Source organism: Camelina sativa, chromosome 6 (genome assembly GCF_030686135.1).
Source record: "Camelina sativa cultivar CO46 ecotype springtype chromosome 6, ASM3068613v1".
Lineage (NCBI taxonomy): Eukaryota > Viridiplantae > Streptophyta > Magnoliopsida > Brassicales > Brassicaceae > Camelina > Camelina sativa.
In genome coordinates this window covers 24,055,776-24,112,488 of record NC_141885.1, presented here as the reverse complement: position 1 = coordinate 24,112,488, position 56,713 = coordinate 24,055,776, and the positions used below count along the sequence as shown (strand labels likewise).

The 56,713-nt window shown below is 35.4% G+C and overlaps 12 protein-coding genes and 1 pseudogene across 29 annotated transcripts; 8 read left to right on the top strand and 5 right to left on the bottom strand.

Moving 5' to 3' along the window:
* The first annotated feature begins 5,280 nt into the window (after nt 1-5,280).
* On the top strand, nt 5,281-8,345 carry LOC104792684 (uncharacterized protein At2g38710-like). Of its 3 annotated transcripts, none has more exons than XM_087453799.1 (6): nt 5,281-5,472; nt 5,836-6,007; nt 6,421-6,540; nt 7,330-7,444; nt 7,758-7,851; nt 7,932-8,345. In XM_087453799.1, the coding sequence occupies exons 2-6, from the start codon at nt 5,904-5,906 to the stop codon at nt 8,138-8,140; spliced, it is 642 nt and encodes a 213-aa protein (XP_087309925.1). In that variant the 5' UTR covers nt 5,281-5,472; nt 5,836-5,903; the 3' UTR covers nt 8,141-8,345. The 3 variants fall into 3 exon arrangements, with proteins under 3 accessions (XP_087309925.1, XP_087309927.1, XP_087309926.1); XM_087453801.1 differs by having other exon boundaries at nt 5,431-5,526; XM_087453800.1 differs by having other exon boundaries at nt 5,431-5,665.
* A 388-nt stretch (nt 8,346-8,733) lies between these two features.
* On the top strand, nt 8,734-11,781 carry LOC104699311 (diphosphomevalonate decarboxylase MVD1, peroxisomal-like; annotated as a pseudogene). Its single transcript, XR_015559426.1, has 9 exons — nt 8,734-9,073; nt 9,209-9,412; nt 9,887-9,949; nt 10,162-10,306; nt 10,564-10,650; nt 10,812-10,969; nt 11,068-11,116; nt 11,222-11,346; nt 11,431-11,781. The product of XR_015559426.1 is annotated as a diphosphomevalonate decarboxylase MVD1, peroxisomal-like (transcript).
* Nucleotides 11,782-12,922: 1,141 nt separating this feature from the next.
* On the top strand, nt 12,923-19,370 carry LOC104792680 (65-kDa microtubule-associated protein 5-like). 8 transcript variants are annotated; one of them, XM_087453780.1, is made up of 12 exons: nt 12,923-13,051; nt 13,164-13,303; nt 13,562-13,658; nt 13,741-13,847; nt 14,459-14,491; nt 15,020-15,173; nt 15,718-15,921; nt 16,015-16,257; nt 16,339-16,554; nt 16,695-16,850; nt 16,940-18,214; nt 18,925-19,370. In XM_087453780.1, exons 6-11 carry the CDS (start codon nt 15,123-15,125, stop codon nt 17,981-17,983), a joined length of 1,914 nt encoding a protein of 637 aa, XP_087309906.1. In that variant the 5' UTR covers nt 12,923-13,051; nt 13,164-13,303; nt 13,562-13,658; nt 13,741-13,847; nt 14,459-14,491; nt 15,020-15,122; the 3' UTR covers nt 17,984-18,214; nt 18,925-19,370. The 8 variants fall into 8 exon arrangements, 7 of the variants coding, with proteins under 7 accessions (XP_087309906.1, XP_087309911.1, XP_087309909.1 ...); XM_087453785.1 differs by lacking the exon at nt 15,020-15,173 and having other exon boundaries at nt 13,562-13,654; XM_087453783.1 differs by lacking the exon at nt 15,020-15,173.
* Nucleotides 19,371-24,321: 4,951 nt separating this feature from the next.
* LOC104792679 (UPF0725 protein EMB2204-like) lies at nt 24,322-26,209 on the bottom strand. The gene is made up of 5 exons (XM_019246525.2): nt 26,045-26,209; nt 25,684-25,818; nt 25,371-25,557; nt 25,190-25,293; nt 24,322-25,094 (listed from the first exon to the last, which is right to left on the bottom strand). The coding sequence occupies exons 1-5, from the start codon at nt 26,117-26,119 to the stop codon at nt 24,501-24,503; spliced, it is 1,095 nt and encodes a 364-aa protein (XP_019102070.2). The 5' UTR covers nt 26,120-26,209; the 3' UTR covers nt 24,322-24,500.
* A 741-nt stretch (nt 26,210-26,950) lies between these two features.
* Nucleotides 26,951-29,438, bottom strand: LOC104792676 (uncharacterized). 2 transcript variants are annotated; one of them, XM_010518880.3, is made up of 9 exons: nt 29,351-29,438; nt 29,145-29,268; nt 29,018-29,063; nt 28,823-28,877; nt 28,339-28,434; nt 28,185-28,238; nt 28,055-28,120; nt 27,300-27,378; nt 26,951-27,204 (listed from the first exon to the last, which is right to left on the bottom strand). In XM_010518880.3, exons 2-9 carry the CDS (start codon nt 29,232-29,234, stop codon nt 27,127-27,129), a joined length of 564 nt encoding a protein of 187 aa, XP_010517182.1. In that variant the 5' UTR covers nt 29,235-29,268; nt 29,351-29,438; the 3' UTR covers nt 26,951-27,126. The 2 variants fall into 2 exon arrangements, with proteins under 2 accessions (XP_010517182.1, XP_019102526.1); XM_019246981.2 differs by having other exon boundaries at nt 28,973-29,063; nt 29,351-29,421.
* Nucleotides 29,439-29,575: 137 nt separating this feature from the next.
* LOC104792674 (uncharacterized) lies at nt 29,576-30,581 on the top strand. The gene is made up of 3 exons (XM_087452973.1): nt 29,576-30,022; nt 30,115-30,180; nt 30,276-30,581. Exons 1-3 carry the CDS (start codon nt 29,642-29,644, stop codon nt 30,441-30,443), a joined length of 615 nt encoding a protein of 204 aa, XP_087309099.1. The 5' UTR covers nt 29,576-29,641; the 3' UTR covers nt 30,444-30,581.
* A 293-nt stretch (nt 30,582-30,874) lies between these two features.
* On the top strand, nt 30,875-33,175 carry LOC104782312 (uncharacterized). The gene is made up of 10 exons (XM_010507214.3): nt 30,875-31,188; nt 31,274-31,399; nt 31,495-31,555; nt 31,659-31,791; nt 31,883-32,006; nt 32,104-32,160; nt 32,250-32,346; nt 32,512-32,722; nt 32,797-32,857; nt 32,952-33,175. Exons 1-10 carry the CDS (start codon nt 31,075-31,077, stop codon nt 33,015-33,017), a joined length of 1,050 nt encoding a protein of 349 aa, XP_010505516.2. The 5' UTR covers nt 30,875-31,074; the 3' UTR covers nt 33,018-33,175.
* A 91-nt stretch (nt 33,176-33,266) lies between these two features.
* Nucleotides 33,267-36,446, bottom strand: LOC104792672 (ethanolamine-phosphate cytidylyltransferase). The gene is made up of 9 exons (XM_087453795.1): nt 35,899-36,446; nt 35,579-35,814; nt 35,303-35,484; nt 34,639-34,710; nt 34,357-34,424; nt 33,979-34,099; nt 33,831-33,896; nt 33,615-33,737; nt 33,267-33,520 (listed from the first exon to the last, which is right to left on the bottom strand). The coding sequence occupies exons 1-9, from the start codon at nt 36,219-36,221 to the stop codon at nt 33,449-33,451; spliced, it is 1,263 nt and encodes a 420-aa protein (XP_087309921.1). The 5' UTR covers nt 36,222-36,446; the 3' UTR covers nt 33,267-33,448.
* A 165-nt stretch (nt 36,447-36,611) lies between these two features.
* LOC104792671 (bifunctional protein FolD 1, mitochondrial) lies at nt 36,612-39,647 on the bottom strand. 2 transcript variants are annotated; one of them, XM_010518872.2, is made up of 7 exons: nt 39,403-39,647; nt 38,894-39,100; nt 38,458-38,774; nt 37,772-38,008; nt 37,485-37,652; nt 37,149-37,318; nt 36,612-37,030 (listed from the first exon to the last, which is right to left on the bottom strand). In XM_010518872.2, exons 2-6 carry the CDS (start codon nt 39,063-39,065, stop codon nt 37,154-37,156), a joined length of 1,059 nt encoding a protein of 352 aa, XP_010517174.1. In that variant the 5' UTR covers nt 39,066-39,100; nt 39,403-39,647; the 3' UTR covers nt 36,612-37,030; nt 37,149-37,153. The 2 variants fall into 2 exon arrangements, with proteins under 2 accessions (XP_010517174.1, XP_087309922.1); XM_087453796.1 differs by having other exon boundaries at nt 39,308-39,457.
* Nucleotides 39,642-44,036, top strand: LOC104699305 (putative galacturonosyltransferase 7). 6 transcript variants are annotated; one of them, XM_087453793.1, is made up of 11 exons: nt 39,737-40,104; nt 40,212-40,240; nt 40,326-40,367; nt 40,476-40,535; nt 41,294-41,360; nt 41,461-41,507; nt 41,592-41,893; nt 42,326-42,677; nt 42,774-43,277; nt 43,365-43,646; nt 43,758-44,036. In XM_087453793.1, the coding sequence occupies exons 1-10, from the start codon at nt 39,945-39,947 to the stop codon at nt 43,641-43,643; spliced, it is 1,842 nt and encodes a 613-aa protein (XP_087309919.1). In that variant the 5' UTR covers nt 39,737-39,944; the 3' UTR covers nt 43,644-43,646; nt 43,758-44,036. The 6 variants fall into 6 exon arrangements, with proteins under 6 accessions (XP_087309918.1, XP_087309919.1, XP_087309920.1 ...); XM_087453794.1 differs by having other exon boundaries at nt 43,749-44,036; XM_087453791.1 differs by having other exon boundaries at nt 43,362-43,646.
* Nucleotides 44,037-46,491: 2,455 nt separating this feature from the next.
* On the top strand, nt 46,492-47,475 carry LOC104792670 (protein LURP-one-related 8). Its single transcript, XM_010518867.3, has 2 exons — nt 46,492-46,917; nt 47,036-47,475. The coding sequence occupies exons 1-2, from the start codon at nt 46,681-46,683 to the stop codon at nt 47,384-47,386; spliced, it is 588 nt and encodes a 195-aa protein (XP_010517169.2). The 5' UTR covers nt 46,492-46,680; the 3' UTR covers nt 47,387-47,475.
* Nucleotides 47,476-48,858: 1,383 nt separating this feature from the next.
* On the top strand, nt 48,859-51,486 carry LOC104792668 (uncharacterized). The gene is made up of 8 exons (XM_010518865.3): nt 48,859-49,354; nt 49,457-49,604; nt 49,699-49,849; nt 49,950-50,075; nt 50,152-50,232; nt 50,360-50,552; nt 50,642-50,912; nt 51,026-51,486. The coding sequence occupies exons 1-8, from the start codon at nt 49,160-49,162 to the stop codon at nt 51,259-51,261; spliced, it is 1,401 nt and encodes a 466-aa protein (XP_010517167.1). The 5' UTR covers nt 48,859-49,159; the 3' UTR covers nt 51,262-51,486.
* Nucleotides 51,487-51,938: 452 nt separating this feature from the next.
* On the bottom strand, nt 51,939-53,779 carry LOC104792667 (cyclin-dependent kinase B1-2). Its single transcript, XM_010518864.3, has 4 exons — nt 52,877-53,779; nt 52,714-52,783; nt 52,426-52,564; nt 51,939-52,276 (listed from the first exon to the last, which is right to left on the bottom strand). The coding sequence occupies exons 1-4, from the start codon at nt 53,541-53,543 to the stop codon at nt 52,184-52,186; spliced, it is 969 nt and encodes a 322-aa protein (XP_010517166.1). The 5' UTR covers nt 53,544-53,779; the 3' UTR covers nt 51,939-52,183.
* Nucleotides 53,780-56,713: the final 2,934 nt, after the last annotated feature.

Sequence of the window (56,713 nt, the reverse complement as noted above, 5' to 3'; positions counted from 1 at the left end):
ATAAATATAAATAGAAGCTATATATATATATACAAATAAATATAGCTAACAAAAATTTATAATAGTGGGTAGGAGTTACATTTGAGTTAAATGTAGAATTACACATGACATTAAATGTGAGTTAATTAGAAATAAATTTTTAATTTGTTTTGTTTTTTCCTATAAAAGGAATACCAAGTGGCCCAATAAAATTTTAAACTTACACATGATTTGTTTTTTGTTGATATAAACTCATACATAAAAATTCAGATTCATATGTTGTAAGTGACAAACTAAATTAGTTTTCTTATAACATCATATGAACTTCAATATAAAGATTTTTTAAAATCCTAAGAAAACTTCTATCTTTTTGGGTTTTTTTTTTTTTTTTGTAATTTTCACTCATCAATTTATATTCTAGTGCTAGATTTCATACTAATAGTTTCATCTTTAGAGGGTTTAATTAGATGGTATTTTTTTAAAAATTATATTATTTTTGTATATTATACTCCAGTTAAATTTGAGTGCTATAAGATAGTAGAGAATTAGGCATAGATCTTTTCAACCACATGACCTTGTAGGATGAATATAGTAGAAGAACATTAAAAATGATCACTTATAACATGATAATCTAAAATATACAATGGAGATAAACTTTTTAAAACATCTAAAATAATGTAATATATATATATATATATATATATATATATATATATCTGACAAACTCCAAAAATATAGAATTAAGCTTTTACAATGATATTTGAATTGATTTCTTAAACACATACAACAACAACAACAACAAACACACACAAAAAAAAGATTTGAGATATAGTTGAAGAAGATGAGAGAATGAAAGAATTATGTGATGGTTATAACCAAAATTTATTATGGTCATCAAAATTTTATTATACATATTAGAATACATATGTATTTTAAATCAAAATAATATAAGAAAACAAAGAAGAAAAGAAGAAGTACATAAAACAAAGAAACAATAAAATTCAAAACAATGTAAAATATATAGTAAATAAAAAATATAATCAAACTCTCAATTGGGGTTTCAACCTATGCAAGAACATTATAAAAAACAAAGAAAATATTTAGGATTTGGGATATGGTGGAGGAGGATGTGAGAAATGTTATTTATAGAATAAAAAATGATGGAAGTTACATTTCTAAAATAATTAAATAAGAAAAGTTACAATTATAATTAATAGTGTGTTTAAATGAAAATGAATGGAGGAGCAAAAGTCAATTCACAATTTATGTAATTTCAGTTACAATTTAGTAGTAAGAATGAATTTAAAGTATGCATTAATGTATATAACTAAATGTGTTGTTTAATTAAAAATAAATATTAAATTTTTTTAAATTAAATTTAAATAGACCAATAAGGAGAGAGTGAGACATTACTTTTATATATATGATGATTTTGTTGATATATATTTGGAAAACATGTATTTATGACTTTGGTGTGATTTAATTACAAAATTTACCTCAAAGTTTTGTTATTTATTCAAATTGTCAAGGGATTAATTATGCAATATCTTATAAAACAAAGGTTATTTTGCCAAATCATATATATAAAAGTAAGGTTTTGGTCTCTCCTTATTGGTTGATTTCATTTAATATTTTCTAATTTTTTAATTAATTTTTATTTGATTTCTAATTGTTAAATTGCTTTAAATAATATTTAAGACCTAATTAACACAATACATTTAACTCACACATTAAAATAAAATTATGACTGAAAATAAAATAAATTATGCATTAATCTATATTCAACCATTCAATTTTATTCAAACACAATAAATTTTTATTGTAACTCCATAATTCTAAATGTAACTTCTATCAATTCTTATCATATAAATAAACATTCTCTCATTCTCTAATATTGGCATTCTTTTACTTTCTCATTTTCACATTTTCTCATTCTCTTCTACTTCTCTCATTCACTTCCATAATACCTCAAATCATTTTTCATTTTTTTTTATTTCAATTTCTTATTTTTGTTGTATGGGTTTCAAAAAAAACAAATAAAATTTCATTGTAAATTTTTAATGCTAAATTTTAATTTTATAGACTACATGATATGTATTATATAGTTCTTATTTTTAAAGATTTATCTCTATTATCTATTTGGATTATTATTTTATATGTAATCATTCTCTCCTCCTCTCCCACCAATATCAAATGTTGTTATATCTCATATGTGTTGTAAGAGTTTGATTCTATATTTTAATTTAGAAATTATTATACATATTTAACATTGTTTTCAATTTTTATTTTATTTATATAAAAATAAAATATTTCTTTTATATTTCTTGCCTTTCTAATCTATTCATAGTTATTTTTTAAATTTCCATAGTTAAATTTAAATTCACATATGTTGGATTTAACAAAAAAATCAAGTTTATTTGAGAATTAGATGTTCTTATTCCTTTTAAATGATCAATGTATAACATATTATACTTTTGAATCAAATTATGGACTCACCAACACTCACTTTTAAATTAAATGGGTTTTAAATTTAGGAGTTTGAAAAGTATTAAAGTTTGTTTGTAACTTCCATAATAATATCATAGTAGTGTTCTCAATGAATTTAATTTAATATAATAGAACATGTTAAAAATGTATAAATATGCACTTAATTACACTTTTGTAACTCCCAAATAGTTAACTTTGATACATCGATTTCTGTATTATTATCTATTAAAAGAAAGACACGTATCTTACTATAACACTTATGACCTCATATTTCAAATCTCACATAAATTTATAAATTCTACAATATCATTATTTTTCCATGATTTAACCAATGATATCTTAACTTAATAAAAGTTTCAGTTTATTTTAATAGGATATACATGTAATATATAATATATAGTTTAGTTATTTTTTCCTATATGAAACATTATCATTTCATATAAATCAAAGTCCAGACACAATTAAAGACTTTAAGATAATAACCTAATAAAGTAGTTGCTGTTTTTTTATTTTATTTTTCTGGAAAATGTATTAGTCTAATAATCTATTGTTAGACTCATTTAGTTATATATGTATGAGACACTGCAAACCTATGGTTTATTATTTTAATTTTTCTTAATATAAACATTTTAAATATCTTTAAGCTATCACCATAATTAAATACATAAAAAATGCATAACTACACCACAAAATAAATTTTATGAAAATATATATCACAATGATTTTGAAATATGCTACAACTACAAAAATATATGGCATTTGGCATGTAAGATACAATATGACTTAATTACACTAAATATATTATCATCCAAAGAAACTTTGATTTTTATTTTTATTTTAGTTAAATTCATATTAAGTAGTCTTTAAATTTTGATTTACACCGAAAAAACAAAATAATAATAACATATTAATTTATAATATTTTTTCAAAATAGAATAACGATTATGTAAAAACTCACGTATAATGTGAATTAACATCTAGTCATATATATGAAAAAAGGCCAACTATCTCCATAAAAGGGACACATCAGCAAAGGAGAGTGTGCCACATGTTAAATATTTAATTAGATTATGTAAGAGACCGTGTTTAATGATTTTGTTTTTCAGTTTCGTAACCCCCTCTTCATCTTCATTTCTATGGTTTAATGACAAGTTTTGTTTCTTGCGTATGTTAAAGATGAAAATTAATGTACAAGTGAATTTTAAGGGTCAACCGATTGCAAAGGTCTTTAGTCTCACTTACAATCTCCTCTCAACATTTCTGATATATCTCATATTCGATTTCTTTTTGAAAGTGTTGTGTCGTTCAATCAATTGTCGCAAAAAGATTTACAGCCGCTCCATACAATTTTGATGATATGAGATTTGACAAATCTTCTTTATCACTTCCAACTCTCTTTTTCCCTATTTCTCTCCTTATGCCCAAATCCAACAATGGAGACGGCCGCAAAATAGTATTTAGATAAAAATCATTGGAAAAATTGGAAATAAAGGATGTTTTTTCCAAAAAAATGTCCATATATACTTTTATTTTTTAGGTTTGGTGAAATAGGTTTTATAATAATAGAAACTCAGTTTTATCCCTACATTTTGAAACAAAAATAAATACAAAAATATAATAAATATATAATTAACATTTTTTTTTTTAAAAAAACAAAGTGATAGAAACCTCTAATCGATTTAGAGGTTTATACACCCCAAAGAATGAAAATTTTTTACACTTAGCTTTCACTTTTACCAAATCGTAAACAAGAGAAAGTGACATCGACGGCGGTTTTGACGGACGGTGAATTACCGCCGCTTGTTCTTCCGATTAATCGACATCAGTGAATTAATTTTTTAATCCTTTTCTCATCTGGGTGAAGTTTCGTCCTTGAATTTGTGCCTTTCCTGATTTGGTTTCATCTTATTAATGCGATTCATGATTTGAATTTGTGTTAAACTTTATTTTATACAAAAATTGTGAATATATTTTATATATTAAAATAATTTTTGATATTTTTTAAATTAATTTTTAAACAATCTCATCATATAGTCTTAACAATTTACATTTAACCTTTGTGTCAACTTCCTGTTCCAAAGGCAACTTTACTATAAAAATCATAACTCAATTTATTATATAACTCATTACATTTAAACTTATATATCGCTTACAAGTGTTTAATTCGGAAGATTTTCTAAAATGTTTGTTTATATTGTTAAATTTGTTTATATATTTTATACTTAAAATGGTATTATTCTTCCGAATGAACTGGTTAATAATAAATGTAGTGGGAATGATTAAGATAAATTTTCTGTAGATATTATGGTTTATGTTCAAAATTCCTAGTTATGATTAATAATACACTTAAAATAATCGATTGAATCCGTAAATCTCGATTATCAATAATCAAGTGAACCCATAATTCCAGACTATACAAAATAATACGCTTAAATTATTAATGTTTTAATTTTATAACCAACTAATGATCTATATATTTATTATATAGTCTACCAAAAAAAGAAGCCATTTACTTACGAAATAGTATAGTAGGGATTAACTCACAATTATCTTAAAACAACAACCAAATTATACTCAGAACTTAAAAACCAAGGGACTTTTTGGAGTGACACACAACAAAAGTTACAAGTACCTTCATGTTATTTGTAAAAAATAATAGAAAAATAAATTAGATCCAAAGGATCTTCATCCCCCATGGACCTTGGTTGTGAAAATTTGTTATACAGTATATTGTTTTGTTAAATATATACACACACACATATATATTTTTCTAAAATATTATAATTGAAGAAAAAACTTTGATAAATCAAGCTTAGGGCGACCAATATATATACAAGAAACAAGAAAAAAACTAGCAAGAGCCGTAAGCTCAAATAATAGTTAAGAAGAGAGACAAAGACACAACAACAACAACCAAAAAAGCTCGTCTTCTTATTATTATTAAAAGGAAACGTAAACACACTTGGAGCAATTTCACTTCTTCTCTCCCCGTAGCGCTTTTCTCAGGTTTCTCCGCTCTCTTCTTCTTTTGGGGATGCTCACAATTTGGATTCCCTATTGGTCTAATATTCTTCTCACAGATCGATCCAATGCCCTTTTTAGATTCCACTGCTTTTTTAATTGATTTCTCTCTTACAAAATAGACCAATTTCATCTCTATACCCGATCTTCATCGCTTTTTCAATTTTTGTGTGATTTGGTATTAGAATTTTGATATTTGACTCCTCTGGGTAGTGTTTAAATTTGGTATCTTTGGGGGTTTACATGAAATTGCGGGGGAAAAATCAGATTTTTTTTTTTAATAGACTTGAATTACTCAGTCAGTAGTTGATTCTGGTAAGTAACATAATACGATTTTGGATGTTTCAGGTTCATATTGCTCACTGAATTTGAATATTTTACTGCGGCTCTATCTCTCTCTCTTCAAAGAAGGAACGATGGTGTCGGCGAACAGAGAAATGGCTGTTTACTGTTTCGACACTTTGGTCTCTCACTACAACAACGAAGAGACTCCACCACCTGCCTTTGAAGAGGCCAATCAGTACGTTTTTTTTTTAATTGTGTTCTGCCATGCAAGTTTGAATCTTTCTCAAAGTTTGCTTCTCTTTGTCTTAAAATTGGATAGAGAGTTCTCATGTCAAACGACTTCTTCTACGGAAATCTTGATTAGACTGTAGAATCGTCTGGCTTGATCCTTGTGAAACATCACTTAAGAGTCTGTGAAACTGTGATGAGGATATTAATTTCACAATCACAATGTTTATTCAATATTCAGAGCTATAGTGAGTAAACATCACATGCGTTATCCGAGTGATGCTAGAAACTAACTACTTGTCTTTCTTTTTTTTCTTTTTTTGGCAAAACTAACTACTTGTCTTATGTGTTGAAATTATTTATATTCTGAAACGCAGAATCCATTCTTGCTGATTGTCCTGTATTTTTTTTTGTCTCTAGTCCATTGTTTGTTACCTGGAAGAAAATTGTGAATGGTGGGGAGCCTCGATTGCGTGGATGTATTGGTACACTGGAAGCACGCCGCTTGATCAGTGGCTTCAAGGATTATGCCTTGACCAGGTAACTTACCGCTCTCCCTCTAGGATTCTTTTCTTCGTTTCTTCTATTATACATCTGTTTCTTCCTTTTCAAAGATCTTCCTTTTCTTCACGTGAGTTCTCCCTCAACTTTTCTATGCTTATGTCTTCCTAAGTCTTATGTATTATCTATTAACAACTTTGTTGAGTGTTGACTTTCTTTTCCTGACTCATTTTGCTTCTCTTTTTGCTCATTTTGCTTCTTCTGTTATAAACATAGATCGTACTTTTTATTGCTTGTTGCTTAGATGGGACACCAATGGTGTAAGATAGACTATCGATTGATAAACATAAAGTGATACACATGTACTATGTTTGCAAACCAGTTCTTTGTATAGTTAACCAAACATAGACGAATATGGTATTTTCCCTATTATCAGTTTATCACGGCCTAGATGATTTCGTACCAAGTATCAGGTTTTCAGCTGTAGTATCTGAGTTTGGCGTGTAATTTATCTTTTTCGTTGCAACATAATTCTGGTGCATCCTGATTAATTTATCTTCATATGTTTTATCTTTCTTCAAAGTGTATATGGTGAGCTTGAACTGCAATTGAAATACAGTTAGAGCAAATCAGGCTCCAACTTCCTGTAAAGTAACTGAGTAACTTTGTTCTGTAAATTTTGCATTCGAAACTACAAATGAAGCACATATATGTAGGTGAAATTCCTATAGCAGATCTGCCTTTTGTTTCATGTTGTTGGTTGTAAATGCTTGTGGTATCTTTCTTTTTAGGCTGAAAAGACACTAACTGTTTTAGATAATATTGCAGTGCCTTGAGAGACCGCAGGTTCCCACCTATACAGGCCAAAGAATTGCCATTCCTGCAATGTACAGTGTCTGTCCTGACTGATTATGAGGATGCAGAAGATTACCTTGATTGGGAGGTATTCTCGTCACTCTTCTTTTACGATATGTCAATCTTGTGAAGAGTATCAACATGTCTTTGAAAAGTTGTGTATATTAAGCATATAGTTACCAATAAGGAGTGCATAGCATTTAACCACACATCCAGTAAACCTTCTGATTTCCTTCTTCTCATATTACTTTCCACTCAGTGAAACTGCTCTGCTATGTTTACATTCAATGACACTTTTAATTTGGAAGCAGCAAGTAGATTTAGTTTGTCGAATTCTTCTTGTATGTGGTTTGTCCAATTCTTCTTGTATATGGTGATATTTTTGTGATTTGACTCTGAAGGTGGGAAAGCACGGTATAATCATTGAGTTTACTGAACCTGAGACTAATACAAAGCGAAGTGGTACATATTTGCCTGAGGTTGCAGCTCATGAAGGTACCATTTTGATACAATAATGCAAGTACTTGAAGCTATATTGCGTTGTTGATACAACAATTACTCTTTTTTTTTTGCAGGCTGGACAAAGCTAGAGGCAATAGATTCGCTGGTGCGTAAAGCAGGATACAACGGTGTAATAACAGAAGCATTGCGTAGGCGAATCCATCTAACACGTTACCAGAGTACATTATTCAGCATGCATTACAGTGAATACCTTTCGTATGTGAAGGCAACAAGGAGCGTTGGCCCTGGTATTAATGGGACCGACAAGCCTGCCTTCGCCTGATTTGCACCCAAACAAACAAAACCGCTGCAAATGGATGCCATTTGATTATGTTTGGCTATCTGTGATTTCAAACTGTCTGGCTCTTCCATAAGAGAAACGAGACTTCGACTTTGCTGTTTCACAATTGTAACATTAACTAAATCACTTTGATATCTCTCACTTTATTCCTAGATTCACTAATGTGCTTCAACTTATACGACTTTAACATTCAGTTTTATTAGTTAGATTATATGTTAAAATCGTATGAAGTTAACAAAATGAATCTTGAACTTGAGTTGACTTTGTCAAAATATACCCTGAAAAAACCTTCATTAGTCTTCCAGTAACACCAAAAGTGAGTGTAACTCAAATTTGGAGGTTATATTTGTTTTAATAAAGAAGTACAAAGCGTATTCCGTAATAATTTGCATAATATGGGGATCTATTTTGATATTTTTGCATAAATTCTATTATAAAAAAAAAAAAAACACGAATCGTTTTAAGCATGTGATTGCGTTTTGGACGCAAACGCAACCGAATCGTACCAATCAGATCCTTTAGCGTATTTATTAATTATTATTATTTTATTGATTCCTCTCTCTCTCTCTCTTCCACCTGATTTGAGCTTCTTCTTTCTCTTTCGAACTCTCCGTCACTCTCATTTCATTTTTATTTTTTCTATTTGAATCTCTCTTCTGCAAGCTCTCACAGACAGATCTCTGAAAGCTTGAGCTGTGTGCGCGTATGGCGGAGGAGAAATGGGTGGTGATGGTAACGGCACAGACGCCGACGAATATCGCCGTGATTAAGTATTGGGGAAAGAGAGATGAGGTTCGGATTCTTCCCATTAACGATAGCATTAGCGTCACGCTTGATCCTGATCAACTTTGTACTCTCACCACCGTCGCTGTTAGTCCCTCCTTTGATCGGGATCGAATGTGGATCAACGGCAAGGTACTTTGCTCTGTGTCATCTTTTAAAATCCTCTCTTAAGCTCTTTTAGAGATTCGTATGAAATAGACTTCGGATTACATGCTAGTGTATCTTTGTGATGATTTAGAAGAGTTTTGTGGTTTCATGTTAGTATAGGAAATCTCGCTTTCTGGAAGTAGGTATCAGAATTGCTTGAGGGAAATTAGAAGTCGTGGTGATGATGTTGAAGACAAAGAAAAGGGTATCAAGATAGAGAAGAAAGATTGGGAGAAACTTCATCTTCATATTGCTTCTCATAACAACTTCCCTACTGCTGCTGGCTTAGCTTAGCTTCTTCAGCTGCTGGTTTTGCTTGCTTAGGTACTGTGCTTTCTCTCTCTCTCTCTCTGTTTTTTTTTTTTTTCACATGGTGTTATGTTTCTAAGATCGCTTTAAGGTAGGACTAGACAGTTACATTCATGAAAAATGTATGAACTTTAAGACACCCTCCGGTTGATTTTGTTTAGCATTGATTCTCTGGTTGATATCTCCCTCTTTTTATAATGTAAGTTGTAACACATGAATAGAAGAATAACAAAGGGAAACCGGAGAGAGCCACAATATAGTTTGATGCAACAACCAAATGATTACATGGCTTTCTTCTCTTTGTCCCATATCTTCCTTCTAGATCTTTATATTTTTCTGCATAATTTAGCTTAGAATTGCTCAACTTCAATGACATTGATCCTGGCTCTTTCCCCCTCAGTGATGAATGATTTTCTAGATTCCCTAAGTCGATCTTTCTTTTGGAATTTGCTCAATGTAGTAGTATATAACAGTTGCTTTTGGGTACAGTTTTTGCTCTTGCCAAGTTGATGATGTAAATGAAGATCCAAGTCAACTTTCTGCTATAGCAAGGTATGACTTACGTTACCTGACTCGCATTTTCACCCTTACTGATCACCATGTTAATTGTACGAGTTACTATTATCCTTCTTCTCACAGTGACTGTAATTTTATAAGTTTCCATGTTGCTATGTGCTTTTAATTTGAATTATTTGTAGTTAGACGATCCTCTAGAGATTAAGTGGTACCAGTATATATGGTTATAATGTCATTTCTCCATGTAGGCAAGGTTCAGGAAGTGCTTGCCGTAGTTTGTTCGGGGGATTTGTCAAGTGGAACATGGGAAACAAAGAAGATGGAAGTGACAGTGTTGCAGTTCAACTGGTAGATGATAAGCATTGGGATGATCTTGTTATCATTATTGCTGTGGTATGGATCTTAAATATTCTTACTGCATTTTTAGATTCATGCTCAATACCGATCCTATTCTTCATCTTCTATATTATGTGGCTCTCTAATTAACTTTTTGTTACACTCTCTTGTCTAAGTATATGAAGGAAGGTGAGCTATACGAATAAGTATATTTCTGCTGTTTTGTTTGAATAATATGATCTGAACTCTGTGATAATTCTGTGTTTTTTTTTGTGTCTCGTTTTTCAACTCATATTAGCTTGTGTTACATGCAGGTTAGTTCACGAGAGAAGGAAACAAGCAGCACCTCGGGAATGCGTGAGAGTGTTGAGACAAGTTTGCTCTTACAGCATAGAGCAAAGGTATGTTCCCTTTTTGATGTTTCGACTACAGTCTGTATCACTTAAAATAACATTTGCTGGGTTGCTAAACAAAATATATGAATGTTTTTTGCTGTGCTTGCTTATCTTCAAAAATGAAAATATTTCCTTCAACTTCATGCTCTACTTTAATTTCTCCGTAGGAAGTTGTCCCAGAACGGATTGTGCAAATGGAAGAAGCTATAAAGAATCGAGATTTTACATCTTTTAGAAAATTGACGTGTGCAGACAGTAATCAGTTTCATGCTGTTTGTATGGATTCATCTCCACCCATATTCTACATGAATGACACCTCCCACAGGTATCTCTTTCTCTTCTTTCGTTTCTTTTGCAGTCATTTTCTCGTTTCAGCTATCAATGTCGTGGGTTTGATTGCAATTCACTATCTGATAATGCCAGGATAATAAGCTTAGTTGAAAAGTGGAACCGTTCTGCCAGTACACCAGAGGTATGTATGCTTGCTTACTCCATTGCTCAAAAGCTAGCATCTAATTTCAAAAGGGGTTTCTACTTTCTAGTTTCTAACTAATCGTAATCTTATTTTCCTGTGCAGATTGCTTACACATTTGATACAGGCCCAAACGCGGTCCTAATTGCACGAAGCAGAAAAGTAGCAGTTGAATTGCTGCAGGGGTTGCTCTACTGCTTCCCGCCTAAGCCTGACACAGACATGAATAGGTAATAATATAGGAAGTGACATTGATTTGGTTGATTGATTTAATCCCTGACTATTAAAACTGGTGTTTCGCTACTTTTGTATAGTTACGTAATGGGCGATGCATCGATTGTAAAAGAGGCAGGGTTGGAAGGAGAGCTTCCACAAGGAATCAAAGACAAAATTGGACGTCAAGATCAAAAAGGTGAAGTGAGTTATTTTATATGCAGCAGACCTGGAAGAGGTCCTGTGGTGCTTCAAGACCAAACTCAGGCTCTTCTCCATCCTCAAACTGGCCTCCCCAATTAAATAATCATTAATATCTCTTGTTATTACTGCAACGCTGAGATTTGCAACAGCTTTTTTCTTTTGCCTTTGCCACCTCCAACTCTTGTCCTAAGAGAGCATTCATCTGAATCTTTTCCTAAGTATTTGAGTTGACATACAATTCTTCTGCATCGGGTGCATCTACATGATATAACGTATATGCAAAAAAAAAAAAAAAAAAAAAAAAAAAATATTGCAAACGAATAAGATCTTGATGCTAAATGTGAATATATCATTCATTCAAAATACAGAACAGACCGGACCACCAATACAAATAATATCATCAGGTCAATTTTCGCAAAAAAGGGTATCAGAGGTCCACACTGCCTCTCATGTCCATACTGTTGTAACCAAAGCCATGTTGTAGAAACAAAAATCAAACCAAGTAACGCACCAAATAACTTAGTCGGCAACCACTAATAGTATATTATTATCAAATAATAATATTATACATTTTCAAATGGATCTTTGTCTTGTGTAGAGGACGAGCCAAGCCAACGCCATGGTTTTTGCATGCCTTGTGCCGCCTAGGACTCAAAAGCCGCCACTGTTCGAGGACGCTTAAACGCCGCCGGATGACACGCTGATATACTTGCACGTTTTTTCTGAACTCAGATGCTGCTGACCCATGGGACTGAGGCGTCTCGTATGTTCATTGAAGCTACTTGTAATGCGGTCAGCATCCTCACCAAACCCACCCTCACACGAGTCGCCCTCGCTCGCTCTGATTCGCACCCATTTTTGGTATAATTTCTGAGCTCCGATGCTGACACACGAGAGTGAAGAGTCATGTACGCTCACAGAAGCTAGGTTCATCTTATTATAGCTATGCGATCAACATCCTTACCCAACAAGAGCGTCGCACGAGTCCTTGTAAAAACTTATTGAGACAGTTGCATTTTTGGCGTTGAGTCCCTCACTGAGATCTTGGCTAGTATGAGTAGTAGTAGTATCTATAGCCACGTTCACAAGTTGGAAAACGCGAAGTCAATGTAAGTTGACTTCTTAATTGATTTTTGTTTTTTTTCATTATTTAGTATAGTTGAACCACATTTCTATGATGAATTTTTCATAATTGAGTTATATGTTGTAAATTTACTAGGGCAAAAAAAAAAAAAAAAAAACCATAAAGAAAGTCAAAGTATTATATACCCATCACAAATAATAAATAAGAAAAAAACCACATTTGTTATGCAAAATAAAGAGCACCACGGTCACGGTGGTGCTAAAAAAAAAAAAAGGTGTTAAAATCATTCCTTATTTTAGGTGTGTTTTAGATACAATAAAGATCGAGGGTGTGTCATCACGTGATTGGCTGGGGGAATAATAAAAAAAAAAGATTCTCTCGTTTCGCAATCTCTCTCCCCTCATCACCTGAGTTCTGTTATAGGGATTGATACGGTGATAGTTTAATTGGGTGTTTGAATTCTTCGATTGTGGAGACAATAAAGATGTAAAAGAGTAGTAGAAGTCTTACTTGTCTAATTTGACAACTTGCATTTGTTTGAAACAGTTCGAGAGCTTCCGTGTTCAGTTGGAAGTATCTGCAGCTTTGCGTGAGAAGATTCGTGTTTGTGGTTATGGAGATTGAGTCCGCTACGAGGCTAATCCAAGCTATCCTTCTTCTCGTTCATCAGTCTCGACCTATTCCCGGTAAATGATTAGTCTTTGGCTCTTTTGTATTCTAAAATAGGTTAAAAATCGCATCTTTTTGAAATGGCTTGCTGGGTTCAGAACTTGGTGATGAAGTTCTCTTCCAAGGGAAGCAAAAATCAAAACTAAAGATATTGTGTACCTGTTCTTAAGGAAAGGATGAACATTGAGTCACACATGGCCTTTTGTTCTTTAAAAAGTTCCATTGAAACCTTGGTTGTTACTTATAGGATTGCTTATTTTTTGTGGATGCATCAGAGGTTATCGAGAAATCTAAGGAAAAAATCAACGATTTGGAGAAGTTTTACGGCCGGGTTGCTGAGATTTTTCGGGAGTGTCCTGGACAGTACTGTAGGTAAATTTGATAGCAAAATGTATTAGATTTTTGTATTTGCAATGCAATGATTTAGTGATTAAAAAAAGGTTTTGTAATTTAGGTACCATGGAGACTGGAGAAGTGAAACACAAGCGGTGGTCTCCCAGCTTGCTGGCTTGAAACTGGAACTCTTCTTGTGCATACGGAAGCTGAAGAAAAACTTGGGGTGTATGTCTCTGGATCTTAGTTTTACTCTGTTTTTTTTTTTTTTTTCTTGCTTCCAATATCGTATCATGGGGCCTAGTTGTTGTACTAAGAAGATAACCTGATTCTTGCTGGTTCTCTCACAAACTTTGGAAAAAGTACATAAACTTTGAACCTTTTGCCTGACCTGTCTCAGTTGAGAAATTGAATGAACCAGTCGAGTCTTCTCAATAAATCAAATTCAGCTTGCCACGAGTCTCCTTCTTTTCGCAGTGAATTGACTCTCCTATGATTCTTTATCAGTTTGTTGATTTGTCTACCTTGGTCTTACTCATTGTTATTGATTTTATCCTAAGGCTTTTGTTTCATCCTGCATTTTATCCTAAGTCTTTGCTGATCTTTCACCTCAACTGAGTGATTTATTGCTGTTTTCCACGAACTCAGTTGTTGTCTCTTAGGATGGATGATGATGCTATGGTTGATTTTACATTACTTTGGTGTAGAATAGGCATTTTTCCAAGTGTTGTTTTGTTTCAACTTATGTAACTGTAATTTTGCCAAAAATACTTTTCCCTTCTGAAGAAACTAAGCAGAATTTTATTTTCTTGTGATTTTCACTTCATTGTGTATTGCAGTGAACAGTTTGGAGTCTGAGGATTATTTGACTGGTATGTTTATGAGAAAGAACCCCTAATCTATATAGATCGTTTTTTTTTGTAATCTGTTTTTAATATGCTATTATGTCGTAATGTTTGTTTTAAAATTTTATAAAATGCAATAATTTAATTAGTTTTGTAAAATATAAAATGTTAAAAAAAAAGTATACAATACAAAACTTTACAATTTTTAAGGGCCCAAAATTAGGATTTACCGCTGGAGACATATAATTTGACAGTTTCTTAAAAAAAAAATGTTTTAACCAAACAATTTTCAACATTTAGTATTAAAATATTCATAATCCTACTTAAACATCCTTTTTTATCCCCCCCCCCCCCCTGAAGATTTTGTTGAGTATGATGTACGGAAAATAATACAGCTGTCCAAATGTGAATGGACTCTCTGGTTTCACATCTGAGCTTGGTGGGCACGCTAAAAAAAGAAACAAAAGAAAATATAAATAATATGCAAAATTCTAATTTAGCGCCAAAATCATTGTTTCACATTTGCTCTCTCTCTCTCTGTCTCTCTCGCTCTAGAAACGAAATCTATCGGGATCGTCTTCACGCTTCTTTAACCAGATAGCCTCGAGACACCTTCTAGGGTTTCAGAGCATCGTCAATTTCGCTCTTCTCGGCGCCGATGGTGGAAATGTGTCCGTCTTCAACAGTCACTAGCACTTATCTTTTGCAGGTTCTCAGATTCTTCGCTTTCTCCTCTTGCGTAGCTTCTTCATTTTCTCCAGATTTTGTTTTGAAATTTCGATTGGGATCGTCTCTATCTCCTTTGATTTTGAGTTTCCGATGGTTCATTGGCTCGTTCCGTAACGCAAATTGAAAATCGAATTTGGTGATTTTATGCGCTTCTCGTCATGGTTCTGTTAGTTTCCGTTCCAAGCCAATTTGACTATTTCACGCTTCAGTTTCTTCCTTTCTGACTTTGAAATTCCCCAATTATGCCTCCGCGGTTATATTTGCTTACAGTTTTTAGGTTTTCCTGTGAAGAACTCTACACTAATTTTGTCTTGGGTTGATTTTAGCATGATGCATCTTCTTAGTTAGCCTCGTTTGTTGAATCAACTGACTTGCTAGCTCAGATTTGAGCAGTAATCGAAATCAGGATTAGGATGATACTAATGATACTAATTGAGCAATGTATGTTTCCTTTGTTTCTTACTTAAACTCTACTTGATCAGGAATGTTTTATATGTCTAACACTGATTCTTATTGTGGTGTAGATAACCTGGGATGAGATTGGTGAAAGCTACAGTGACAGGGATAAGATGCTCCTAGAGCTTGAGCAGGAATGTCTGCATATATACAACAAAATGTTGGAGGAAATTCCTAAGTACAGAGCTGAGTTACAGCGTTCATTAGCTCAAGCTCAAGCTGAGATTGCCAGCGTCATGCCTGCACTTGGTGAAAAAGTTTCGTTTCCAAGGGTATGGTACTCTTAGCAACACTCCATCTTATATGTTTCATAGAGAACATATACGATTGTCTTATAATATGTTTATTATTTTTTGTTTGAGAAGAAAGGAGGCTCTCTGAAGGAGCAGATATCCACTGTCAAGCCTGTATCGGAAGATCTCCTGATGAAAAAGGATCTGCCAAGGAAAGAACTCTCTGAGACACTGACTCAAATCGCAAAGATCTCTTCTAACGTAGCGGGAAATGATTACCCTGTTAGTTCTGGTCCACAAATTGATGAAAGTGACTTGACACAAAGAAAGTTGGATGAACTTAGAGCACATCTGCAGGTTCTTCGTAATGAAAAGGTGTTTTTACATTTATATCTACACGTATTTGTTTGCAAATGTTTCTGGTTTATGTGCTTATCGTCTTTATTTCAATTTCAGGCTGTTCGACTGCAGAAAGTAAACTCTTATATCAGTGCTGTCCATGAGTTGTCAGAGATTATGTCGTTTGATTCCTCGAAGGCACTGAGTAGTGTTCATAGCAGCTTGACCGAGTTTTCAAAGACTCATTCGAAAAGCATCAGCAATGATACTCTTGCTAGGTTAACAAAACTTGTAAAGTCTCTGAAGGAGGAGAAACATGAGAGGTTGATCAAGGTAATAAAAAAGAATTCTTCTCAAATGTATAATAAATGCAATTTTTATTGGTGGCCTCTTATTTAACCTTGCACCAGCTTTCACGGAAAGCAAACCACAGCTAGTAGGGATTGATACCTTAAAATTATTATTTGTTTCAGCTACAAGGTTTGGGGAGAAGCATGCAAGAGCTGTGGAACCTAATGGAAACACCTATGGATGAGAGGAGAAGATTTGACCATTGCAGTGACTTACTTTCTGGTCCAGCTGATGATGCCTTGAAAAAGGGATGTCTCGGTCTGGACATTATCCTGGAGGTATTGGATCTTGTTTTTATTTTGGTTAGCTAGCATTATCATCTACCCTGTATATGTCTTCCTTTTGGATCTAATATTTTTGGCTGTAGGCCGAAGATGAAGTGAAAAGACTAAATGCCCTGAAGTCCAGCAAAATGAGGGAATTGGTGTTTAAGAGGCAGTGTGAACTAGGAGAGATCTACAGAGGGAATCATACGGACATCAATAGTGATGCTGCAAGAAAGAGTCTTGTCAAGGCAGTGTACTTAAGACACGTTCCTTGCAATATAGATGGAACCAAGGACGATTCTGGTCTTCTTGTTTCATCGAGCACGGCATTCAAACCTGTCAGTTATTCAAGAAGAACACCTGGGCACATTTTGGGAAGCAGCAGACATTCGGGAAATCTTGAAAGCGAATGGTCTGAAAGCTCCCTTTCTGGAAAGGAGTGTGACTATGATAGTTCAGAAGAAGAGGGCGAATCTTGTGAAAGCGAATCTTCTGAAAGCACATGTTCTGACAGAAAATTGGGTGAAAGTTGGCTTTCTGAAACGGAAAGTATTGACAGTGGTCCTTCAGAAGAAGAAGAGGGAAACACTTTCGTAATGAAAGGAGTCAGGAGGTCACTTGTCTTAAGAAAGCTTACGCGTGAGTTCAGACGTCTGTTAAAAACTGAAATAGCAGAGACGATCACCCAGGAGACAGCAGAGAGTCTTCTAGGTAGGAAGAGATACCGTTATGTTTTGAAGACAAAACCGAGTAGTTGTCTGCGTCTATCGGATAATGGAACGATACTGATCGTCTTTTACGAGACAGAGAAACTGCCTTCAAAATATCTTCTGTTGGAAGAATCTGGAGTTAGACTGAAGAATGCTCTCGGTTGGATATGGGATCAAGGTCAACACGACGATTGTTGGACTTTTACTACTAGCGACTTGATAAGTGCATCGCTTGTCTTACATGGTTGGGAAGAAAAGTATGTGCCGCTTTCTACTGGATATCTGTTACAGAATGTTAATCCAAAGAAAAATGCTCTCAGGTTTATTAACGAGGAATATCATCGATGTTACGGTGAGGATCTTGAATGGGGATTAGCTTATGTGAGAAAGTTTGGCATCCCCAGAGAAAGAATGGTTGGTTTTGTATATGATTAGATCCCAGAAGAAAAATATGAGTCTATGAAGAGCCCGTTTACGTCTAACAAAAGAAGACGAAGAAGAGCTCATAAAAAACTTTGCTTGATTCATCTTTTGGTTTGTCGCCAAAAAAAAAAAAAAGAGCCAATAGAATACAAACGTTGTGTGTCAGCTGCAAAGAATACGGCAGCTAACAAAGAGAGTCTTAAGAAGAAATCCATCTCTAGCTCTGCTCGTGCCGGCATTCAGGTATCCCTCAAACCCTAGCTCCTTCTCTTTAACAAGATTTGTACCTTGTTCTATGTCTAATGCATTATTGGGAAATTTCTGAATTCTGGAAATACGTTTTACTCTGTGTTTCTGCAATTAAGTAGCAATGTGTGCATTACACTGGAGATTGGTAGTCTCAATGCCAACGAACTCGATTTCTCTGTATGCACCCTTTGTAGTTGTGTAAGACAGTGCTACTGAATCTAGAATCTAGAGTGACTTTTTATACAATGGAGTGCTTCTGTTTTGTAACTAATTAGTGTGTACTACCAATTGGTACTGAGTGGCCTTAATGGGAGCATCTACTTGTCTTTTGTGTGTGTGTTCTTTTTCTCTTCAGCTTTTTTTTTTCTTTTTCTTTTTCTGTAAATCTAATCCAGTCATTAAAGCCGAATTGTAGATATCACAAGTGAATTCATACAAATCCATGTTTCTTGTATGGCTTTATTGCTGCAGTGTATTTTACTATGATAATCACTCGATACGTTGTAGTAGCTATAGGATGTAGTAGATGAATGTTCAAGCAAATAAAAGAACTGTGTGGTTAGTTGAAGTGTCTTGTGTGTTCCCCTATATAAATGTTTGCGGTTTGAATGTATATCTATGTACAAGAAGACATCTGTCTGATTAATGGGAAGCCTTTCTCTGTGCTCTAGCTTATTTTGTCTTTCTATGTGGTCTTCTTTCAGTGTCCTGTGGGTCGTATTCCTCGTCAGCTCAAGCAAAGAGTTTCAGAACATGGAAGTGTTGGTGCCATTGCAAAGAATCTACACAGCATCAACTCTAGAATACTTAACTGCAGAAGTTCTCGAGTTAGCTGGAAATGCGAGCAGGGATCTGAAAGTGAAGAGGATAACACCAAGGCATTTGCAGCTTGCAAATCAGAGGAGATGGGGAGCTTGACACTCTCATCAAAGGAATAATTGCAGGTGTCTCACTTCCACTAGTACCTTGTCAACAAAGTCATCAAGGATTGAGTTTCGGGCTCTGAGTCATACGTCTCGATAATACTATGTGTTCTCTTGTGGACGCCCTTAAGTGTATATGGGTTCATTTTTTACTCGTAGGTCTCTCGTCTTGGACTCATACTCCTGTTATTTTGCTAATGCGTATGATCAAGGATGATGGTACTTGATTTCTTGGTTTCCTATACCGTTGCATGCCTCTCTTCTAGGTAACCCGGACAACATAAAGCAATAGAAATCAACGGTTGAAAACAACACTCAACATCTATATAGCAACTAATGACAACAACATTTGATTGTTTCACAATTTTAGAATAGTTACAATATAGAACTAGACAAACGCATATGATTGTCCCAGATACTGCTACTAGTCTTCAAGCCAGCACACACTGAGTCCTCATAGATTGAGGAGCATAACTACCACACAAAGAGCTAAGCAAATAAACCATCAAAGCTTATACACTTGGGGTTTGATTCTTGTAAGTAAATAAAACAAACAAATCTCACTCAGCTTCCTTTAGTTGCCTTTCTTGGATCAGCCCTGGACCTGCGGCAAGAAAGGTACTTGTTCATAAGCAGAACTTGCAACATATTTCATTTATTAGCTGAGTTATATAAGATATGTTGTTATTTCACCTTTATTAATTGCAGGCTTGACCGCTTGAAGGTAGCCTTCCATAACTTAAAACCTTTCACACGTTCTCTACCGTGTGGCACGGTTTCAAATGCCTCAACGAGTAACACAAATTTCCTCTTCCTTAGTTTGCTAACAGCACGCTGCAGAGCATAATCAAACATCCAATCCTCTGAGTTTCTCCTCTCAACTATGTTCATCAAAAACATTTCTTCAAGCCGAATACTTTTTTCCTTTCAAACATCAGACAAATAATAAAACTTATTTTAGTGGCAACAAAATAACTTGCATAGCAAGCGTTAGTACAAAACTCACTGTCTTCAAACTCTTTAGCTGACCCATTCTCACAGTGCATGACTTCACACCGGCATTCACTCCAGAATAGAAAGTTTTCACTGTCATGAAAACGTCAATAACCAACCAAGAATTAGAAATCAGAGTTTTATGACTGCGTGAAAAAAAATACAAAGCATGGAGAAATGGATTTAAAACATACTCTTGCGTGTACAACCGTTGAGTTGATCCATAATTCACAACCGACGATGCAATTATATTGTCGGAGATGATGAAGCAATGAGGGATTTAAAAATTTCTCACTAATGGGATCCTCAAGTGAAGCTGACTTGAAATGTTCCACATTTAGACTCATTGACAAGCAAAGGAGACTCTTAGCTAGGCATTTTCTGTACTGCAAGCTGGTAAAGGAACACACTCTGTTTCATGTGGAAACTAGCTACATCCTCAGACAAACCAAGCATCTGTCTTAACTTTCTTGTCATCGTTGTTACAGTCGACTGGAAATGACTTTTGCCTTCACAATTACAGCTTCCATCTTCTGCAACTTTTTATCAACCCTGATACAACAGTGTTAAGAGATGCCTAATAAGTAAGATTAAAGGAAATTACATATAAAAGCTAAAGGCTCTCAGTTATAGGGAAAAGGGCTTTAGTGAAGAGAGTTTTTTCACATTCCGTCTCAGTTTCAGGGAAAAGGGCTTTAGCCTTTAGTGAAGAAAGTTTTTCTCATATACCTTCTGTGTTGACAATTTCAAATCACAGTGAAGAGATTTTTCCGCAGTTAATTATAAGTGAGAAACAGAAATAAAAAGTAAAACTTTAGACGTCTGAAAGCAAGGCAGAATGTTAAATTAGTCTCAAGCATAGGACGTAACAAAAACCACACAGTGCACAAAAACTAAACCACTTAACGCACCAAATAACTTAGTCGGCAACCATAAATAGTTTACTATCTTACATACATTTTCAAATGGATCTTGTCATTGTTTCGACAAGATCCAAAAGGTAGTGTTACTGTTGTTCTTGGGTATGAATACTGATTCTGCTTGAAAAATGTACTCAGTTGATCATCATCCGGCGTTGGTTTAAATGAATAAAGTACTTGCTATGGGTTGTAGTCTGCTAAAATATCTTAGATTTTCAATTGGTATCGCTGTTGACACTGCAATCCTTTAGTGTTTTGCTAATTATTTCTCTCTTTTTTTACAGCATCTTCGACTGCCTTATTTACTCCCATTACTGATGATCAAATCCGTTTAGAGTTCTTGAATTTCATTAGAGATTAGGTCAGAATTTATCAATGGCTTTTTGCTATTTGCAAGGTCTCCAGAACAGCGTTTCAAAACTTAATCTTTTGATACTCATATCTCATTGTTTTCACCAAGTTAAGAACTTTCGGGATTTTTCTCTCGTAGATTTAGACCTGTAAAGTAGACATGATGTACAAACTCTGCTTAGACCAGTAAAGTAAACATATATTGGTTCAGTTTGAAGATGTACAAACTCTGCTTAATCAACTAAAGTGGCCGATATCTAGTGCATGTTTGTTTAGTCAAGTCTCCTCCTTCTTGACATTGTTTATGATTTGAAAGTAGTTTCCTTAACAATAACAGAGGAAGTGATATGAAAATGGTTTGCATATCTATTACTAGTATTAGAAATGACAATCATTTGAGAGGTCTGTGATACCATATCCCTATTTTCATAGTATATATCCTTTTATCTTAATTTATATATGTAGGTGTTTCCTCTTAAATGGGAGCTCTTAAAACCTCAAGAGAAGATGAAGAGACATGTAACAGATTTGATCAAACAGGTAAGACCGTTATCTTGTGTGTATGCAGTTCCTTTTGTTTCTTCCATCTGCCTTCTTCTTCTTGTCATTTATAATGATAGTATGGCCATAGTGAGTTATAAAAATGTGATTGTGTCTGCTCTGATCACCATGTCTGCTCTGCTCGTAGATTTTCCAGTATCACATATAGTGAGCATAATAGTTCGAAGTATTAGGTTGGACAGCCAAATTTACATGAAATTATCCTTGTACTGCGATATTATTCCTGATTATAAATATTGGTTTTCAGGTTGATATCACGCCTGCAACTGACTCTTTCCTTTTTTGCGGTAAGAACTTGGAATAACTGCTGCTAGTAGCTGGATAGAGTCCATTCTATAAACTTGACTGGTTGTCTTGCTAACTTCGTTCTTCTCTGAACAGAGGTGCTCCAAGCAGCAGGTTTCTTAACTATTTGAACATACATATCATGCCGGTTTTTGACAAGGTATCATGCGTGAATTTCATTGCTTTGTTATTTTATATTTGTGTTTATATGAGCACATGATCTCTGCGTGCTCTTTTGGGCATCTGTTATCTACTCTCTTAGACATAATGAATAATCTTTTATGGCACTAATGGTATGAAGTAAAATGCTAGTTTCTTGTAACGTTGATTTAATATATGTTTGTAGGTATTTTCTTCTTAGATCTCATTTGCCTTCTTGCATGTAAATATCCTTATCACTCCAAAAAAGGAGCTTTCTTGGGCACCATAATAACTAAACTCTTGCTGATATTTCTCCATGGACAACTGTTTAGGCGGCTGCTTCCTTCAATCGTTCAGCTTTTAAAGGTACCTCTTTTTAGTGCCAGTGTGTCCTACTGCAGCCTTGCACTTTTAAATGTAAAGCTTTACATTCGACATTATCAAGATTGTCACACTCTTTTTTTTTAGATATACTTGCCTGCCAGAAAGACTGGAGAGGAAATGAACTTTCACCTACGTGGAGTGTTTGTGTATGTGTTTCACCACGACATCACCTTGCCCACAAGGTTACCAACAATCTTATTTGCGACTTATCCGGTTCTTTTTCTTTCTTTCTTGTTTTACTTATCCGATATGTAGAAAATATATAGGTTCCAAATACTACAAACAGCTTGTGCGGCTACACGATTGTGACCGGCCAGCCGTCAGACAGAGACAGATTGGGGGAGGACTTCTCGAAGTTGAACAAAGACTTCACTAGAGGTATTGTTAATTATTTGATATGACACCCAAATTTTGCATGTTAAAAACTTCAGCATACCGTCGTTGTTTAGAGTAAATAAATATAAAAATGGTAATCCAGACTAAGAAGAGGTAGAATAGTTCTTGGTACTTTTTATGATATCATAAACTATTTGTTTTGGTGATTTGCCACAGAATGACCATTGGTGATATCATAAAACTTCATCATTGCCGCATATCATCCAGAACTTGTGCCGGAACGTCTTTTCAGCAGATACAGAAGGTAATTAATTATTGACTCTTCTTTTGAAAATTCTATGTGTTGGGGGTTAAATGTTCTTCTCATTATGCTTTTCCTAGCTATCTTCTCATTGTGCTTTTCCTAGATATATGTTTGGATCTATTTGCCTGAACGGGAAGGATACCAGAATCCAAAGCGACGTAAAGTCTTTTTTCTCAACATGCCAGATTCAGAAGACAGTAGTACTCTATCACAAAGGCTTTCTCTCAGCAGTTTTATAGGATTTTCTGAAGTTGGAAATGTTTTAAGATGTTGATTTTCTGAAGTTGGGAATGTTGTAAATTCAAGACATTCACAGTCGTCCTCAACGCGTCGTTCAAAGCCCTCCTCCCCATTTCTCTCTGTCCCTAAAAATCTAAAAACATCCAATTTCAAGAACAACGTAACTCTCACAAAATAAGGGTTTACTACTCTTTCTCTCATCAACTTGTGGGTGTTTTTAAGTCACATTTCAATAACTCTCGTTCGATCCTTCTCCTCTTTCATATTTCTCTTTCAATTCACAAATTCAACAACCATGGACGAGTTACCTCCAGAGCTCTCTTGGTTAATATTCAGAGTCGACTCCCTAGCTCAATGTCGAGTTGCTTCGAAGACATTGAACTCTCTAGCTCTTGTAAATTCAAGAAGTAGCTCTTGTTCATGCGCTGAACTGAATTTCTTGTCCTTATGGGGGATTGTGAACGGGAGATTAGTAATCACACCAAGCAAGGTCAGATTTTTACAAAAAGTTGCCAGCTTTGAGCAGACTCCCAATCTTTACCGATTTTGGAGTTTTTTTTGCCTCCTAACACAACAAAAAAAAGGCTCTCAGTTTCAGGGAAAAGGGCTTTAGTGTAGTGAGGAGAGTTTTTCACATTCTCGTATCTTCATATACATTCTATGTTGACAAATTCAAATCACAGTGAAAGATTTTCCGCAGTTAATTTACAAGTGAGAAACAGAAATGAAAAGTAAAACTTTAAACGTCCGAGCAGAAGACATAACAAAAACCAATCCATTTATGACTTGCAACAAATAACTTAGTCGGAAACCGTTAATAGTTTATTATCTTACATACATTTTCAAATGGATCTTGTCTTGTGCAGAGGACGAGCCAAGCCAACGCCATGGTTCTTGCATGCCTTGTGCCGCCTAGGACTCAAAAACCGCCACTTTTTGAGGACGCTTAAACGCGGCCGGATGACACGCTGATACTTGCACTTTTTATCTGAACTCAGATTCTGCTGACACATGGGACTGAGGCGTCTCGTATGCTCGCTGGAGCTACTTCTAACGCGGTCAGCATCCTCACCAACCCCAGCCTCACACGAGTCGTCCTCACCCTGATCCGCACGCTTTTTTGGTATAATTTCTAAACTCTGATGCCGACCCCTGAGAGTGAATTGTCGTGTACGCTCACAAAAGGTTCTTCTAACTATAGCTATGCGATCAACATCCTTACCAACCCGAGCCTCGCACGAGTCCTTGTAACTTATGTAGACAGTTGCATTTTTGGCATTGAGTCCCTCACTGAGATCTTGGCTAGTATCTATAGCCACATTCACAATCTTCAAGTCGGACAAATCAGGATCCATGTTGATACTTCTATATTTGGCGACTGCAAGTTCCAAGTAAAGACGAATCCAGTCATTGTCTTGGACCTCTGATTTGTTCAACTACAAAAAGCAAAACATAAATATCATCACTAGTAAATTGTAGATGGATGAGCAAAGCAAAAGTCAAAGAGGGTTTCTCTTAACAATAATCTTACCACGTAAAATCGCTTTCTGTTGTCGAAAGGATCCTCTGTCGGCCACTCAGGCATGCTACCTGGGAAGTAGCAAGAATAAGCCCGCTCGTCCTTATTGGTTTCCGCTGTACAAGATTAAATCAGCAAGTGGAAGCAAATGAACAATAGCAAAACACAAGTCACAGTTTTCTTTTTTTTTTACCTCGGATTCTAGCAATATTGCACTTCAAAACAAATCCGGCAATTTGGCCTTCATCGATTTTAGTCTGAAAAGTGTGGAGCAAAGAGGTAGATGGGTCCATCGCAACCAAAGTTATGTAGTAAGTGGAAGCAGCAAGAATCAATCTGTAATGGTACTTCTTTACGAGAATGAGCTGATAGTTTGTCCCCTAATCATACGTACGTACACATCAAGAAAAACATTGATTTAACGTAAGTAACGCGAGGATTATATAAAGATAGCATCATGTTCATGTTCATGTAATGTGGGTATAATAAAGAAAGAAAGAAGAGACCTGAAACAAATTGTAACGATGAAGACCCATCTTAGCATAAAGCTTGACTAAGTTACAACAAGGAGACCGATCATTACAGATCACTGCCTTCAGTGTAAGAAGGCGGTGTACTAACGAACCCTTGGCCTCGAACGGCTAATAAAAGACCCATCATTATATTGTTAGAAGATAAAATCAAAATATTATTAGTCCATCAAATTTTTTTAAGTTCCCATCAACAAAAATAAAATTAAATTCTAGAGGAAGCAGAGGAATGTAACAATTCGACCGAAATTAAGGAACACTAGTCATGAATGGCCAAACAAATCCCAATCTCATGGTTAAATATTTAAATATTATATAAGAAGAGGGAAGAAATTACACTGATAGTAGGTATAGGTTTTCTCATCTGTTCCACAATCGTAGCGTTACTGCGACGGGTTACGTTAAACAGCATGATCGCCTCCTTCGTCCTCTAACTCTTTAAGGTTTAGGTTTCTTATTTCGGCGGGAGTGATAGCGGCCGATGCTTTTGGTCGGTTTTTCTACTTTGGTTTCTTCCACGCGGTTATTTATGTCTCCCCTAATCCATCGGGCTGACTCCATTTTGGACTCTAATTGGGCCTTCTTCACAACCCAGAATTTTTTTTTCTTTTTTTTTTTTTTATCGCATGTAAACAAAACTAGTATTTCTTTTCCGTGCACATCAGCACATGCATATGAATAAAGAAACTACACGTATTGAAAATTAGGTCTCTTGGTACAGGAAAGACCGAGGGGAGATATTTCTTTTGGAACTCAAGAACCTTTTGCCATTCAACATTTACTCCACGTTTAATTATTTTACACTTTTCTTGTTCTTGCATTGTTGGGGTTCGCAGTTGCGGACCCATAAATTATTTTAACCCAAATCAAAACACAAAATAAATAAAAAATTCGTTTTTAATATAAACAGTAAAATCTTACAATTTTTTTTTTTTAAACTATAAAAACATACTACGATCTTTCATATTCTCAAATCTTGTCATCACAGTTTCATTTGTAATAGTTTTAAATACATCTTTCAATCCGATTGCATCGATATTTATATGTATGATCTTGTGTTAGTGTGGTTATGTTTGAACAAGTCTTAGTAGTGGGTCAATCATATCCTAGTTTGTAGGAGTTGTTGATTAGAAGTCGTGGTCAAGTAGTTTGTAGGAGTTGTTGCTTTTGGTCGGTTTAGGTTTGTTCCACGCGATTTTGGTTATAAAGTTTTTTCTTTGATTTTTGTAAGTTTTTTCCAAAAAAAAAAAAATCACTTGTAACATTGCCCCATGTTTAATTATTTTTACACTTAATTGTTAAACAAGAAAGGAATGTCGACAATGTCCCTAAAGTCCATATATAGTCCCATACCGTTGTAACCAAAAACCACAGTTATTGTAAAAGCCAAAACCTACTTAATGTAGCTATAATTCTGTGCTATGCCCAAAGCAGTGTCACAACGACAAATAGCATCAAAGCCAGACCAAGACATATCCCAACCAGTGCGCCAAAAGCCTGTCAAAAGAGCAATGCATCCACAAGTTAATTAATCACTTTTTCATCGTCATTATCTACAAATGTATTACTCAGATAAATACTGGTGCCCTCACTTTTCCCTGACTTTCAAACTTGCATTTTACTGTAAACCACGACAATCCTCTATCAACAATAGGTGCAAGTGCGACTGCCCTGCATCCATTAACATTCTTCATGAGTAACAACAACATCACAACAAGATAAGATCGACAACAATCAAAACTGGAAATGAAAGTGAAACTGCAACTGCCCTGAATCCATCAACTATGTTTATAACTGGTTTTGAACCACTTTCACTAACATAACAAATAATCTACTAATAATATGACCACTTCTCCCTAGCATTACCTTGTCACCTAAGACCTAAACATGTTTCTCTACACTTATTTGGAAAGAATATAGTAGATTTGCGCCAAAGGATCAAACTGAAGGTACATTTTTCATCACCACATGCATCTTAAAGCGATATACCAATATCTATCAATAACAATTACTTATCTCTACTAAAACCTACACATGAAAAGGTTGAAGTACTTGGCACTTTTTCAGGACCTACCAATACAAAAAGTTTCTACACTTATTATGAACTTTGCAAATCAAATGATTTTTTTGATTATTGATGCTAAAACAATAATGCCTAGTCTGCACATCTATCATGATGGGACAATGCCAAAGGTTTTAATTACTACTGCATCATCATGATCTGGAAGGATGCGGTTAAACAGCTTACTCAAAGGCATCTCAGACCCATGAAACTATAATGAGAGCATAACGATGTTCTTAAGCTACAGAGAACTAACAGAAAAAGAAACTTAGATTAGCTACTTACCCTCCGATTCTGATGAGCTTAGTAACTTGGCTTCCAGCCCAGACCATGGCCATCACTTTAAGAAATCTGCATGCAACACGAATCTCTCACGTCCTTTTAACACTAGGAAATGCTGAAGAATATTCCATACCTCTCAGCCGCAGCAAGATAACCCATTTTTCCCGGTTCTGGGGCCACATAAAACCTATATACATATAGATAATCGTTACTGTTCAGGCTCAAGTATGTTATGATGGAGAACAATGTTTCATGTAGCTTTACTGTCAGAATTCCATTCTACTCACCACACCAAGAGGAAAGCTGTGGAGTAATAGACCGTATTAAGTAACCCATAGGATAATATTCCAGAGAGTCCATATCTCTTCAGCTTCTTGAGAAGCCTGCAATTTTTTGCAGCACATCAAGTAACTCAGTCAAATATTTGACATTTTATCTAATATTTGGACAGACCATATCAGAAACACAACTGACATTTTCATGATCACCACAGAAGTGGGAAACCAAAGTAACTAAGGCAAATATTTGAACCAAAATAAACCACATAAACAAGAGGCAGAAACATATTTGAGTTTCATTATGAAAAGCAAAAGATAAACATTAAACCGCAATACTCAGTTCTTCTGTGGGAGTCTTGAACAAAACATGAAAACAATGAAGTAGTTTAAACATGGTAGCCAGCCACAGTCATATTCTCTAACTCATAAGCGTCATTACAGAGGCATTAGAAAAGTATATACCAAAGCAAGGATTTAGTAGTATATCACATACTCTTCTGAAACGAACGGGTTGCTCCTCCTTGTCCCATTCTTATCCAACATTTCACCTAGAAAAGGTAAGAGAAGACAGTGTCATTACTCAATTCAATAACAAACAAACATGGGAAGAAACACAAAAAGGAGTGAATATAATGTTATCAACCAGAGAGTATAGAAGATACATAAACTGAATCGTTGATGTGAGTACCTTCACCATATGAAGGCTCAGCCTCAGCATCAGATTTATTCGAAGCCTAAAAGAAGTACAAACAAAGAGAGAGGTAAGACACAGCTCGAATTCGAACCAAAGTATTCTCAAATAATAATAAAAATACCAATTTTGTGACTAGAGGAGGTAACCAATCGGCGACTATGGTGGAATACAGAGTAGCGATGTGGTAGCAGAGATGGAGTGTGATTGCCATTAACGGGAATGCTGAAGTTATGGAGATAACATTTCTGGAAACAGAGCAGCAAGATTACTAATTTATCTCAAAAATCATTGTTTCGTGAGAGCGAGAGACAAAAAAAGAACGAGTACCGGCGGGAGAGAAAGAGTTAAACGGTAGACGCCGGCGACACTCATCACGGCGGCGTAGATTTTAATGTAATAATAAGACGTCGCGTGTGGATTATATGAATTTTACTAAAAAAAAATAATAATTAAAATTGTAATTCACGTAAACCGTTTAACTCTTAATTTAAACCGAAATTGAACCGGAATCTTTGTCTATAAAGCCTTCAAGATTCCAAAGGCAAAAGGATTACGTGATTAATAATCTTCATTCTCAAAACTTATTTTTCGTGAAGGAAGCAGAGCAAAAGAAGAGTAATGAAGAAGACGAAGAAGAAGATGATGATGAGGGAAGACAAAGTTATAGACCGTAACCATAATCTGAGCGTCAACGACATTGATCTCTCTCTGCTCCGTATCACTTCTCCTCCACCTTACTACGACTACTCTCCTTCCCCATCATTGTTACCCGCCGATGAAATCACACCTCCGTTGAAACGCGCCTCCCCTGTTTCCGACGACTCCGATCAGTCCAAACGAAGAAAACTCTCCCCTCAAGAAGAACCAATCTTTATAACCTCTCCTCTTCTATTCACTTCCCGGGAGAACAACCAATCTTCTTCCTCTGTCCATGACCCGAATCTCACAAGCCCTGTTTTGGAGAAGCAAGATACGACGCCGTCTGCTTCTGATACAGAGGTTTGTTATATAGTTAAGCATTCTTTGTTCTCTCGTTCTGGTTTTAACTAATGCTAAATCAAGAATCTTGAATCGGGTTTGGTTATAAACAGACGATGAACAAGGTTAACCATTGCGTAGAGGAGATGAATCGGGGAGAGGTTAACTATGCTTATGAGGTTTGATGTTTATTCTTTAATCATTCTGCTTTTTAGTCTTTACGATCACACAATTACTGTTTTTGATAAGTTTACTGTAAAATATCATTCATAAGTCGCATAAGGAGCAAGAAGAAGTGGAACAAGAAGAAGAAGAAGAATGTGGAGGAGGGATGAGGATAGAGAGATCAGGAGATGGTTTCGTAATTAGATTGAAGTGTAGATGCAGACAAGCTTTTAGGGTTCTTTTCTCAGATCATCACCTCTACTTCAAGCCTCTCTAAGCTTCTTCACATGCACTTTTTGTGTGGTGTGATTGATTTAGTATCTGCTTCTTCTCATTTGTTTGCCAAGTGTTTACTTCTTTTCTTTTTTTTTTTTGGTTGAGGACTTTGTTAATAGTGAGATTTACAATCTGTGCAGAGAGATGTTAAATGTAATTGCTTTAAGTAAGAAGAGCAATAACTCGTTTTCTGTTGTATAAAAGATACACATTTGTGATAATTCTTTATATCATATATCAAACCACAATCTATTATCACATTTTTATTCATAAATATACATGAGTTTATGAAAGCACACACACGTGACCAAATTCTCTCCATTGGAGTTATTGATTGAATCAAACAACATCATCATCAGTTTGTTTGTCATAAATTGCCTTTATGAAGTCACAACAAAACAGAGAACTCATCATACATACATGGAGAACTCTATTAGTAGCTTTGGCAAGAGAATTTTTGATAAGCCTTTTAATATTTGATTGATTTAAATCTCTCTGACTAAGCAAAATGGTGTTTGGTACTTCGTATAAGTTTAAGTTATTGGTCGATGCATCAAATTGTAAACGAATTAAAGAATTGGATACAGTGTAAATGCATTTTATAAAAGTGCTCTCACTGACACTGTTGCTTGATGCTCATTATCAACTACTGCACGCGCTTTCACGCGCCGTCGTCAATTCGTATCTCTGTCGTCCGCCGCCGTACTCACTCGCAAACATATTCATTTTGTTGCTTCGGCCACGAGGTCAGTCTTTCTCTCTCTCTTTCACTCTAAAATTGAGAAATCTCAGACGTTGTCCGTATAAAGTTTTCTCCTTTTCTCTTCTCAGAATAACTCTTTGGCCAAGAGTCCAATGGAAGAGTCCAATCTATCTGCCAACACTGTCATGGATCATCCTCGAGCCATCACCGATAAAATAGCCCTAATTCGTGACGCTGGTCCTTCCAAATTTCAGGTCTTTCCCACTCTATCTCCGAATCTATGTCCAAGTTTTGTTTTGTTCTCAAAGATTAAAACTTTGTGTCGTTTGGTCTCTGCCAATTTTGTAAGGTCATTGCAGACTTCGATGCGACATTAACGAGATACCGAGTCAATGGACTTCGAGGCCAGAGTATGTTCATCATACACACTTTGATCAATTGTAATCTTCTCTCTTCTCACTAAGTAAATTCCAAGTAAAGCTGAAACCTTTATATATATATATATATATATAGCCAGTCATGGCCTCTTGCAGCAAGGAAATGCATATTACGATGCTAAGAGGCAAGCATTATATGATCACTATCATCCTTTGGAGATTTCTCCTGTGATTCCTGTTGATGAGAAAACCAAACTCATGGAAGAATGGTATGTATACTCTTCTTCTTATCAATCACAGTTGCGTTTGATACTCCTATTGGGGGTGTTATCTGAGAAACTTGTTGCTGTTTGTGATGAGGTGGAGTAAAACTCATGAGCTTCTCATTGAGGGAGGTTTAACATATGACGCAATCAAGAAATCTGTTGCGGATTCCTCCATTGCTTTTAGAGAAGGTGTGACTGAGCTTTTTGAATTTTTGGAGGTAACAAGGATGAATTCATGTTTGCAAATATACTTCAATGGTGAAAGAAACAACTATCATTGTCTAACTCGACCTTATTATTTGCAATCTGATTCAGAAAAAGGAGATCCCAGTTCTGATTTTTTCAGCTGGACTTGCTGATGTCATTGAAGAGGTGATTCTAAGGAGTATTACCTAATTAGAGTTACTCTCTCACTTATGGTGCCTCTATGATGAATATGCTTTTGTATTCTTTCTTACCAGGTTTTGAGGCAGAACCTTCATAGAACTTTCAAGAATGTGAAGATTGTATCGAACAGGATGGTGTTCAATGATGATGGACAGCTTGTGTCTTTCAAAGGTATACTTGGTTGGTGTTTTATCATTCATGTACGCGAATTTATCAACTCACATTTGTGGTATTTCTTCTGGAAAGCTGAAATCTCTCTGGGAGATTAGTTAGTACTAAGCATTTGATTTTGTATCTTGCTTTTATAAACTAGTTTCTTCACCTCTTACAATACAGGAAAGCTAATTCACGTGCTAAACAAAAACGAACACGCTTTAGACATGGCTGCTCCACTTCATGATCGACTTGGTGTTGCAACTGGCGAGGAAGATGAAGAAAATGCAAACATGAAAAAACGAACAAATGTTTTGCTTATGGGAGATCATTTGGGGGATTTGGGGATGTCTGATGGATTGAATTATGAAACTCGAATATCTATTGGATTTCTGTGAGCTTTTTTGTTTTCTTCTGTTTTGCTTCTTCTCTGTTTTCATCTTCTCTAACTATTCCTTATCTCTCCAGGAACGATAACATTGAGAAGAGTCTTGAGAGCTACCGCGAGGCCTTTGATCTTGTTTATCTTGTAAGCAACACATAATCAATTTTTATAGATTGCCTTAATCTCCGGAAAATTCGCTAATCAATGTTTTATGTCTTGTGGTTGTGGGTCTAAAAAGAATGATGCACCTATGTGGGGAGCTCTGGAGCTTGTTTCTCAGTTATTCTCAACAGAAGCGAGTTAGCTTACAGAGCCTTTGAGGAGTTAGTTTAAGTGCAAGATTCTTTCTTTCTGTTGATGAAAACATTATTGAAGTTGAATTCATGTGTCTGGCTTTAAGATTGCATTGAGGGACCAGTATTTGAGAGAGAGTTAATCTAATGATTTAAATATATGTAAACATATCCAATCTACAATATTTGCTGCAACAAGCGAAACAGAGAGTAAAGATAAAATGAAAGATCCAAAAGAGTGAAGAGAATAAAAGAAGCAATTGGTACTAAAACCATCAGTGCCCTCATTATGTAAAGTGTAAACTAGAGAACAAAACGTAATATGTAGCGTTGGAGTCTCATCCAAAAAAAATATCCTACTATGTAGTCATTACACAGATATAAGATGTGCAAGAAACCGAACATGGACTTGAAAAGCCAAGCATATAGCTTTGCCATTCCATCAGTCCCCGACCACAAATGACTTCTGCTCGTAGTACTTTTTCTCACTAGCTTCCTTCTTCGCGTTACGTTTCTATAGAAAATACAAAACGAATTTGAGTGAAACATTGTTCAAGTGAATCAATTACTATAAGAACAAGAAGAATAAGCAAAGAAAAGAAACTTGCCTGATATGCTTCATGGTTTGCTACAATCCTCCTGATGATAGTGGAAGTTGTGATATCAAGAGGGCTTTCTAGAATTTCGAATATGCCCATGCTTATTGGTACAGCATACGGATTATCTTCCTCCTGTCAAAATCATCAACCACATTCTCAGAAAACACACGTCTTTGTATTTAACCTATTGTATATACATTTACTGGCATCCGCATCTTGTTTTACCTTTTGAAAATCATCGCTCTCGGCTACTGTCCCATGAACAACCAACGAAATGTCAAATGTCGTTATCTGCAATATCCAAATCATTGTCAACAACAGCGTTTCTTGAAAGCCATTTGGGTATTATTTGGAAAAGTGCATAGACGCTTACCGTATCTCTAGACACTTCCCATGGAGCACCAATGATCACCTCATCTACATAGCGGCATGCCAGAACACTTAAGCTCCTTTCATGGAGATTCATGATTGGACGGTGCGTTCCTCTTTTAGCACTACACAGCAACATATAACAAGCACAATTTGGTCAGACGACGTTAAGCAGAGATGCAATTATGCACATCAAAACTTCTCAAGTATTAAGGTCGATACCAGAATGAGGACAAGAACTATTCTTTTTGCCTAAAACTAACATCATCAATTCATTTGATCAATCCCCATAACAATTGCCAGGACATGAAAACAGAACTAGATAATGAAATAAAAACTGAGACAATAAATTGAGCAGACTGCCAAAATCGAGCTTATAAACCTGACAGTCTGGTCATTATGTATTCCAACAAGAAGGAAGTCTCCAAGCTCTCGAGCACGCCTGAGAATCTGAACAAATTGAGTAAATCAAGAACAAGAAATTAACATTGACAGAAAAAATTGGACGTATTAAAACTATAATCTAACTTAGGCTAGTGCATTGTTTCTTTATGAAGAAGATTTGGAGCTGTGACGACTATTGCGAAAATGGCTGTCCGTGATCAAAGCTTATAGTTCATAACCAGTAACAGTATGTTGTATGCACCAAATTAACTTAATATACCTCAACATGGCCAGCATGGAATAGATCAAAAGCACCATCTATGTAAATTATGCGTGCATCAGGTCCTGGCCCCTGTCATCATAAGCATATAAATTTGAGATACAATATGAGAAGGAAAATGAAAAAAGAAGCAAATGACAGAACTAAGGGAAAGGTGAATCTATTAAGGAAAACAAGCTTAAGATACATCTAGCGGGTATGACTTGAAACAGGCCATAAAACGAGATGTGAAGCAATCTCTGTTGTCACTAAAGTAAGAAAAATATAGATAAGCACATAAAAGTATCCAATGATTGGTTAAATACTCATAGAAAGTGTGAACCAGTTAACTTGATAATTAGTTCCTGGAGGTAAGAACCAAAAGTGAACTAGACAGTGTTCCCATGATGATGAGCAAAACTACTGATGCAGCTGTTAGAGCCCGTTCTCTTTGATAGTCAAAACAACTAAAATAACAGTTAGGTCTGTGCCAATTGCATAGCTAAAAAAAAATCAAGGTTCACGTACTTGTTCAACCTACTAGATCATACACCAAACAGACACTACAGCGTTATGTATACAACCTTCAAAGGTCAACGTTATGTGCCTGAGTAAGATAACTGGTAGAAACACAAGTACTCAATACATAAAGCTTGAGGACAGGACACTCTTAAAACTTGCATACCTTGCCATTGGAGAACTGAACAATTCTGCGGGAAGTAGGAAGAAAGTGTGAGACACGAGTACCAGAAGAACCTCCATCATCAAACTTGGGGCTATTATGGCCATGACTAAATTGCCTTTGCAGAGAAGAACGACTATGAGTGTCACTAACGGTTCTTTCTCTTACACAGAGAAGCATACGACCTGTACACGGATTGCAAATCTAAAATGTTAGAAACATGATGTGATTTCAAGGATGAGCTAAACTGAAATCGGAAGGGACGAAGTAAGAGATTACCAACGATATCAGTGCTAGAGACTCCTTCAGTACGCTTAATCTGCTTGTAACGACCAGCCTTCTTAGCAAGTGCATAAGCATCAGATCCATCAGGAAGAACACAAGGATCATCACCATGGATGATGTAATCGATCTGATACTCATCGAACAATTTCTTCATAAATTCTTCCGTAATAGCGTAAGGAGCATCAGATATGACTTCATCCACCCACTTCACAGCCTTCACCATCGTCATTCTAAACACATACGCGAAATCAAAATTAAACAAAAAAAAACACAAATCCGAATTACAAGAAACGAATTTGTGATTCTCTCGAGACCTCTCGTGAAGAGGCGTGACAGGAGGTCCCTTGTTAGCAATGATTTCTTCGTCGGAAACAACTCCGACGACCAATTGGTCACCGAGAGCACGAGCTTGTCGAAGCGCGTTGCAGTGGCCGTAGTGCATCATGTCGAAGCAACCGTCCATGTAGACGCGAACAGGCTTTCGTTTTCTCAAAATGCGCCATGGAGAAGACAAACCTAAACCTAATCCTAACGGAAGCTCGCCTTTAAGGAAAAGATGGAGGAAAGAAGCTCCGACGGCGAACGCAGCTCCTCCGACTATACAACTTCCGACGATCTTCTCTTTCTCCCAAACCATTTTTGCTTACAAACAGAGAATTTTTCAAACTCTTTCTCTCTCTCTCTCTCTCTCTCTCTCTCTCTCTCAGATCTTTTTTTTTTTTTTTTGTTGGTTTCCTTCACATTTCCCAGACGTCTCAGATCTCTCTCTCTCTCTCTCTCTCTCTCTCTCTTTCAGACGTTCTCTCCTCTTTAGAACTAGAGACTCGGAATCAGCATCCTATTTTTCCCCTTTGTTTTTTCCTTTTCACTATTTTCCAAAAACATCTTAAACCGAATCGAAATTGCGTGATTGCGTTCGGTTTGTTTTGGTTTAGATATTTAATTTCATAGAAAACTATACAGTATGTTTTGGTTTTGATTTGGTTTTAATGTAATTATAACGAAAGGAATCAAAAACCGAACTTAATTAAAGTGAATTGCAGATAATTTTGATTATGGTTTTCGAGTTTTACAAAAAAACTGATAAAACCGGAAAAAAACAGAATTTTAACCAAACTAATAAAGCCAACGTTGTGAAAGTGAAAGACGTGTAGAGATAGATATTGAAGGAAGCACATCTTTCGTGATCCTTCATGTGACACCTCTTGCCTGAGTCATCTCCCTTTGATTCTTTGATGTGATACGCAACTTTTCTCTCCTACCACAGCTGCTTTTAGTAGGACCAACATTATTCCAATGATTCAACTACCATTAACATTCATAACTAAAATGGTTTCCTCATCTTGTAGAAGCCAATGAAACAGTAACAACATTGCATCAACACAAACATGAACTTGATGCTAAAGACGTTGATGAGTTTGGATCAACCATGGAATCAACTGCGATCTATATAAGAAAGCAACATTATAGTTCAAATTAGAAGAGATTGTGATCAACTCCAACAAACATGGAATCTTCTATCTAATATTCTCAAAAAATAAATTAAGTAATAGACAGGAGATACCATAATCAGAGGAATATCCGCTTAGCAGCATCCAAAGTATTGCATAGTAGCATGGCGATCGTCATTGGTCCGACTCCTCCAGGTACGGGAGTAATAGCCGAGGCTACACCCAACGCTTCCTCGTAACATACATCCCCAACAAGACGGTAACCAAACTCACAGCCACTATCCTGTAATATTAAAAGACATCAAGCTCTAACCAGCAACAATATAAGAATCCCAAGGCAAAACATTTGATCTCTTCATTTAAGCTCTAAAATCATTCAGTTTCAAGTTTTCTGTACCATTGGGAAATTGATATAAGACTTTTGATCAATTTCGGAATACTGGAAATACCTCAACCGGACATGTTCCAACATCAATGACAACTGCTCCAGGCTTAAGCCAACTTCCACGAACTAAATTAGGTATACCTGCAGCGGCTATCACGATATCGGCCTTCCTAGTAATGTGCTCTGGATCCTTTGTAAACGCATGCACCGTGCTTACTGTCGCGTCATGCCTCTACCCAAGAATTTCAGGAAAGACATCAAATGCATAGTTAATCAAAAACCCAAAATGCTAAAACATAAGAACTCACTTGCTGCAAGTGACTTGCACTATAATGAAAAACTAATAAATACCTGCAATAATAAAGACATTGGTAGTCCAACGATGTTGCTTCTTCCAATCACCACAGCAGTTTTTCCTGCTATTTCAACGCCTGCTCTTATCAACAACTCCACACAGCCTTTAGGAGTGCAAGATACAAACAGCGGTTCCCTCCCTCTCATTGCAAGATTCCCCATGTTTAATGGATGAAACCCATCAACATCTTTCTCCAATCTCACCATATTCAAGATTTTTGATTCATCAAGATGCTGTACAAGATATCTTCCATTACTTGATGGTACTCATGAGAAAGAATAAAAAATATAGAAAAACACCAAAATGCAAGAACACTCTCCTGACAAAGATCTATACAGGTAAGATGATTCAGATGCTCTGTCGCATTCTCTAATTAGATGCTTTGCCTACCAATAATAAAGGACACCGTAAAGGGAAATATGTTATGCAGAGAGTACATGATCTATGAGACATGTTATAACAAGCGAGCATGCACAAAATTAATGGATTTGAATATATATATGAGTTGAGCAAATCTACAGAAAAATGTATGAAAATATCTGAATCATATTGGTCAAGTACACATAACTACTTGACCTCCTAACATAGAACTAACCTTTGACATCAACAACACTTAACATCCCCATCACTATGTCATGATTCATATTACACACACACACACAAAAAAAAATGTGAAACATACTTGGGGCAAAGGAAGCTGCACAAGAACTCCATGAATAGACGTGTCTTCATTAAATTTTTTCAAGACACTGATAATATGAGATTCACTACAATCCTCTGGCAATTCAGCCAGAACAGATTTAATGCCAGCTTCTTCACAAGCTTTAATCTTGTTGCGAACATAAGTTTGCGAGTCTCTTTGTTGGCCAACCAAAACAACCGCAAGCCCAGGGACTTTGCCAACAGCCTTTTTCATCTTCCCAACTTCACTAATAATCTTTGTTCTGATTTCCTCGGCTATAACTTTACCATCTATTACCACAGTCTTCTGTTCAGTCTCTGTATAAGTGCATATACACACACACACAAAAAAACACAACTTCAGAAGTCAACTCATACAATTAGATAAATTTCTTGTAATATAAATACAGCCATGAAAATGGAACGAACAATATTACCAAAAGAAGCAAGAGGTGGAGGATCAGAGTAAGGAATCCAATTTTCAGGCAAATCAAGGGAGACAAGTGGAGGAGACACTAAGATGGAGCTTAGGTAATGAACTTCCCTTGTTGTCAAACGAATAGCCTTACTATGCCCCGCGGCCAAAGCTTTCCTCGCGACCAATAACATGCTCGAAACTAAAAGAACAGTCACTACTGATTCACCTAAAACACACAAAAAAAAATATAAAAAAAAATCATTGAAAGATTCCAAACTCAGTCAAGAGAACCTTAAACAGATCAGCCTAAGCTAAAAAAAAAAAAAAAAAAAACCACAAGTTGATCCTTTGAGCTAAATTCTCTTATTACATTCACATTTAACAAAGTTGCACAGATTAAAGATTTCACGAGACTTATCAAAAAGAGCTTTACCACAATCATCTTATTCACTTAAAGCTAAATTCATCTTCTTTCACTAACAAAAACGAAATCGGAAAACAGGAAAAGACGGTGGTTGAGAGATTCACCAGTTGCGTTGAAAAATATCGCTGGGCATTCCGGAGTTTAGGATTCAACGAGAGTGACAATATAAAAACGATGACTCTAATAAATTAATTAAAATAAATAAAACTCACCACCGTGTGAGAAAGACACGTGTTAGGATCTGGAGATAGATCTTGCAAGTGGGTTAAATAATCAAACGGCAGAGACAATGTCACACGTGTGGAAAAAGAGTGTTTTTGTGTGTGTAATCGTGTAGGTGTGTGTGTGTATGTGTGTGTCTCTCTCTCTATTGCTCCTCCAAGACGCGAAAGGGGAGAAAAGAAAGAGAGACGATGCGATCGGGCAAAGTGCAGAAACACTTATTATAGTTCTTCTGCATTCTGCAAAACACACACATACAAAAAAGATAGAGAATTTATTACTCGTGAGTGTGATTGTGATTGTGAGTGTATCGAGAACAGAGACATAGATACAGAGAGATCTTTTACCCAACGTTTTTTTTTGGGGATCCAATGCGTTCGTAATTTGAAGAAAGAGGCATTTCATTCAATTGTAAATCGGGGATATGAAAGGCGGAGGCGGTGGAGGAGGAGGAGTTGGTGGTGGCGGTGGAGGAAAACGCCGGTGGAAAGTTCTGGTTATTGGAGTTTTGGTACTTGTTATTCTCTCTATGCTTGTTCCTCTTGCTTTCTTGCTCGGTCTTCACAATGGCTTTCACTCTCCTGGTATGTATATCCTTCTCACAACTCGCTTCGCTTTGCTTGTTTTTATTTTGCCCGATCTCTGTTTCCAGATCTAATCTCATCTCTCTCTTTCACTTTTTTTTTTTCAGGATTTGTCACTGTTCAATCGGCTTCTTCTGTAAGCATTATTCTCGTTTCTTTATTCGTGTGTGTGAATTTTTTTGATTTTTATTGTTCTGAATCTTCCCTTCTTTTGGTATCAGTTTGAGAGCTTTACCAGAATCAATGCTACCAAACATACTCAGGTATTCTACTTTGATTGATTCGATTCGATTCCCATTTGTTATACCATATCTTCTCTCTTTCTTTTGTCTTTTTGCTGCTTCTCAGCTTTTTATACCTTGCTTTTGCAGAGAGATGTATCCGAACGGGTCGATGAGGTTCTTCAAAAAATCAATCCAGTGCTTCCCAAGGTTGGTCCTCCTATTTGAGTTTTTCACACTTGTTTCAGTGTGGATTTATGTACTATGGAGATGTCATTGATTAGTTGTTTTTGACACAAAGTTTAGATCTTTTCATGTACCCGTTAGATTTAATAAGCCTTTATGATGGTTGGAAGTCATTCATTATCTTAATACAATGCTCTCAAATTGACACAGACATTTCAGATCTGGTCTATTCGTGTTTAATTTTCCAACTATTGAAGGATGTTTCTGTCAGAAATGTGTGGCATTAGTGTTTCTCATCTTCTCTTTTCAGTGATGTTAAAATTGTATAGGCTTTGTAGTTTGATTGCAGATAACAGAGCTATCTGATCAACCTGATTTAGCAAAAAATATATGTGTGTCAGGTTTTTCACAGTACTTCTGCTAGATGTCAATGTTAACAATAGAAGAAAAAAAACTTAGATGCCTGTTTGATTATGTATAGCTATGCAAGATGCTTCATTATTAACCATCTTTTCTGGCCCAACAAACAAACTAGAGATCAAGAGGTTGTAGTTACTCAGTTGTTTTTTTTAGTGTCATGTTTGCTTAACGGGTAGAAAATTTAGATGGGTGAATGATGTTTTTTTTATCTATTTGACTATCTCTTGAGCTTTAGAACGATGAAATGCTTTCATGAAATATTGTCACGTATCTCAACTAGTCTTGGGCGAGGTGAAGAATCGGTTCCTTGTTTTGGAATGGTTAAACTGCTTGTAACTGTGTTTACTTGTTTCACATGTTAGAAAAACGACATAAACGTGGGTGCCAGGGATATGAATGGGAGAAGCGGCAGTGTATCTGAAAAAAGAGGTTTGTTTTACAAGTGTCACTTCCTTGAAAAGTCCTCTCCCATAATTTTATTTTTATTCTGATCTACAATTTTACGTCTGGTTCCTTGATAAATATGCAGGATTACCAGTGTCCCCAACTGTTGTTGCCAACCCAAGCCCTGCAAATGTACAATTGGATTAAGTTTCCGTAGTAGTATATCTCTCGCCAATCGTCTGAAGCTGACCTTATTCTGCTTTATTCTGTGAACAGAAAACAAAAACTGAAGCCACATATAAAGGTGTTCAGAGGACAATAGCGAGTGCTGATGAAAGTTGGAGAACTTGTGAAATGAAATATGGGAGCTACTGCCTCTGGAGGGAGGAAAATAAGGAACCGATGAAAGATGCTAAGGTGAAGCAAATGAAGGACCAGCTATTTGTTGCTAGGGCATACTATCCAAGTATTGCTAAAATGCCTTCTCAAGACAAGTTGACTCGGGATATGAAACAGAATATTCAAGAGTTTGAGCGTATTCTTATTGTAAGTTCACAAGATGCTGACCTTCCACCACAGTAAGTTCTCTATCATTTTGTACTTAATCATGTTTGTACTGAAAGTTAGTTCCTTGGTGGAAAAGATTTTGGTTGGAGTCTGGTAACTTGAAATTCTTCTAGTTTTCCGTTAGCTTGTCTAGACATCCTGTTATCTAGTGATTTACTTGCTTTCGGTCTTTCAGATGGTTTGTGTTATAGAAAATATTTATCATAGCATTCTCTCCTCACCTATTCAGTGAGGAGCACACCCAGAAATACTTCTATTTTGAAGCATTATCTGTCCCAGTATCTTAAACCAACATAAAATTTAATGAACTAATGTACTAGATGATAGGAGGGATGCCATATGTATGTTGTTTGTTCTCTATCAGTAGAAGCATTTATGTGTAGAATCCTCTGCTATTTTCCTTTGACTGTACTTATTGGGTATTTCTTTCCGCTGTTGTGCAGGGTTGAGAAAAAGTTGCAGAAGATGGAAGCTGTAATTGCAAAGGCAAAATCTTTTCCAGTCGACTGTAACAATGTTGACAAGAAATTGAGACAGATCCTTGATTTGACCGAGGATGAAGCTAGTTTCCACATGAAACAGAGCGTGTTCCTCTACCAGCTTGCAGTACATACAATGCCTAAGAGTCTTCATTGCTTGTCAATGAGACTAACTGTGGAACATTTCAAGTCAGCTTCACTTGAGGATCCAATTAGTGAGAAGTTTTCAGATCCCTCATTGCTTCACTTTGTTATCATCTCCGATAATATACTTGCGTCGTCTGTTGTGATCAATTCAACGGTTTTATACGCAAGGGTATGTACTAAATCAGTTTTCGTTACTTAGTAATTGTATTTTCTTGCAGTCATTAATCTCTGATTTCTAATTCTTGGTTGGTTATTGATGTTTCAGGGCAGTAAAAACTTGGTTTTCCATGTACTGACAGACGAGCAGAATTACTTTGCAATGACACAATGGTTTGTTAGGAATCCCTGCAAACAATCAACTATTCAAGTATTGAACATTGAAAAACTCGAGCTGGATGATTCTGATATGAAATTGTCTTTGCCTGCGGAGTTCCGTGTTTCCCAACAGAATAGAACACACTACTTATCCCTTTTCTCTCAATCTCACTATCTGCTTCCCAAATTATTTGACAAATTGAAGAAGGTTGTGATTCTGGATGATGACGTTGTAGTCCAGCGAGATTTGTCTCCCCTTTGGGACCTTGATATGGAAGGGAAAGTGAATGGCGCTGTGAAGTCGTGCACTGTGAGATTGGGTCAGCTAAAAAGTCTCAAGAGAGGAAGTTTTGATACCAATGCTTGCCTCTGGATGTCTGGTTTGAATCTTGTTGATCTTACTAGATGGAGGGAATTAGGTGTTTCAGAAACCTACCGGAAATTTTACAAAGAGGTCAGTTTTCTAGAGAACAAAAAAACTTTTTTTTAAGAGATAATTGAGTGATTCTGTGCGATGACTTCCTTTTTTTATTTGCAGCAGATGAGTGGTGGAGATGAGTCGAGTGAAGCAATAGCATTGCAGGCAAGCTTGCTTACATTTCAAGACCAAGTTTATGCTCTTGACGACAAATGGGCACTATCAGGTCTTGGTTATGACCACTACGTCAGTGCCCAAGCCATAAAAAGCGCGGCCGTATTGCACTATAACGGGAACATGAAGCCTTGGCTTGAGGTGGGAATCCCAAAGTACAAAAACTATTGGAGAAAGCATCTGAATCGGGAAGATCGGTTCTTGAGTGACTGTAACGTGAATCCTTGATGAGTAAGTAGTTTACACACGGCCAATGCTTTAGAAGCAAGGTCACACGCAAAGAAAAGATTTTAGAGTGCAACATCTCATATTTTTGGGTCAATAAACCCGAAGGCATTGCAGGAGAAATGCTGAAGGGGGAAGAAGAGCAAGCAGAAGCAAATACCAAAATGATTTTAAGTGACGTGATGACGGTGATTCGAAAAGCTTTGATATGATTAAAAAAAAAAGAGAGAGCATGTGAAGAACTTTGATATGTTGTATATGATTTTTGGCTAAGAGATGTGCCATTCTTTTCCTCTGCGTTATTTTCCAATTTGTCATTGTAGTTTCTGTTTTATTCTTTACTTTTTGTGACGTACCAGAATAGAAGGCGATAAGAGTTTCTATCTACTTCTCTCACTGAACCAGTTTACAGAGTACGTTCTCACAGGTTTTTGTTATTTACTGGTCTTAGGACAACACTGAGCCCAACCTTTGCTTTATTCGCATCTGATGGGAAACACATTTGTCTCAACAATAGATGACTAGGAAGACATGTTTGGAACTATTCTAAACCCAACAAGAAAGCCTTCTTCTCAGAAACCAAAAACAAAAACCATCAGGTCTTATATGAAGGATTATCTATCAGACAGTATCTGCAGTTTCATTGCTGATTTGGAAAAAAATTAGCTATGTTTCCAATTGACCGTTTCTCTCCAATGATAAGTTAGCTATTATCAAATTTCGATCCCGGTTTTTATACAATCTCGGTCGTTCTCAATATATGTGACAACAAAATAATAACATTTTGTTGCTTGATGCAGGAATCAAAACCTTCATTGAATCATTTGCAGGAATCATGCATGCAATTATATTCGTCGAAATGGAATCAAATGTCTCATAGTCATAGTTAAAGAATTAACTTAGAAAACCTTCATTCACATACTGTACCACACCCATTTGATGTTGACGGGCGAGGTTAGTAAGATGCAAAAATGAGCATATGAAACACTAAAAGCTAAGCTGAGGAATAAGATTGGTACATATAGAGAGAGTGAGAGGAATCAGATTTGGTTAGGAAGACAGGAGTTATTAGGTTGTACTACATCTGTAATATATTAAAGAGAGAACATATTCTTTCATCAAAGTGCATGCAGCGCGTAAATCGTCAATCCATTTGTTTTAATGAAAGTGGGGGGACGACGTCTCATACCATCTCAAAGGTCGTAATCAACTCTTTTTTTGTGTACATATGACGCATAAACCGCAATAATCTTTTTGCTATTATAAACAGACGATAGATAACGAAAGCTTGAGAAAAAATTAATAAGGTCAACGTAAGTGGAACATTCATTATTATAACACAATGGACGTGGAAAAATATCATAATGAAAAATAGAATATGATATTTTCTAAGTTATTTAAAAAAAATCTTTAGTGGGAATTTTCGTTGGGGATGGTTTTATTTTTCTTCTCCACCGCTAATTGCTTTTCAGCCACACACCTCCCTAATGTTTAAATTATTTATAATCATGATATATAGTGGTGGTCCTCCTTTCATCATATGATATTAAAAAAAATCTTAAAACCAAAGATTGGTTCAAAACTCGATTTTTTTAACTCGGTTATATTTTCTTGTCAATGTTTGAAATGATTATAGTTTTAATGTGTAATATATGCTATCCACTCGTTCTTATCCTCCTCTACTAGATTACCTTTTTCTCGACTCAACAACGTCCATGGTAATAATATTAATTCAAAGCTTGATTGGCTAGCTATTAAAAATATGTTATCGGATGTTCATAATATGATTGGACTAAGAGTCATCATGATGACCAGAAATATTAGAATTGGGACACCTGCGTGAACTTTGATCCACAAAGTGATCTTCAAAAACTTAATATATCAACAATACTATTATATATACATATGATATGGTTTTCAGGTTTTATCTTAGAGAGTATAAATGTATTACTTTCTTTCTTTCTTTTTTTGGCCTTAAATCATATATTACTTTCGGTTCAGACACACATGTAGTCTGTTGTTGAAAAAAAAGATACAAATAAAATACTTTCGGTTGTATTTTTGGAGAATAATGCGATAAATCCTGCAGAAATAGGAAATGAAAAAACATTAGAGACTCTCAGCTTTCCCCATTATATTAAAAAGATGCACACTGGAAATGTCGATGGATTATGGCCCGTAGGTTAGATTCTTTTTTTTTTTTTTTTGTAGCTAGACAGTAGACAATAATTTTCTCATCATCTTTTGATTATAAAAAGTTGTAATATCGGCAAAGAGAGAAAGATTAGAGAAATGTTTAGAAAAAAATGATAAAAGAAAATACAAGAGAAAAGTAAAATAAATACTACTGTTTTTGTGTAGAAAAGTACAAAAAAATAAATATATACGAGAGAAAAATTTCCGAAATACCATTTTGTAATTGAAAAGAGCCTGTTAATAAAACCGTGATATTTTAAAACATCTTTCTATTTTGCATTAATTGAATAAATCGATTTAGTTTTTTTGTTTTAAAAAAAGCAATTGCCAACAATATATAATTTCTGCAAAGTTACTTTTAAAACTAGAGCATATGAAAACTAGTAGTGTTTTGTGTCAGATTTATATTATACGTGAGACCATAAGCTATTTTGTAGGGCCAATATTTGGTCAGAACAAGATTCAAACAACAAGGTTTCGTTATAATATTTTGTTGGAGTTTAGGTGAAATGCAGAACCGTTATTATAATAATATTTGATTATAGAAAGGAATCAATCCATTAATTTACATTAATGCATTTTAAAGAAAAATTTTGGACCTAAAAAATTAAAGAGAAGATATCTTATAGTAATAGACTGACAAGGACAACTCTCTAGTGGAAAACAAGAAGATGAGAGACCATTCTTTTTCATTTGAGCACCTCATTCTCTTTTTCTACGTTTGTATAAATAAACACGCAAACACCTCTTCTCATTATTCCCACATACACAACATCAACTCATCTTCTCCAACAACAACAATCATCAAACACACATAGAAACAAAGAATAATCAAAAGAGAGAGATGACAAAAGTTCACCCTAAATTCCCAAACACATGCGACGTGAGCTTGTGTGATAGTAAAGCAGCCGCTGTTTTAACGGTGTGGAAGAAGTCCCTTCTCTTCAACTGCGACGGATTCACAGTTTACAACGCCAATGGAGAGCTTGTCTTTAGAGTCGACAACTACATGAATTGTCCTAGAGACAACATCGTCCTTATGGACGCTTCCGGTCTACCCCTTCTCTCCGTCCGCCGCAAGGTACTTTTTCATTTTCTTGATATTCTTGTCATGATTTAAGACATTTCTAGTGGTGTCCATCAAAATTATTATGAAACTAATCTTGAATTTGCTTTTTCTTGTTAATTGAATTGAACAGAAGTTGAGTCTTGGAGATTGCTGGATGGTATACGATGGAGAAACAGAGAGAGACCCGATATTGACGGCAAGAAAGAACGTTAACATAATAACAAACCGGAGGACCTTGGCGTGGGTTAGCTCAAAGAGGACGGTATTGTACGAGATAGAAGGATCATACAGTCAAAGAAGCTGCAAAATATTGGACGAGAGGAGGAACAAGAAGAAAACAGCGGAGATCAAGAGGAAAGAGACGGTGATCGGAGGAGTTGCCTTTGGCAAAGATGTGTTTAAACTTATAGTTGAATCGGAGATGGAGCCTCGTGTGGCCATGGCATTGACCATCATCCTTGACCAAATGTTTAGATCTTGAATTTTCCTCTTTTTTTTTTACGGTTTAAAATTTACGTGTATATTAGTTACTTTTTGTTATGTAATTTATGCATTGTGTTCCTTCCTAAATGTACACATGATCAGAGACAACCTTTAGTGCAAAAAAAGAAAAAAGAAAAAAAAAAGACAGAGATAGTTTATAAAAAACTTTTGGCCTTTGGGACTACAAAAATGCAATTGTCGATGGATATTTTTAGAGACGAATCAACAATGATGGCTTTGGTAGAGGCTGATGAAATATGATGATTAAGTCGGCTATATTTTATAATTTTGTCGGTCATGATTTGATGTCATGTTAACCAGCAAAATAAATGTCTAATTTTGTTACTAAAATGATTTGATACAAATACTCTTTAACATAAATGCTACAAGGAGTTACTAGTCTATTATTAATATCAAATTTTGTGCTTTGGTCAAACTAGAATTTAATAAAAGGACTTGCACTCCAGTAATGAAGGAGCTGTTGAAGGCCACCAAGACCGATTTAGCTAAAAATATCAACTACAGTAAGTACAACACTTGTTTACATGGGAAATGAAAAAGAAAGCCTCGGATGGAGTGAAGTAAATCTTAAGCTAAGCTCGGTTATTAAGCCCTTTTGATTTCATAAGAAGAGACTTGGGAGTCGAAAAACGCATTTAGAGATTTGATGCAGCTAAGATGCCTGTCTTGAACGGCTTATAGTTCCACAATTATATCTAAATAGTGGAATTGCAAAATCATTTTAAAGTAGAGATTTTGAACTTAACCAAGTACTATCATCTATTTTTGCTTATAGTTCCACAATTATATCTAAATAGTGGAATTGCAAAATCATTTTAAAATAGAGATTTTGAACTTAAACAAGTACTATCATCTATTTTTCATCTTCTTGAAAGCAGAAAAACAATATTTTGGTTTACAATCTTAATTTCATACAAAACTTATACTGCTATTATTATATTTGCACCGCAATTACATAGCCAAGTTTTGATGCAAAAGCACAAAATCATCAGTTTATTAAGTTGGAGATCAAAATTTGTGATTATTGGCCAAAATTACCAAAACTAGTTGGGATACACTACAATAGTAAATTAAAAAAAAAATCATTTCTCTGTTTTTCCTATATTTCCGATAAAATAGCGTGATATAATATCAAAAACTAAAAAATTAACGTTATTAATATAAAATTGCGTAGGTAGAATTTGTCGATAAAGAAAAAATTTCGAACCCAAAACTAAAATTTGAAAACCGCGTAAATAATATATTAGCGCTAAATTATGATTTTGGCATAAAATTTATAAAATTAGAATTTTGCCCCAAATTGTAAATCATGATTTGATACAAAAATTGTGTTAAAAAAATTGATCCTAAGTTGTAAAGTTACATGACCAAAACTGTTTTTTCTTCATTGTACTCAAGATTTGATGCCAAAAACCGCATAAACATAGTTTTTTTTTTCCAGTATATGTCGATTCACCGAGACATACACACACCTAAAGCTTCCTACACTTTTTAAAGCCCTTAAAAAAATTAAACTTTATAGAAAGAGGCAAAAAAAAAAAAAAAAAAAAAATTGTCACATTATAATAGATTCAGAAAAATGTCATGAACCTAAACTATTTTGTTCTTATGATAAAATCCAATTTAATTCCCATAGATTCAGATTAGCCCATTTGGAGCCTTTAGTTGGCTGTTGTTGTTGGCAACAACAGTTTTACACAGACCCTTCTTCATCATCACTTTTGGAATTGATTTGATTTGATTTGATTTGATGATGGAAGGAAGAAGAATCATAGCAAACCCTAGACCTTGCGGCGGTAGAAGAGTTGTCGCCAAGAAGAGGTCTCGTCCCGATGGATTCGTCAACAGCGTTAAAAAGCTTCAACGCCGAGAAATCTCGTCTCGTATGGATCGAGCTTTCTCAATAAGCACCGCTCAAGAGAGATTCCGCAACATGCGTCTCGTGGTATGTTGTATCATCTTCTTCTGATTTTCTTCGATTTCGGTTAATTTGGTTCTCCCAACTCCGCCAAAGTCTGAATCTTTTTTGTTGGGTTTTTGGATTCAGGAGCAATATGATACGCACGATCCTAAAGGGTACTGTTTAGTTTCATTACCTAACTTGTTGAAACGAAGCAAAGTTATTGAGATTGTTGCTGCTCGTGACATTGTCTTTACTCTTACTCATTCTGGTGTCTGTGCTTCTTTTAGCAGAGGTACTTACTTACTAACACCTAACTCTTTCTCTTTGGTTTGTTGTTGTGTCACTGTGATTTTTGATTGGAGTTTGTGTTTTTTATGTAATTGCAGATACGAATAAAAGGGTTTGCTTTTTAAATGTTAGTCCTGATGAAGTCATCCGGAGTTTGTTCTACAATAAGAACAATGACTCTCTCATCACTGTTTCTGTTTACGCCTCTGACAATTACAGCTCTTTGAAATGCAGATCCACTAGAATCGAGTATGTCTACTTACTGTTATGTGTTTGTTGTCATGATCTTCTTAAGTTATTAGTTCTCAGACTTGTGAAAGTAATGTTTTTTTTTTTGGGGTACTGTTAGATATATTCTGAGGGGTCAAGCAGACGCAGGATTTGCTCTTTTTGAATCTGAGTCACTAAAGTGGCCAGGTTTTGTTGAGTTTGATGATGTTAATGGGAAGGTGCTGACATATTCTGCACAGGATAGGTATTTCTCTTGTCTTCATTACACAAAATGTGTTGAATTGAAGTTCCCCCAACTGAGCCACAGTCTTGCTCTGCAGTGTTTACAAGGTGTTTGATCTGAAAAACTATGCCTTGCTGTATTCGATATCGGACAAAAATGTTCAGGAGATTAAGATCAGGTGACTTTTCTACATCTTTCTATGTGTCTCGTTTACAAATGCGGAAGTGAGTTGATTCATAGTGTTTTCTTGATTGGGATTGAAGACTTGTCTCTATAACTTGTGCATCTATTTTTACTTGCACCAGTCCAGGGATAATGCTGTTGATTTTCAAGAGAGCTGCGAGTCATGTTCCTTTGAAGATTCTATCAATCGAAGATGGCACGGTTCTCAAGTCCTTCAATCATTTGCTTCACCGAAACAAGAAAGTTGATTTCATTGAACAATTCAATGAAAAGCTTCTAGTTAAGCAAGAGAACGAGAATCTCCAAATACTTGACGTGAGTGTTTTTTTGTTCTTGGTTCAAGCTGCTTTATATATTTGCTTTTTTTTATGTTTCTAATAGAGTTTTCTTTATGTTCTTAAAAGGTTCGAAATGCTGAGCTGATAGAAGTTAGCAGAACTGAGTTCATGACACCATCAGCATTCATATTTTTGTATGAGAACCAGTTGTTTCTAACATTCCGGAACCGTAATGTCTCTGTGTGGAATTTCCGCGGAGAGCTTGTGACCTCGTTTGAAGATCATCTTCTTTGGCATCCAGACTGTAACACAAACAACATCTACATAACAAGCGATCAGGATCTGATCATCTCATATTGCAAGGCAGATACCGAAGAACAGTGGATAGAAGGAAATGGTAAGCAGACTCATCATCCACTCTTTTATATCAAGAAACCTCATTATAGAAATGCTCTGTATGATTTTTGTTGTGCTATTGAGACATTGTTGTGATTTTGGTTGATTATGCAGCGGGGTCAATTAACATAAGCAATATATTGACTGGTAAATGCTTAGCTAAGATAAAAGCAAATAATGGCCCTCCTAAGCAAGAAGACAGCAGCAGTAGTGATTTGGGGAACTCCAGGCAAAGGATAAGTGTGGTTGCTGAGGCTTTGGAAGACATAACCGCTCTCTTCTACGACGAAGAGCGGAACCAAATATACACAGGAAACAGACACGGCCTTCTCCATGTCTGGTCTAATTGAAGCTACCCGTCATTTGTTTCTTTACATTAAGCAGCTTTGAAGTTTCTGTATCTTGTTCTGTTTTTCAACTGTGTAATATGATCTGTAATTTACTTTGTGTTTGAGCAGCAATTGTGGTTGTAATGAAGCAGCAAATATTTGGGGGGAATTTGGCTCCCCATTTATGTACACTAGTATGATCATTTGACTACTTAAAATATTAAATTTAAGAGATTGGTTTACAAATTTGATATTGTCATTTGTCCAAATATTAACAAGCGATCCATGATCTGATCATCTGAGACTGCAAAGCAGATTACCGAAGATCAGTAGATGGAAGGAAATGGTAAGCAGACTTGAATCAAGAAACCTTATATGAAACTGTTCAGCGTGGTCTGATTTTCTTGACATTGTCGTAATTTTGGTTGTTTATGCTGCGGAGTCGATTAACATAAGCAATATATCTTAACTAGTAAATGCTTAGCTAAAATAAAAGCAAGTAATGTCCCTCAGAAGGAAGAGGCGTGCAATAGTAATGGTTTGGGGAACTCCAAGCAAAGGAAAAGTGTGGTTGTTGAGGCTTTGGAAGAAGACATAACCGCTCACATGAATAAAACATACATGTATCAGCGGTTTACATTTATCAGCTTTGGAGATCTCTGTATCTTGTTCTGTTTTCTCAATTGTGTAATACCATGTGATCTGTAATTTACTTGTCTATTTGAATAGCAATTGTGGTTATAACGTAGCAGCAAATAACACATTTGCATTCTCTTCAATTGGACAAACAAGCTGTTCAGTTTCTTTTGTATAAGTACAAATCTCTCTTAAACACACAGAATAAGACTCCAAGATGATGGTGGTGACAAGGAATTTGAGCCATCAGCTTCAAAACTCCAGAGAGAAGGCTGATGGGTAATACAAGCTTGCAAATTGCCAGAGGTCAGAACTGAGATTTGTCAAGGCTGTCAAAGTAGGGATGATCCATAGCTGCTTTTGCTGAGATTCTATCAGCTGGGTTGTACCTCAGCATTTGCTGCATTTGATCAAAAGTTTCAAACAAATTATCATCAACTAGGAACCCCAACAGAAAGAATCTGACTAAAGAGTAAAGAGATCAAGTATGCAAGAGAATCTTAGGCCACAGAAAAATCCAGCAATGGTCATATTTACGAAGAGCATTACCGTGAGAAGATCAATTCCTTCAGGAGATAGAGATGGAACAGCACGTGATAAGTCTTGCGATTCCCACTTTGGATAGACATGCCAGTCACGCAATGCCATTACACCCGGCCATTGCTGCTCAGTTGGTGTTCCTAGGAATCTCCAGAACCCAAAACAAAACCATGTTCTAAGATACACATTAGATTGATACTAGAGAGTCCCTATGTTCTAAATAAGTTCACAAGAACTGAACCTAATGAACTAAGGTGCTAGACTGATTCCTAGGCATCAAAACTATGAAGCAAATACCTGAAAATATGAAGCAGCTGCTGAAACTCAGAATCACCAGGGAAGAGAGCTTGCCTCCTAATCATCTCAGCTGCAAAAAAAAGTGGCAAACATCAATAACGCAAAAATAGCAGAACAAAGACGGATTCAAAAGGGTATATCAAAATCACGATAGAGCACTAACCAAATATGCAACCAACAGACCACATATCAACAGCAGTAGAGTAATGAGTAGAACCAAGCAAAACCTCAGGAGCTCTATACCATAACGTAACAATCTCATGAGTATAAGCCTTAAGAGGCACAGTAAAAGCACGACTAAGACCCAAATCAGCAATCTTAAGAATCCCTTTATCCTTATCCAAAAGAAGATTCTGCGGTTTAAGATCACGGTGAAGCACACCATGGCTATGAAAATGCGCCACACCTTTCAAAAGCTGAAACATAAACCTCTGCACAAGTGAAGACTCAAGCGGTCTAGGATTCGAACCTTTCCTATGAGAATCTATAAACTTCTTGAGATCAGTATCGAGATACTCGAAAACGAGATAGAGGTTTGATTTGGGAGAGTGAGTAACAACAACAGGTGGAGACGACGGTGAGGATGAGATCGAGGAGTCTTTGGATTGAAGAACATGTTCGACGCAGAGGAGACGAACGATGTAGATTGATTGAGAAAGCATCTGGAGAAGAGAGATCTCACGAAGTGCCGTTGGTGGTATACCTTCTTCGTCCATCTCGAGTCTCGTCTTCTTCAGAGCGACGAGGTTACCGGTGGTTTTCTCCATTGCTTTGTAGACTTTACCGTAGGTTCCTTCACCGACCTTTTCGAGCTTCTCGTACTTGTCCATTGATTGAGAATTTGAGATTGTACTAAGATTGAGGATTTGAGTTTTTGGGGGTGTTCTTTATAAACCCTAAAGCCCCAATTTTGGATATTTTTAGATCTGGTAAAGGCGCCTCTTTGATTTAACGCTAACGATTTTTTTTTCTTTTCACGAGTTTCCCGCTACTAGTGATGTTAAAGTGGGCTCAGAGCCCGCGGGCCGAACGGGTACTGTTATAAAAAATTAGACCCGTGACCCGTTTATTAACACTATAAAATAAACGGGTTTTAAACGGGTAAGCCCGTTTAAATCCACGGGCGTGACGGGTCTGATAAAACATAAATGGGTAGCCCGTTTAATTTTTTTTTTCTGAGTTTTTGTTTTTTCTGCGAAACGTTGTCGTTGAGTTTAGGGTTGTACTTTAACATCACCGCCTCTATCTCCGACCTCGCCGCCTCTATCTCCAATCACCGCCTCATCATACGAGCGTAACAGTTTTGAATTTTATAGTTTTCATATTCTTAGTAGATCTACTTTTGCGGAGGTGATGATGGTGGTGGTGACTGGTAAGCACATCGAAGTTCTTCGATGGTGGAAGCTTTTTTTTTTTTAACTCAAATTATTTTATTGTAGTATTATTGAACTTAATTAATTATTTAATTAAAAAATAAATAAATACCAGTATAATCGGGACATGGGACATCCATTAACTAAACGGGTCGATATAAATTTAAGGGGTGTTAATGGGACAGGGCTTAAATGGGTACATAATTAAACGGGTATGACTTTTTTTTACATTAAACGGGCAGGGTCTAAAAGGGCCGGGTCTAAACGGGTCAGGGCCGCCCATATTAACATCTCTACCCGCTACTTTAGGACTTTGAATCCCTCGCACGCTTCACAATTCGCACGTACCAGTAATATTTGATGATTTGCTTATAGTGAGACTAAAATAATCATCTCCCACGAGAATATCCATTTTCAATTAAAAAAGGTTTAGCACAAAAATATAACAAAATCGATAGGTTAAACAAGAGAAATTGTAAACCAAACAAATATCAAAATTATTCAACATATATATGAAGAAAAATTAATAATTAATTTATCAATCTTTTACAAATATATTATTTTACCGGTTGAAATACATAAAAACCAAGATATATTTCAAAAAACAAATGATAAAAGGTGATAATTTATCTTTATTAAGATTAATATTCGATATCAATTGATGACCAAATTATTTTTTTCTTTAAGAAGGTTGATCCCTAGAACCTACAAAAAGAACTAAAACATGTTTGTTGATCATGAGGGTTAAGCATGTGATGTAATCTTCTACTAAAACATTAGAAATACAAAATACTATTAAACAAACAAACAAACAAACGATACCATGAGATCTATGCTAATATATACTTGATTACTATGCTCATTTATGTTACAAGGATACTCAAAACACACGGAAATCAATTACTTTAAAACACATGGAAAAACAATTACTTTCTAAACAATATACTGTATGAAGTCATGCAATTTCAGAAAGTCATAAAATCATCATAAAAAGTTCTATGTAGTTTACATTTAAGGGATTAATTCTAGAATTTTATAATGGATGAGAAAATAACTGTTTTAAAGAAAAGTATATAAGAGAAAGAAAAAAACAACATTAAAAACAAAAGAATGTGGTTCATGTGGAATATAAACAAAGGTTCAATTGTTTATTACTAAAAAACAAAAGTATTGGACTACAAATTAAAATGAAAATTACATTAGCAAAATAATAGGTTTATTTTTATGAGTGCAAGATAAAACTTAGTAATCTTTCTTGTAGCTTTTATGTGGTTGTGATGAGATGTTAAAAAGCCTTTGCATTTTTAATTTGATATGTCTCTTGTAATGATTCTACTTCTTCACATTATTCAGATACAGGGAACTGCTAGGCTCCCATGCTTTAGATGGAGAAATCAAGTATTCATAGAGAAACTAAAAGTATTCTCAATGATACTACTACCAAGGATGTTCATCCTTCAGCAATTGAGGAATTTAAGGAGCACAAGGTTGCTATTTTATTGTTATAAAAACACATACATAAAAATATTTTACTTAAGTTTTGTTCATATTTTACATATGTTTTGCTTATTTTCTTGTTAATATCTATTCAACATTTCAAAAAACAAAAAATGATTAATTTGCTGTTATATATGTATATATATATATGATTTTTGTTTTTACCCAATATATATATATATATATATATATATATGATTTTATCATAGTAACAAAGTAATATAAACATATAAACATTCAAAAGTATATATTATCTACGTATTGCATAAGTAACCGCCTAGTATATATATATATCATCTTTAATTTCTTTTTAATAATAAATAACATTTTTTTTTTCTTCGCCTTAGTTAAGGTTATATGAAATGAACCTAAGCATGCGCTGCTTCTCGTGAGACGAAGATTTAGTTAAGTTTTGCGTCTACAATTAAAGAAACAACGAATTTGTGTTTGTCTTCTATGAAGGATTTTCGCAGAGCAATGAAAGGGAATTTTTATGTATTATTATAGGTAATTTTCCGTTATAAAAAGATTATAAAAGTGAACAACGGTTAACTGATTGACAATGGTCAACAAAGTTATTTGCGCACCAAGATTTGCTACAATAACCTAGAATTTATTAGAAACAACTAAACTAACCTATTAAGATTTTAAAAGATTTGTAAAGTACATTTTTACCATATTATCCCCCCACATATTATTCATTTTCCTTCCTAACTACATAAATATTATAATAATCACATATAAAATATTACATTAAATGTTCAGAATATTATTTGAAAACAAAATTTAAATTAGGAAATATTAGGAAAATGAAATTAATAAAGGAAACAATTTAATAAGTGAATCAAATGAAAAAGGAAATATTTTTTAAAAAGATGAAAACTATTGACCATGATATCCACTGTTCATCTTCTGCAATTTTAAGTACATCAAAACCATTGGTTAATCATTGAAGTGGAAACAGTAAGTTTCTGTTCATCTTCGACCATGTCACTAAACCTTCTGTTTGTATTAAAAAATTAGTTTGACTATGATTCAGTGTTATATTGCATATTGTATGAGAATTTTAATTAATAAGATTTTAGTTTGTGGGATTTTTGAATACAATCAATGGTGAATAACAAACGCAA

What these genes read in the sequence shown, in the direction of transcription:
- LOC104792680 (XM_087453780.1), top strand. Translation starts at nt 15,123, where the DNA reads ATGGTGGAAATGTGTCCGTCTTCAACAGTCACTAGCACTTATCTTTTG. An exon ending in AAAAAGTTTCGTTTCCAAGG is followed by an intron (nt 15,922 to 16,014) that starts GTATGGTACTCT and finishes TTGTTTGAGAAG; the next exon opens with AAAGGAGGCTCTCTGAAGGA. An exon ending in GTCTGGACATTATCCTGGAG is followed by an intron (nt 16,851 to 16,939) that starts GTATTGGATCTT and finishes TTTTGGCTGTAG; the next exon opens with GCCGAAGATGAAGTGAAAAG.
- LOC104792667 (XM_010518864.3), bottom strand. Translation starts at nt 53,543, where the DNA reads ATGGACAAGTACGAGAAGCTCGAAAAGGTCGGTGAAGGAACCTACGGT. An exon ending in GTCTGTTGGTTGCATATTTG is followed by an intron (nt 52,784 to 52,876) that starts GTTAGTGCTCTA and finishes TTTTTTTTGCAG; the next exon opens with CTGAGATGATTAGGAGGCAA. An exon ending in AAGGAATTGATCTTCTCACG is followed by an intron (nt 52,277 to 52,425) that starts GTAATGCTCTTC and finishes GATCAAATGCAG; the next exon opens with CAAATGCTGAGGTACAACCC.
- LOC104792684 (XM_087453799.1), top strand. Translation starts at nt 5,904, where the DNA reads ATGGTGTCGGCGAACAGAGAAATGGCTGTTTACTGTTTCGACACTTTG. An exon ending in AAGGATTATGCCTTGACCAG is followed by an intron (nt 6,541 to 7,329) that starts GTAACTTACCGC and finishes ATAATATTGCAG; the next exon opens with TGCCTTGAGAGACCGCAGGT. An exon ending in TGAGGTTGCAGCTCATGAAG is followed by an intron (nt 7,852 to 7,931) that starts GTACCATTTTGA and finishes TTTTTTTTGCAG; the next exon opens with GCTGGACAAAGCTAGAGGCA.
- LOC104792679 (XM_019246525.2), bottom strand. Translation starts at nt 26,119, where the DNA reads ATGCTGTTTAACGTAACCCGTCGCAGTAACGCTACGATTGTGGAACAG. An exon ending in ATCGTTACAATTTGTTTCAG is followed by an intron (nt 25,558 to 25,683) that starts GTCTCTTCTTTC and finishes ACGTATGATTAG; the next exon opens with GGGACAAACTATCAGCTCAT. An exon ending in ACAGAAAGCGATTTTACGTG is followed by an intron (nt 25,095 to 25,189) that starts GTAAGATTATTG and finishes TGCTTTTTGTAG; the next exon opens with TTGAACAAATCAGAGGTCCA.
- LOC104792668 (XM_010518865.3), top strand. Translation starts at nt 49,160, where the DNA reads ATGATGGAAGGAAGAAGAATCATAGCAAACCCTAGACCTTGCGGCGGT. An exon ending in TGCAGATCCACTAGAATCGA is followed by an intron (nt 49,850 to 49,949) that starts GTATGTCTACTT and finishes GGGTACTGTTAG; the next exon opens with ATATATTCTGAGGGGTCAAG. An exon ending in AGAATCTCCAAATACTTGAC is followed by an intron (nt 50,553 to 50,641) that starts GTGAGTGTTTTT and finishes TGTTCTTAAAAG; the next exon opens with GTTCGAAATGCTGAGCTGAT.
- LOC104792672 (XM_087453795.1), bottom strand. Translation starts at nt 36,221, where the DNA reads ATGGTTTGGGAGAAAGAGAAGATCGTCGGAAGTTGTATAGTCGGAGGA. An exon ending in GGGAAGTGTCTAGAGATACG is followed by an intron (nt 33,897 to 33,978) that starts GTAAGCGTCTAT and finishes TGGATATTGCAG; the next exon opens with ATAACGACATTTGACATTTC. An exon ending in CAAACCATGAAGCATATCAG is followed by an intron (nt 33,521 to 33,614) that starts GCAAGTTTCTTT and finishes TATTTTCTATAG; the next exon opens with AAACGTAACGCGAAGAAGGA.
- LOC104792676 (XM_019246981.2), bottom strand. Translation starts at nt 29,234, where the DNA reads ATGGCAATCACACTCCATCTCTGCTACCACATCGCTACTCTGTATTCC. An exon ending in TGTATCTTCTATACTCTCTG is followed by an intron (nt 28,878 to 28,972) that starts GTTGATAACATT and finishes TACCTTTTCTAG; the next exon opens with GTGAAATGTTGGATAAGAAT. An exon ending in AAGCTCATCAGAATCGGAGG is followed by an intron (nt 27,379 to 28,054) that starts GTAAGTAGCTAA and finishes TAATGGATGCAG; the next exon opens with GGCAGTCGCACTTGCACCTA.
- LOC104782312 (XM_010507214.3), top strand. Translation starts at nt 31,075, where the DNA reads ATGCTCATTATCAACTACTGCACGCGCTTTCACGCGCCGTCGTCAATT. An exon ending in TTTGTTGCTTCGGCCACGAG is followed by an intron (nt 31,189 to 31,273) that starts GTCAGTCTTTCT and finishes TTCTCTTCTCAG; the next exon opens with AATAACTCTTTGGCCAAGAG. An exon ending in CCTTTGATCTTGTTTATCTT is followed by an intron (nt 32,858 to 32,951) that starts GTAAGCAACACA and finishes GGGTCTAAAAAG; the next exon opens with AATGATGCACCTATGTGGGG.
- LOC104699305 (XM_087453791.1), top strand. Translation starts at nt 39,945, where the DNA reads ATGAAAGGCGGAGGCGGTGGAGGAGGAGGAGTTGGTGGTGGCGGTGGA. An exon ending in CTGTTCAATCGGCTTCTTCT is followed by an intron (nt 40,241 to 40,325) that starts GTAAGCATTATT and finishes TTTTGGTATCAG; the next exon opens with TTTGAGAGCTTTACCAGAAT. An exon ending in TCAATCCAGTGCTTCCCAAG is followed by an intron (nt 40,536 to 41,293) that starts GTTGGTCCTCCT and finishes TTCACATGTTAG; the next exon opens with AAAAACGACATAAACGTGGG.
- LOC104792671 (XM_010518872.2), bottom strand. Translation starts at nt 39,065, where the DNA reads ATGTTATTGGTCGCGAGGAAAGCTTTGGCCGCGGGGCATAGTAAGGCT. An exon ending in TCCACCTCTTGCTTCTTTTG is followed by an intron (nt 38,775 to 38,893) that starts GTAATATTGTTC and finishes GCACTTATACAG; the next exon opens with AGACTGAACAGAAGACTGTG. An exon ending in CAATGTCTTTATTATTGCAG is followed by an intron (nt 37,653 to 37,771) that starts GTATTTATTAGT and finishes ATTCTTGGGTAG; the next exon opens with AGGCATGACGCGACAGTAAG.
- LOC104792674 (XM_087452973.1), top strand. Translation starts at nt 29,642, where the DNA reads ATGAAGAAGACGAAGAAGAAGATGATGATGAGGGAAGACAAAGTTATA. An exon ending in CGTCTGCTTCTGATACAGAG is followed by an intron (nt 30,023 to 30,114) that starts GTTTGTTATATA and finishes GGTTATAAACAG; the next exon opens with ACGATGAACAAGGTTAACCA. An exon ending in AGGTTAACTATGCTTATGAG is followed by an intron (nt 30,181 to 30,275) that starts GTTTGATGTTTA and finishes ATCATTCATAAG; the next exon opens with TCGCATAAGGAGCAAGAAGA.
- LOC104792670 (XM_010518867.3), top strand. Translation starts at nt 46,681, where the DNA reads ATGACAAAAGTTCACCCTAAATTCCCAAACACATGCGACGTGAGCTTG. An exon ending in TTCTCTCCGTCCGCCGCAAG is followed by an intron (nt 46,918 to 47,035) that starts GTACTTTTTCAT and finishes TGAATTGAACAG; the next exon opens with AAGTTGAGTCTTGGAGATTG.